General features: G+C 34.2%; 1 long non-coding RNA gene and 1 pseudogene across 1 annotated transcript; both read right to left on the reverse strand.

Annotated features, from left to right (window-relative positions):
* Positions 1–7,407: 7,407 nt before the first annotated feature.
* Positions 7,408–9,644, reverse strand: LOC120187739 (annotated as a pseudogene).
* A 5,329-nt stretch (positions 9,645–14,973) lies between these two features.
* On the reverse strand, positions 14,974–37,371 carry LOC120187541. Its single transcript, XR_005522301.1, has 3 exons — positions 37,249–37,371; positions 23,092–23,095; positions 14,974–14,993 (listed from the first exon to the last, which is right to left on the reverse strand). It is a non-coding gene; the product is annotated as an uncharacterized LOC120187541 (long non-coding RNA).
* Between the last annotated feature and the right edge of the window lie 34,718 nt (positions 37,372–72,089).

A 72,089-nucleotide genomic window follows, 5' to 3' on the forward strand; every position in this document is an offset into this window, starting at 1 on the left:
CAAAGAATAGTTAGAAGGCTCTCAATACCAAATGGTCATAGTATGTGAGGGGGAAAACTCACAATCCTTACCTCGATTACAGATCAATCAAACCAAAGAAGTTAGAATATCTGAAACACAAAAATTAATCACATTAGTATAACTAAGAATTAATTATCAAAATTTAAATATCATTCATATTTTCTATTTTTAACTTAAAAAGATGGCGTATAATCGATTACAACTTGACTCTTTAGAAAAAAGTCCTCATTAGAGTTGCCAAGCTGTCGAAACGGTCCCTGCCGACCTTTTCAAGGCTTTTTCGGGAATTGATCCAACTTAATTTTGGGAACATGTCAGGTTTTAAAAATAGATAAATTTGGAGTCCCCATCAACTTTTGGGGTTAGGTAAGTCGAATACATAAAAATACCTTTTAAAATAATTTTAATAATAATAATTTTAAAATATAAAAAATTGATATGCATTTGACCAGAGTATCGTTTTGAAAAGGGTTCGGGAGTTGGTTACGTGTGGGAAAGGATTAGAACCCCCACAATGCCCAAAATTGGTACTTACACGATTATTTGTCATCTTAATAATTAAAATTGGAAAATTCAAATAATATTTAAATTATAATACTTAAAATTTAAAAATTGGATATTTTTTTATACGAATAATTCTTAGAAACACGCTCCTTGTCATTTAAGGTGTGATTCTATAAATTTACTCGTATAAATATATTTATTCTAATAATATATATATATATATATATATAAATGATTAAAATAACAAATATAATAACAATAGTGATTAAATTATGAAAAATACAAAAGTTCAAGGTAACAATTGCAAATAATTAATATTTTAAGCACTAAAATTATAAATAAACCAATAGTAATATTATAAATTAAAAATATTAAAGTGTAAGGATTAAATTGAAAAACATCGAAATTAATGACTCCAAACAAAAATATCATGAAATCGACATACTGGCAGTGGAATTTAAACTTTATTATTATTCGGGGTTAAAATATAAATTATTAAAATTAAGGGACTAGATATGATATTTTACCTAAAAAAAATATACACACTGGTTATGACTAAAATAGAAATGAAATAAAATTCATAAACAAAATTAGAATGCACAAAAATTAATTTCAGTGACTATAATGGAAGTTTATAAAACTTGAGGGACTGTGGACGGGGTTTACCCATGCTTGAAAAATACACAAGTAGTCCCTCTCCAAAATGACATCGTTTGGGGAGGGATATAGATACCCCTTAATCCGACCTTTAAGGCCATTTTCTCTCATTTCTCTCTTCTACTTCCCTTTCTAAGAGAGAGAATCTCTCATTTCTCTCTTGATTTCCCTCACCGGAGGGAAATCAACCACCGGCCGTAGTCACCGTCAGCCATTGTTCACGGTGACCAAAATTCAGAAAAATACACCAAAATGACCCTTTTTTAACCTTAAAGCCAAATATGGCCTCATTTCCCTCTAAAAACCCACTATACGTAGTATATATAGGTTTATACCTTTGATGTTTTGGCTCTCCGATGATGTTTGAAGGATCTGACGGGGGTAAGTTCTTTTCTCCTTTCTTTTTGCTTTCGAATATTGTGTTGGTTGATGTGCTTCGTTGTTTGATGTGTTCTCTATGTCTATGTCTTTTTTTGTCACTGTTTGTGCTCCCTTCTCTTCTTTACAGGTTCGGGTTTGTATAGCCCTCGGAGTGCCATTCGTAAAAATGAACCTTTGGTGAGTCACCGGAGCTATGGTGGTGACTTTCCTTAGGGCCAGTGATGTGTGCGATGAACTTACTGGGTGCATTAAATGCACTCAGATCTTCTGGATCCGGCTGGTGAAGTGGTGGCTGTTAACTGGAGCACTTGGAGGCGACGATGGTGAGCTCATCATCAAGCTAAGTCGACGGCCAGAATAGCCCTAGGGTTATAATGAAACCCTAGCTTAGGGTTTCTAGAAGCTTCATATGGACCGTTGATCTCTATTTTGACCAAACGGATGAGAAGATAAGACGGCTAGAGATGTGTGGGAAACCTTAGTATAAACCTTAAACGAGTCATAGGCCTACTAGGTTATCTGAGCCTTCAGGTTCTAGACCTGTATCGGGTTAGACTTGTAAAATGGGTTTCGAGTTTGCTTATTTTGACCTCTGGGTTATGGTCTTCAATTTGTATTTATTTGTAATAATAATAATAATATAATATTATTTTAAATACGTAAAGTCAGACGAAAATGACTGTCGACACATTTCTATATTGCTTTTGGGAAATTTTTCAAAATCAAATGGTAATATTTAACATAAAAATAGCAACTGAATGCAATCAAGAGTAAAAAAAATGAAGCATCAAACCCAATCAACATGCAATTAGGATAATCAACCTAATCAAGCCAAAGGCTGAGACAATTTGAATCCCAATTAAAATGAAAAGGAAACTCGAAAAAAAATTGCAGTTAATCAAAACAAAAAAAGGAAAAGATATCTCTTCGAACCCAATTATTTTTTGGGATGAAGAAAGGGAAATAAACCCCCCTTTGAGCCTCCTATAAAGCTCATGCAAAATAAGAACAAGGGATAAGGGTGAAGCTTTTCAAAAACCACTAAAAATAATCAAAACCGAGAGTAGAGAGGGCAAAAGGGAGAAAGCTTAGCTTTTTTTCACCAAAGGAAGCTTGGTAGAAGCTATTGGTCATTGTGAATCAAAGTGGTCATCGGAGAATGTGAGAAAGATAAAAGGTTTTGATAGATCTACAGCGTTTAATTTGTTGCATAGGTGTTTAGTGGTTGGATTTGGGCTTGGGGGTAACGAGAGGAGTGATTTTGGGTAATTTTTAGGAATCTGGCCACAGAAAGTGGTGGTCGGAGCCGCGATCGATGCAGTAGTTGGGAGTTTTTCTTGGTCGATTTTCTGGACGAGGAGAGGGAGAGTAGGCAGCTCTTTTGAGATTGTTTTTGGTTTTTTAGGTAATGTTACAATTGAAGAAAAATGGAAAAAGTTAGCCTATTTATAGATCGAGAATGTAAATAGGATATTTTTAAATCATTTCCGTCATCCCTATACTTTTGAAGCATAATTCATTTTTGAGTCCTTTTTTGTTTTATTTTGAATTCCTTGTAATTTGAACCCGTAATTTAATTTTTAATTTGGCCCTTAATAAATTTTATTAATTTTTACTTGCACAATTTAATTATTATTTTTTATTTTTTATTAAAATTTACATATTGACGTTTTTTATTCAATCACGTTTTAATTATTTTATCTTTTTTTCTCTAATGTTAATTTTATTCTTTTAAGAAACCTTGTTAAATTTAAAAGTTCATCAAGGGTAAATAATTTGGATCAAAAACTTAAATTCTTATTTAAATTCCAATTTTTACAATTAAGACAATCGGGTAATCGAGTGGTACCGAAAGGAAAATTTGATGGTACTCATATTTCTTGATTGTAAACATCTCATGAATCCAACAAATCACTGATAAAATGTAGATCCGGTAATTGGTAAGTTTGAGGTGTTTGAACCACCTAATTTGAAAATTATCAATGGTGACTCCATCACACAATTCAAGTCGAGACGTGAACTCGAGACCACCTGAAGGACTGTTGTGACACAAGCAGTAACAAGATGTACCAAAAACTCCAATAGTTGTATTGGTGGCCAGACATGAAGAGAGAACTGTCCAAGTTTTTCTTCTAGGTACTTGGCATGTCATAAAGTTAAGGCAGAACATCATGTTCCTTTTGTGTTACTTCAGTCGATTCAGATTCCACATTGGAAATGAGATAGAGTTACTATGGAGATAGAGTGACTATGGACTTTGTGATCGGGTAACCTATGACTAGACAAAGCCATGATGCAATGTAGATTTTGGTAGATTGTTTGAAAAATATTGCTCATTTTCTTTGAGTTCAGATAGACTATACCTTGGAAATGTTGGCTTAGTTGTATATCCTCAAGATTATGAGGTTACATGGGATATCAAATTTGAACATCTTCGATAGAGACCCATGTTTCACTTCCCAATTTTAGAAAGCGCTTCATGAAGCCTTAGGCACCAAATTACACTTTAGCAACACTTTCAATCCTTAGACAGACGATCAATCTGAGCGTGTGATTTAGATCTTAGAGGATATAATTAGGTGTGTCGTCATAGACCATTAGAGTAGTTAGGAGGACCACTTACCACTGGTAGAGTTTGCTTACAACAATAGTTATCAGTCTAGCATTCAGATGGTCCTTTATGAAGCCTTGTACGAACATAAGCGTCAGACTCTATTTTTTGGATAGCACTTAATAAAGGAAAGTTAGTGGGTCTTGATTTAATTAGGGAAATCGAGGGGAATATTCAGTTGATTCAGGGTTGTTTAAGAAAAACCTTCAATAAAAAAAGGTTTTATGCGGACTTAAAATATAAATATATCGAGTTTACAATGAGTGATAAAGTGTTCTCAAAGTATCTCCATGGAAAAAGGTGCTTCGATTTGGATGCAAAGGAAAGTTAGCCCCACGTTTTATAGGACGCTACAAGGTATTTGAGATGGTTGGACCCATGGCTTACTGATCACCTTTATTGCCAGAGTTGTAGGGTATTCATAATGAATTTGATATGTCTATGCTTAGGAGGTACCGTTCTGACCCTTCACACGTCATACCCTTCGAGCATATTGAGGTGAGTTAAGACATGACTTATTAGGAGAAACTAGTAAGGATCTTGGGGGAAAGATGTTAAGGAATTATGAAATAAGAGAATTCTGCTAGTGAAACTTATGTGGAGGAACCATGGTGCTGATGAAGCAACATGGAAGACTAAGGAAGATATGCAACTCTAATATCTGTATTTGTTCTATCAAGGTAAATTTCAAGGACAAAATGTCTTATTAGGAGATGATATTTTTAATGCCCAAAATTTTGAGTTAGTAATTTCATGCTAACCCTAGAGGGTTTTAGGTAAACCCATTGGCCATGTAGGAAGCCTTGGACCAAATTTAACTTGGTTTGGGCTTAAGTTGATCTCAAATATAGATAAAAATGGTATTTTGTGTTGGGATAAAGTATGAGGAACCAAAGAGGTGATTATCCCATTGTTTGAATCAAAGATTGATTTCTCTTAATTGTTGGTGAGGTCACACAGTTGAGAAGAAAGAAAAGTTACCTTTCTTTTCTCATTTTCTTCACCTTCTTGATCTTCTTTTCCTCTTCATCTTTCCTATCATTTCCTTCCTAAGTTAAAATTTGAAGGAAAGAAACTTGTTAGGTATTTCCCTAGTCCGGATTAAAGTAGGTTAGATATGAAATCTTCACTCTTAGTGCTTCCCATAAAGTTTCATTTCTCATTTGTTGGTCATGATGTCTATGAGTGGGGGTTTGAAATGATTTTATAGCCCAATTTTAGTATATTTTTTGTTATAACAAGCTTCCCTAACTTTCTTTAAATTCTTTCAATGAGTTAGTAACTCATTTCCTTGATTTTTATTTAGTGAAAGAAGTTGGAGAAAGTTCCAAGAGTAACAACAAGGATAAACTAAAACTTGTTTAAACCTTGAGTTGTTTCTAGTAACTAATGATCAAGGAAAGATATTTCTAACTCATCTACACCACTTATAGGTCATTAGATGTGCTTGGTTAGCTTGTATGAGTTTATAAAGCATGTAAGTGCATTCATGGTAAATTATGGCTTATGATGTTATACAACATGAGCAATAAACTATTATGACCCCTTTAATCTTACATAAAACTTAAATAATGTTTAAGGGCATTAGAGAGGCTTAAGACTGAAGTTGGGGTGTTATTCTCGGGTAAAACATTGTATTTTAAGGTTTAAATATCTGTATTGGATGAACAATATTGATATTGTTCTTCAAATAACTAAAACAAGGGTTTTTGGCTAGGTAGTATCAGTACACGTTCATAGTGTATTGATAATGTTCTACAAGTATGGATACCCACCAATGGTAGGGTATCGATACCATTTTTATGTTACAATTTCAACTGGCCAAATTTGGTATTGGTACTCAATGAGTATCGATACTATACAGAGAAGAAGTATCATGCCCTAAGTAAGGGTATCGATACTGATTTATTCTCATGAAAATCAAACCCAAAATTGGTATCAGTACCTTATATGGTATCAATATCCTAATAGAGAAATATCAATACTCCACCTAAGGGTATATATACTATAGGGTATTCTTAGAACATCGAATGTAAATCTAGTATTGGTACTAGGGTGTCGATACTGTCAGGTCGATATCGATACTAAGAGACTTAGTATCGACACCATTGTACAAATTTAGGCAAGAAGCCTAACTTGGGGCTAAGGGCTCCAGAAGGGGTTTAGGACCTCCGCTACGTTTCTAATATGCATACAAGTGAGAACAGTAAATAACTACAGTAAAATCATAAGAATATTATGAGGTAAAAGGCCATAAAACTTATGTTCTTATAAGAAGCTTGTGAAATATGACAATCATCTTGTTTGATTAAAATGTTTGGATATATCTCAACTAGTGCGAAATTACTTTAGTTGCTAGCTCATTGCAGATGTCTCGAGTACTCACGAGAAGTAAGTTAGTTGTATGTATGTTTCTGATGTAAAAATTCTGGATCTCACCCTAAGTACCCAAGGGTACTATAGGTAGGATAGAGGGGTGTGAGTCCCGGGATGCATCAAATTCTCCGACCACACCATGATGTCAACCTCGCTATGAGTGTTTAGTGTACTTGCATGCTTATGTCTTTAAATGCTAGCATGGCCATAAGATGGACGCATGTAGTATAGTATAGTTATTTGTGTAGCACATAGCTTGTGATCTCAACATTCAAAATTTGTTTCTGTGCGCAGTCTTAGGAGGATCATTGAGGAGCTTTTTGCACAGCCTGTATTCCATACCATTCGTGGCAAGGTACGTCTTGAGCTTATTTTAGAGTATATGTACTATTCATACACCTTATGTATTCAAGTCGTAACTCTTTGTTTTGAAATACTTACTTCATAGGTTGGGATATATTTGGGAGCTCCCTCACTTTTGTAAACTTCCATACTTATATCTTTCATCTATGATTTTTTTAATGATGATTATGATGTCGATTTAAAAGAATTTTTTTTGATTAGTTACTTGGCAGTCCCGTATAATGCTTTAGTCCTTCGATCTTCATGTCGAATCAGATAAGGATGTTATATTAATAATATTTATCGAAGTAGAGTTTAAAAGAAGATTAATTTCTCAATTTTAAAGACGTTTCAGCGCATAATAAACCAACAAAATTAATTACCGGACAAAGGCTTTTTCCCATAACACCGAACTTTGCATCTAACAAATCATATGTGGTTTTATAGCTGAAACACTACGCTACGCATACTTAAATACTAATTTGCTAGGTTACGCATACTTAAATACTAATTTGCTAGGTTTCCATGTCTTGTATTGGCTCAATCTCCAAAAGCAATCCTCTCTTGAACTACACGTAAGGGTAGGCAAGAGGAAATCATCTGCCAATGTTTTCCACCTTCTACAAACATCAAAGAAAAAATTTCCAGAATCAATTCGGATTCATATATAAAGTAATGAATATAGTAATGAAGTAGGATGTGGGTTAAAAGTCTATCCTATCTAGCCAGCAAATTTGAAAAACAAAATAAGATCAAGTAAAGATGTATTGATAGGGATTCCAACATTTCCCATAATTGTGCTGGTTCCTAAGTGGGAAGCAATGACCTTTGAGGATGAATTTAAATAAGTTGAGGATGAAATTATACCTATAATTGAGGACAAGATTATGGAGGAAGAAAGCAATTTCTACTTTTGCAAGGTAAGCCCTGGACATAACCCAGGACCACCACCAAATGGCATTACCTTTTTGGTCGTTGCTTTATCCTGTGTTATCCAAAGTGGCCGACGATCGGATTATACAAACAAAAAAATAAGACCAAACGAAAAATTATATTTTTTATTTCGGAAAAATTCCTCAAACAATGTTTTGGGATTTATTTAGGATGATAAGAAAATTATTTACTGAGATTGGGTGTTTGTTACCATGTCTTTGGGAGACGCCAGGACAAGTCGATGTCTTTGGAAAAACTACATGCAGTCAGAACTAAAGTCTAACATAGTAGCAATACAAAAGATGCCGAATAATTCAAACTTCTTCCCAAACACACCGAGTGATCCAAATTTCTTCCTAAAAACACTGTGGCAAACACCTATCCCAACAAATAATTTTCTCAATCACCCCAGATGAATCAATCTTGTTTATTTAAGACTAATATGTGGGTAGCCTTTTCTTTGTCGAGCTAGCATCATATGTACAGATGATAATATCTCCATCTATAAATGATTTTGTTTGTGTCAACTATTGCTTAATGATAATATACTTACAGTCCATCTCCAAGGATTGAACTCCATAGGATCTTCATGAAGAGAGGGATTAAAGTGAGCTGCAGTCAACATTGGAAGTATCTTCCATCCCGCGGGAATGAAGTATCCTACAATAATTATATATATATATATATATATATTTGTATGAAATATAACTTGAACATTAAGAAGAAAAAGGAACAAATGGTTGTAATTATTAACCTTTAAATTTGACATCTTGAAGGGCAACCCGGTGGACAAATTTGACTACATTTCCACACCTCATAGATTCGTAAATAACCTATATATATATAAACAGAAAACTACCATTTTAAGTTTTTTTTTTCATTGATATATACTTAAAATATGCAGATATCTTGTAATTGAAATATTTTCTTACATTGTAAGTGAATTCCATTTTCTGGTAATCTTCCCAGTTCAAGGGTTCACTATTCTTTTTGTTTATCCTTATTGCATTATGTTCTTGCTGGCAAAAACAATGTTAGAAAAATTACAATATATGCAGGAAAAAAAAGGGGTTTATTTATATGCATGCATGTAGGAATACCTTTAAATGTTGTAAAACATTTGGATGAAGGGCAAGAAAGTAGACAATCAAGGACGTGAGTGTTGCCGTTGTTTCGTAACCTGCAAGCAACAGGTCAACACTACGCTTACTGTTTCTTCATCACTTAGACTCTCTTTACTTAAAACTGCATCCAAGAAATCTCCTTTGTCATGCCTCAAGCTCTCCTTTTTCCTCTCTTTTAAGAGTCCTCCAACAGTTGTAGAAACATTTGCTGACGGTTTCTCCATGAATTCGTCATTGAGATTGTCATATTTTCCAAGCAATTAAGAAACATGGGTGATAAAGCTGGCACCAATGTTTCGTAGCTTCTTATGAATATCCCCAGAAACGATAATCATAGAGAATTTGCCAAGAATTCCATGCATGGCCTTGGGGTTGCTGACATGAAATAGCTTCTCTTCAGTTTGAAGAATAAGCGTGTTAAGCTCAAGATCGCACGACACTAAAGTTGGGGAGCCAAATAGATGAGATTTGAACACTCTCCCATATCTGTATAGCAGCAAATGAATGCAAATTTGTTACAAATAAACAATGGTAGAGTCTATCAAGTATTTAAGAAATGAGAAGGTATTGCTTAGAATAGATTGTTACCTGGAGCAATGTTGTTGCAGAAAACTCCCCATGGAGTTTGATCTGCGGGGCTTAAGGAAGCCAAGAGTCTCCCCAAGCAAAGGAAAACCCATACTTCCGTGGGGCAAATTTGCAGGCTCGTGTTTTGCAAATGCTTTTGCAAGAAAACGGAGTCCTAGTCCTAGCAAGACAGCTGACAAAATGAAAGGAAGAAAACCAAACATTTTTTGCTGGTACTGGTTTCGATTTCTTATCGTAAGGGTTAGATTTGTATGTATTTAAACCAAATCCAGTGGCATCTGAATTTTGGTTTTAACCATCAGGATACTTTAAAACTTTGGATCACTTTCTCTATTGCCTTAAATTTTCACATATAAGCTGGCCTCTTATTTGGTAAATTTAATATAAAAGGAAAATGTGTGGGTACACGTATCAATACCACCTGTCATATAATTTGTCTAATTTGAAAATTAATTTGGTTTTAATTGGATAATATTTTTAGCACAGCAAATATCTTATTAATATTAAAAATACCATAGGATGGTGGGTTACAAGGCCATACTTGAGGGGAAATCAAAACCATTTGTAAGTCCTTGTATTCCTTCTACATTTGTAATCTAATCCCTCTATATATGGTTTTAACAAAATAATTTTAATTAACAATTAAACTTGATTTTAAAAACATATGAAAAGTCGAGAACTTTCCTAAGATATGAAAAGTAAATTCTAAATATAAAAAAGTATTCTAGCAGATTTTAATCTAGAAAATATTACTCTTTTAGTTTCTCCAAAATGTACTTGATCGCGTTCTTCCTTTTTCCTATAAACACAGAAATTATAGGGGCTGAATGAGTTGATCTTTCGCCTCAGTATTAATAATTGATGGCTAGAGAAGAGAAGCCACAATCATGTTCCCACTAAATTAATGATTAAAATGAAACAGCAGCTAAGGCTTACTTAACCTTTTCATATACCTCTAAAATAAATATTCCCTTTATCTCAAAAAAATATCACAGTAGATATTTTTAATTATTTTAATTACTTAAACTTATAATTAATATATTTAAAATTTATTTCATTCATAGATTTAAAAAAAAAGTTTTATATTTTTCATCAATAGTTTACTTAAAACAATAAGATGTTAATTTAAAAAGTTTAACTACTAAAAATCAAAATGTGAGAAATTTATTAGGATGGAGAAACAATTTTTTCAATTAAAGTAAATATTTTTTTACTGATTTATTATTAAATTGAATTTAAACTAAAACATAATATTTCAGAGTTAACCTGCTTAAATGGAACGTAAAGCCAATTGGGAGCGATGCTATTGCTAGAGACACTCCAATATCTGAAATAATTTTCTTTGTTGTCCCTATTGATGAGCAAAACGGATTAGGGGACACTGGTAGAGAACGGAGTTAGGGTTTCCGGAAGGAACAACAAAGAGGGTTCATTTTGGTTGGTGAATACGTACCCTTTTTGCTAACTAAAGACAATAAAAAACTTTCAAAAGCACCACCACTTCCCTTTTTTATTTTTTTTATTACCTTATAAAGTAAACAATTAGTGTTTTGTGCAAGCAAAATAGGTTTTTAGCAGCGTTTTTTCATTCATATAGCGGTGTTTTTAAACACCGCTAAAATCCTTTGGCGCAAAAACAAACGCCGCAAATGGTAGCGGCGTTTGTCGTTCACAAATGCCGCAAAAGGTAATGATATTAGCGGCGTTTTGTTACAAACACCACTAAAGGTAATGATATTTAGTGGCGTTTGTAATGTAAAACGACGTTATTGACTATATATATAGTGGCGTTTTTGTATAAACGACGCAAAAGATCTAGAACTTTAGTGGCATTTTTAAAAACCACCGGTATTGACTATGTATTTAGTGGCGTTTTTCTATACAAACACCATGAATTAAAACTAATTTTTTTTAAATGTTGTTTTCTACAAATTTTTTACCCAAATTTAACCTGTAGCATTATCCAATGAACTTGACATCCATAACAAGAAACTTGAAATTCATAACAAGAAACTTGAAATCCATAAAAATAAATCAAAGTTTACATTAACCTAAAATATTGAGGGTGTACACCTGTCCAAAGAATTTGAAGATATTTGTATCAAACAAGAAATTTGAAGGGGCAACCATATTTGCAACTTGCTACAGATGATCCATTAATTACAGGAAAACGTGAAAATGTGGTTCCACCAGCTGATTCATGCAGCAACGCTGGACTTAAAAAGTTATGAAAGCACAGATACATAAGATTAGCTCAACAATGCATATTGGTTAAAGGTTCAACGACCAATACAAATGAAACCGTAGACCCCGTCTCATCTCCCAGTGGAATTTGGGAAAAGAAGGTTGTAGCTATTAAAAACCGATAACAATATTTCAAAGTAAACGGCAATCAGCAATGGGAATAGAAAGCCCGCAACCTTGAATATGACAAATCACTTTCACAAGTTGATATCTCGGGTGATGACTCTGAAAGGCCACTACTTCCTTGTGATCGGTCACGCAAAGATGAATTGATAAGTTTCTCCTGCTTATCTTTTGTGGCTGGCATAGATGACCCAGTTTGACGAAGAATGTTTCCATCAGAAAATGATCTTCTGAAAAATGACCTGAAAATTAAGGATTAGAAAGAGAAGTGATACACAGCAATAATCAGATGACTAAATAGAAAGGTAAACCAAAACAAAGAAGAAAATGAAATGCAAAAAATCTCATTTCCATACACCACCTACTTACTAAATTCATTACATTTGATCAAGCATATGTAAAACTATTAACAAGAGTCATATAGTTTATGAAGAAATATGGATGTGATGTGGGTAAGAAGAAAAACAACAGTAATAAAAACATATTAGGGTGAATAAACGAGTAGGAAAGAAGATATTGGTTAAGGGAAACCTCTAGTGGCTTTCCGCCACAACTCAAAGAAGCCCCATAACCAGAATTTCCTAATTAACAAGAAAGTTGAGAATTCAAAACAAGAAATTGCAGGAAGCGTATTCCCAGATATGTGGTTCCAAAAATAAAGAATGGAGGATATTGTAGTCACTACGTTATGGCTCAGGGATGAAGCTCAAGGTTTTAATTGGAAAACTACCTTTCATCTTCATCCACAATTGTTTCCTCGTTTCTTCCCCTATAATGTTGGTCTGAACCCAACTCCCAAAGAGCAGGTTTACCAGCCTGGGGCTGGAAATGCCCAAGGAATCTGCACAAAGAATTATTAAAAGAATTGCTGAAGATATTAACAATAACATATTTAAGAAATGAATTGAAGATAGTTACAAGAAATGTCAAATTTACTGAACTCCAAATAAAAGATAAGAGCCGTTTAGTCCATTGAAGTAGGATCAGGGATGTATTAAACCCAAAAAAGGCCAACTACCTATATGCATTAAATTTGTAGAGCAACATGCTTTAAGACCATTTGGTGTCAAAGTGAAAGAGACATCAATTTTCACCCCGGAAGTAATATACACATAATACTGAAACTTACGGTTAAATTGCATCTTGTTTCTCAGCATCATATATGCATTGCTACAGTATCGTTGAAGTGTTCTAAAGAACTCCTGTGACTGGGTCGCGGCTCTCCACTGACCCCTTCTCTCAGAGAATATCAGCATGGTATAAAAGAACAGAAAATTAACTAACCGAGACGTTTGTATTTATAAATTATAACTAAATTTTAACATGCAGCTGAAGCATCTTACAAGAATTAATCTTAAGTAACAAATATTACCCTCGTCATTTATTTCTCATAGAACAAATATTATAATCACAAATTGGAATACCTTATTGTGAGCTGCAGAACCACCGTATTGGTGTGCAAGTGCGTCACCCATTCTCTCATAGAAACCCATTAAATTATTTGCCAATGGATCATTAAGATCTATCTTTGGGGTATCTCTAATCCCTATAGCATGAAGCTGGTGTCCTAGAGCAGCCGATCCATATGCATACTGTGCAACATTTGTGCGATCCAGACAGTCGATACAATCGGTCCTAAGCACACCTCTTTGGAATGTTGGAGGCTTGAGAGAATGATTTACGTTAGTGACATGACTATACCCAGAACATTTCCTCTCCAACTTGTAAGCATCATCAGTAACATTGTTGTGATATCTCTGGGGTGACATTTCAATCTCACTGATCTTCCTGTATCATCGTTAGAAAACAAAAAATGCCATTTTCAACTTTTAGCAGATACAAACCAGAGATCTTAAATATTTATGACATGGCATCATTGAAGTCCCGTCATATTACATTAATATATAGATAGATAGATATCCATAATTCATAAAGCCAAGTATCGACCTAATGCAAAAGTCTAATATGTTGCAAATTCAAAATGCCTACTGATGAGTGAGATTGCTTCGGGTATCTAGACAACATTCAATACTATGGCTTGTGAAAATGTCATATTTACAAAATTTTCATATACAAAACTGAAAGTTACTAAATGTGAAAAACGTACTCAAAGGAAGACCAAGCCATGCACTCCTCAGGTCTCAAGGTTGAAGTCACCCGACAATAAAAGAAACCTGTAGACACTAAATTTTTGTCCCATTTTTATTTTTATTATTTTATTATTATAATTATTATAATTATTGCAAAATTATTATTATATTATTATTATTAAATAATTTTATTATATTTCAGGCCCAAAATACAATAAACCCAAGACCCATTTTACAACCAAACTCGGAGGCCCAACAGAAGCCCAACCCGGTCCAGAAAACCTAAACGGCCCAAGTGAAGACCCGACCTAATAGTAACCCTAAAACCCAACTAGGGTTTCATCATCTCAGCCCTAGCCGCCAACACCATCAGCCATTGGGTCTGGCAAGATCCAACGGTCCAGAGCGCCAGATGATCACCCACGTCGAAGCTCTATGGTGAGTCACCACCATAGTTCGGTGAATCACCGAAATCCACCCTTAGGATTGGTCCATGGCGAGAATCGTGGTGGCCTATAAAAGCCACCACCGAAGTTGCAAGAGAAGAAAAGAGACAGCAACCAACAACAAAAAAACCACAAAAACGAGAGCAAGAAGGGAGAACCAACAACAAGCAACACAACCACCAGAAAATTGAGAAAAAACAAATAAAAGAAGAGAGAGAAGACTTACCACCGAGGAAGCTACACAGTCATCGGAGCCTCCATGCAGTGCTGAAATACTTGAAACATCGAAGGTAAATAACCTTAGATCTACGCCGATCTAAGGAGATTTAGGAAAAAAAGAGGCTGAATTCGGCCTTTAGGTGTCGAGATCTTTAATTTGGTGTGATTTGGGAAATTACGGCCACCGTGATCGGTAGCCGGTGGTGGTTGCCGATGCCAGAGCAAGGCGGCCGGCCGGTGATCGGTTTCCCTCCGACGAGGGAATTTAAGAGAGAAGAGAGAGAGTTCTCTCTTTAGAGAGAGAACCCAAAAGGAAAAATAAGGGAAAATAGCCCTCTTGGGCCGATTATAGGGTATTTATACCCTCACCAAAACGACGTCGTTTTGGTGAGGGGTGTCTGTGTAATTTCCCTCATAGGAAAACCACGACCGTAACCACTCATAGTTTTATAAAGTTCCATTTTGACCACTGAAATCAATTTATATATGTTTTAATTCGGTCTTTCAATTTTATTTTATTTAGAATTTAGTTATTAACGTTATATATGTATGTATTTAGGGTAAATATCTATTTAGTCCCTTATAATTTTAATAATTTTTATTTTAGTCCCGTATTAATATTTATGGCTAAATTACACTATTAATATTTATATTTAATGATATTTCGAATTATGTCCAATAATATTTATATTTTGCAATTTAATCATGTAGCTTTTAATTCCTTTTATTTTGGTCATTTTTTATTACAATTTTATTTTATTATTGTCCTTTAGTTTTCAATATATTTATTTTAGTTCTTTAATTATTATTTTATTATTATTTTAGTAATATAAATATATATATATGAATTTGTAAATATTATTTGATTAATTAATTAAATAATAATATTTATTTATTTTTAAATATTAAGAAAGGGATGTCTTAAAATAACTAGATGTCCTATTATGATATTTTAAAAATAAATAAATATCATGCTTATATATATATCATTTGTATTTAAATCAATTTTTAGAAAAATCATATTCTTATTTATTTATTTTTAATTATTAAGAAAAGGTTGTCTTAAATTAACTAGAGGTCCTATTCCGATATTTTTAAATAAATAAAACACCTTACTTATAAAAACAAATATATATATATATATATATATAGTTGTTTTAAGTTTTATTCAAATTATTTTTTATATATTCTTATTAATATTTATTTATTTTTTAATATTGAAGAAAAGGAGTTATCTTAAAGTAACTATATGTTCTTTTCTGATATTTTTAAATAAATAAATACCATATTTATAAAACCCTAAAATATATATTTACTTTAGTTTTATAAAAAAATATTTTAATTATCCGATTAAATCTGAAATAATAGGATTGTAAATTAAATTTATATTAGAATTCTTAAATTCCTACTGATAGAGACAATTTATAGTACCAATTTTGGGCGTTGTGGGGGTGCTAATCCTTCCCCAAACGTAACCGACCATGAATATCTTTTTATTACTAAAAAGAATGAATTTTTTGGTTATACGCAGACCAATTTATCTTTTAAATGGTTTTTTTCTTAAAAACTCTTTTAAAAGATGATTTTTAGGTATTTGACCTACTTAATCCAAAAGGTCGATGGCAACTCCAAAAACTTTCTTTAAAAAAACCATTAATATTTATTCACTCTTTTCCCGCCAAGAAAAAATTGTACCCGGGCAAAAACCGGTTACGACAGCTTGGCGACTCCACTGGGGACCTTGGTCAACCTAAGTCGATTATATATTGTCTCTATAGTTAGAAATTGAGAATCCAATTTTATTTAATTTATGATTCTTTTTATTTCTTTCAATTTATTTTATACCTTTGTATATATTTGTATTTAATTTCTTCTTAAATATTCATTTTTGTGTGAAACTTTCTCCTCACACACAACACTTGCATTGCATAAACATAAGCTCTATACCCGAGTTATTTTCCCTTTTAAGTGGGAGTGAAAGTGACGTCTTCGTGAGAATTTATTCTTCGTGTTAGACCTAACAAGTAGCTTTCGAGGTTCATATTCTCTATGTCTTTGTGAGAATTTATTCTCCGTGTCAGACATAGGGAAATATGTCCCCTCTAATTGAACTCGATCCGCTTAAGTCTGTAATGAACTAGGATTGAGGGTTTGACAGCCCAAGGGGGCACCAACAAGGACAGTTCGAGAACATTTACTCTTAGAATCGAAACCCTGCATATAAAAAAACATATAAATTCATCCCATCTAAGACAATGCTGAAACTTTGTCCGTAGGTGTACACAAAGGAGAAATAAGCTCTAGCTTTTGTCTTTTAATTTTTTCTCCTTTATTTTAAATAAATGCATGCGAACTAGTAATCATGCAGTTAGGTTAATCTTTCCAAACAAAGCATGGAACTAGAAAACATGAGGTTATGATACTAGAATCTTTTCTTGTTTTTAATTGGTACTAACCATTTTACTTTTTATTTTTCTATGCATATTATTTTGCTTTAACTTGTTTATATTGATTTCTTTTGTTTGCATTGCATAATCATGACATGATTAGAAGGTGTTGATTCGAGAGTGGACATCAAATTGGAAAGTTTTCATAAATGGAAAAAAAGTTTTATGATCAAGCAAACTTTGACGCAGCCAAGGAATGGCATCCTGAGGGAACTTCGAGGATAGAGGAGAGTTATGCACACAAAGATCCTGTTAGATTGATACCAAAAGTATTCAACAGTAAGAGTATCAATAGGGGCTTTCAGAATAAAGGAGATTTTTATGAAGCTCAAGCATGTTATTTGAAGGATGAAAACAAGAAATTGAGCACAAAAATGAAAACCATGTGTGAGGATTTCCAAAAGATCAATCAAGCCTTTTATAATGCTGGCATAGGAAACACCCTAGAGGAGTGTGTTGAAAACATTTTGATATTTCGATATAACAAATTAAGTTAAATGAATTTTAAGATTTTCCAAATGATTTTCTAAGTATATTCGATAGAATTATTCGAATATCAAAACATTACTCCAAATCTTTCAAAGATCATTTTAATTCTTACTCAAAGTGTAAAATTAAGTTTTAATCTTAAAAACAATTTCAAAATAATTTTACAAAGTATTTCGAACCATTTCAAAGTCAAAAATTCCAGATTGCTCAGAGGGAACCGATTCCCCCCAAGGGGGTACCGATTCCCCCCTGAATGGTTTGGCTCCGAGATTTCCAGAATGCTCGGAGGGAATCGATTCCCCCATAGGGGGTACCAATTCCCCCTGTTCAACGGTCGAAATATTTGAATTTTACACTTAGGGAACCGATTCCCTATGAGGGGGAACCGATTCCCCCCACGCTCCAAGCTATTTTATTAATTGTTTTCACACTAAAACGGCTATATGATCTTCACTAATCATCCCCAACATTCAGAAGTGATTCAAGGTGTATTTAAACAAGTTCTGAAGCCCTTGATCAACAAGAAATTATAGAGAAAAAGAGAGAAAGCATCAAACACCAAGTTTGTGCAAATCAAGCCAATTTTCCTTTCAATATTCATTTTGCTTTCAAGAATACCATTTGTTCTCATTTGTAATTATCTTTGAGTGTTCTTTTCTTGTTCTAGAATTGTGCAAACATCTTACCTTGTGAGGTTTTCCTTGTAAGTTTGCAAATTTGTAATCTTCTCTTTGGGAAAGAGTGTTCTCAAGAATTGAGGTATATTCTTGAGGGTGTTGTAAGGTTATCTCTTTGGCCTCAAAAGAAAGAAAAAATTAGTGAATTTGTTGGAAAATCCTTAGTGTGGATAGCTAAGGTAGTGGACGTAGACTTTGATTGAGAAAGTCGAACCACTCTAAATCGCTGTGCAATTACTTTCAATTTTCTGCAAAAGCTTCCACCAAATTTTTAATTGCCAATTCACCCCCTCTTGGCCAATTCCGTCAATCGATTAACTCAATAATTGGTATCAGAGCCTAAATCATTTGAAGGTTTAATCGCCTCTTGAGTTGATTCGGGAAGAGTTATATCGATAATCAAAGTCATCAATGTCCTCCGCTTCAAACTTCGACTCCGGTCTCGACTCGATGCTCGTCAATAAGCCTCCTTTCTTCAACGGAGCTAACTATGCCTATTGGAAGAATAGAATGATATACTTCATTCAAGCAAGTGACATGGGAGCATGGAATGTTGTAGAAGAAGGATACATCAAACCTCTCACTCATCCAAGGTTGTGGAGTGAAGGAGAGACAAGAATGTTCTAGCTCAACTCCAAAGCCATCCATATCATTTTTTGTGCTCTTGGACCAGATGAATACGGAAGATTTTCATCGTGTACAACCGCCAAAGAAATATGGGACAAACTTCAAGTCACTCATGAAGGTACCGATGAGGTAAAGAAATCTAAAATTAGTATTCTAACGCATAGCTATGAAAATTTCATAAGGACTTAACGTCCTTAACTCTTGAAGAGCTAATTGGGTCATTCCTCACTCATGAAATGATGCTCGAAGATGAGGTGGACCTCGACAAAATTGATGAGACACCAAAGGAGAAGGAGAAGAAGAAAAACATTGGAGTTGCTCTCAAATCCACAAAAGATGAGAGTGATTCGAATAACGATGACGATGACGAGGAAATGGCATTGTTTGCCAAACGGTTCAGAAAAATGATGAGACCTTATCGAGCATGAAAATTCAAACGAAATGAAGGCCTAAAAAATGAACCGAAAGAGAAGAACCCAATCATTTGCTACGAATGCAAAAAGCCAGGGCATGTTAAATATGATTGCCCACAATTGAAGAAAAAGGGTCAATCAAAGAATAAGCACAAGGCTCATGTGGCTACATGGAGCGATGAAGAAAGTTCCGATGAAGAGGAACAAGAAGTAGCTAACTTGTGCTTGATGGCATTTGGGGAAGATTCTAAGGTAACCTCTAACTCATCCGATTTTGATGATTTATCCTATGATGAGTTATTAGAGGAATATAATGGGTTGGCTTCGGATTATGAGAAATTATTTTTAAAATATAAAAACGATGTTTCAAAATTGAAAAATGAAAACAAACTCATATCCAAAACCAACAACGATCTTGAAAGTAAAATCAAAGATTTGCAAATCAAGCTAGAAGAGTTTGAAAAGAAAAATTTAGATTTGCAAAATTTACTTTCAAAGATCAATGATGATCATCAAAAGAAAATTGATGATCTTAAAACTTCTTTTCATAAATTTAGAACAAAACATTTTGAAAAAGGTGGAAATTCAAAATCCAACTTTGTTAGAAAAAGTTTTAGAAACTACAATCATAGAGGTCCCCAAAGAACCTCTAATGGAAAAATCGTTAGAAGTATGTGGGTTCCTAAAGAACTCATTACTACTAAAGATAAAAATATCCTACACAAATGGATACCTAAGGGGACTAGGATTTTGGAAACTAATGAATATGGACCCAAAAGAATTTGGGTACCAAAAATCAAAAATTAATCTATGTTTGTAGGGAAAGGAGCATTACTACAAGGCACGGGAAACAAATTCAAATTCATGGTACCTTGATAGTGGATGCTCAAGACACATGACCGGAGACAAAAGCCGGTTCATTGAGCTTAACGCCAAAAATGGAGGAGAAGTGACTTTTGGAGATAATTCAAAAGGTCACATTGAAGGTATTGGTACAATAGGTAATACCTCTTCCATACAAATTAAGAATGTTTTATATGTGAATGGATTAAAGCATAATCTATTGAGTATTAGTTAATTATGCGATAAAGGATTCAATGTCTTATTTGAAATTAATGGTTGTAAAGTTATTGACATTGCATCTAATCGGATTATGCTTATTGGTCATAGAATAGGGAACATTTACATGGTGCATTTAGATTCTTTTGATATGACTAATTTATGCCTAGTTGCTAAAGATGAACATGATAGTTGGTTATGGCATAGGAGACTAGGACATGCTAGTATGAGTGTTTTGCAACGGCTAATTCAAGGTGATTTAGTTCGAGGGTTGCCTAAGCTTAAATTTGATAATGATAAAATCTGTGATGCTTGTGCTAAAGGAAAACAAAAGCATGTTTCTTTTAAATCCATTAATGACGTATCAACTAGTAGAGTATTACAATTGATCCATATAGATCTTTTTGGGCCAACTAGGACTACTAGCTTGGGTGGAAAACAATATGCATTTGTCTTGGTAGATGACTATTCTAGATATACTTGGGTTCTATTTTTAAGTACTAAAGATTAAGCATTAGAACAGTTCATCACATTTTCAAAAATAATCCAAAATGAAAAGGGTTACTCTATAACTAGTGTTAGGAGTGATCATGGCACTGAATTTAAAAATCTTGGATTTATTGAATTTTGTAATTCTAATGGTATTAGTCATAATTTTTCAGCACCTAGAACCCCTCAACAAAATGGAGTTGTTGAGAGGAAAAATCGAACTTTAGAACAAATGGCTAGAACCATGCTTTGTGAAAATAATTTGCCAAAATATTTTTGGGCGGAAGCCACAAATACTTCTTGTTATGTTGTTAATCGACTAATGATTAGGTCAATTTTAAAGAAAACTCCATATGAAATTTTCAAAAATAAAAAGCCTAACATTAGCTATTTCCATCCTTTTGGATGTAAATGTTTTGTTTTAAACAACGGTAAAGAAAACCTTGGCAAATTTGATGCTAAAAGTGATGAAGGAATTTTTCTGGGTTACTCCTTAAATTCTAAAGCTTTTCGAGTATTTAATAAAAGAACTTTAGTTGTAGAAGAGTCTATACATGTTGTTTTCGATGATAATCCCCTTCCAAGGAAGGATTCTTGTGTGAATGATGATGTAGGTGTTATAAATACAAATGATGTTAGACATGAAGTTGGAGAACCATCATCAAAGGAAGAAACGAAAAATGAGGAAACTCATGATCCTCTTGAGAATCCAACCATTGAAGAAAGGGAAGTATCTTATCCAAGAGAGTACAACTATGTCAAGGATGGTGAAATTATAGGTGATCCATCAAAAGGGGTAACAACTCGATCTTCTCTTAGAAATATTTGTAATTATGTTGCATTTATCTCATGCATAGAGCCTAAGAATATTAAAAAAGCATTAAATGATGAACATTGGATTATGGCTATGCAAGAAGAGTTAAATCAATTTGAGAGAAGTAAAGTATGGACATTAGTTGAAAGGCCTAGTAATAAATCTACTGTAGGTACTAGATGGGTATTTAGGAATAAGCTTGATGAGAGTGGTAATATAGTGAGAAACAAGGCTAGACTTGTTGCTCAAGGGTATACTCAAGAAGAGGGCATAGACTATGATGAAACATACGCTCCCGTAGCTAGGATGGAAGCAATTAGAATGTTATTAGCATTTGCATGTTTTCATGAATTTAAATTATATCAAATGGATGTTAAAAGTGCATTTTTAAATGGTTTTATAAAAGAAGAAGTGTATGTGGAACAACCTCCAGGTTTTGAAGATTCAAAATTTCCAGATCATGTTCTTAAATTGACAAAAGCTCTTTATGGTTTAAAACAAGCTCCTAGAGCTTGGTATGAAAGATTGTCAAATTTTTTAATTGAAAAAGGTTTTTCAAAAGGAAAGGTTGACACTACATTGTTTTTAAAGCATAAAGGTAAAGATTTATTAGTAGTTCAAATTTATGTTGATGATATAATATTTGGTTCTACTAATGATGTTCTTTGCCAAGAATTTTCTAAGCTAATGCAAAGTGAGTTTGAGATGAGCATGATGGGGGAGCTCTCATTTTTCTTGGGACTCCAAATCAAGCAAAGAAAAGATGGCATCTTCATTAATCAAGCTAAGTACGTCAAAGATATGCTCAAGAAGTTTAGACTGGAAAATGGGAAACCTCATGACACTCCAATGAGCTCTTCAACAAAGCTTGACTTAGATGAAGGAGGTAAATGTGTAGATGTTAAATTATATAGGTCAATGATTGGATCTCTACTTTATCTAACTGCAAGTAGACCATACATTATGTTTAGTGTTTGCTTATGTGCTAGAATTCAATCATGCCCTAAGGAATCACATTTACTAGCTGTTAAGAGAATCTTTAGATACCTTAAGGACACTCCTAGTTTAGGACTTTGGTATCCTAGAGACTCTAGTTTTAGCTTGCATGCTTTTTCTGATGTGGATTATGGAGGATGTAAATTAGATAGGAAAAGAACCTCCGGTACTTGCCAATTCCTTGGAAATATGTTGATTTCTTGGTTTTCAAAGAAACAAAATTGTGTTGCATTATCTACCACTGAAGCGGAATATATTTCAGCCGGTAGTTGTTGTGCACAAGTTTTATGGATGAAACAACAACTTTTTGATTATGGAATTGAAGTAGGTACTATTGCTATCAAGTGTGACAATACTAGTTCTATTTGTCTCACTAAAAATCCCATACAACACTCTAGAACTAAATACATTGAAATTAGACATCACTTCATTAGAGACCATGTCACTAAGGAAGATGTAGTTCTAGAATTTGTTGATACTTTGCATCAATTAGCGGATATTTTTACAAAACCCTTAGATAAGGAAAGGTTTTGGACACTTAGGAGAAAATTAGGTTTAACTGACCTATCTTCACTTAGTGTTTAAAATAATTCAGCACTTTTAATAAATACTGGAAAATGCTCGTAATAGTAATTTTTGATTGCATTCATTGCTATTAATTAGGGGGAGTTTATGATTATTGATGAAAAATTAATTTTATGTTCAAATATCGATTAAAGATTAATTTAATTGTTTGAACATAATTATTTTTCAATATATGAGTTGCCTATACCACTAGAGAAGATTAATTTAGCATTTTGTGTGCTTAAAAATCAGATTTTAGCATTTTGGTGTAGAGGGAATCGATCCCCCCCATGAGGGAACCGATTCCCCCTTTGAAGGGGAACCAATTCCTCCCACAGGGGAATCGATACCCCCTGGGGTTCTGTTAAAATCGGGCAGAATACCCAAAACCCCAAAATCCTCTTATTTTTCTTGCCACCGTTCCCTCTCAACTATTTTCCCTATCTCCATTCTTGCTTCAAATCAACGATATTAATCGGAATTCGAATCAAATATCATCTTCTAAACCTGTTGGAATTATTAAAATCGTGCAAACAACATCTAAATCCCCTCAATCTTCATCTTTCAAGGTAAATTTTTCTAAACTCTCTATTCCATTGATTTTGAACATAGGATTAGTTTTTAATTAGTTCTAGGTTGAAATAGTGATCGGCATTGATTGTTTAGTGAATAGAAACTAGATGTTACAACTAATTTCATCAAAAACACAAGAATTTTCCAAAAAAAAATTTAAATTTTCGAAATTAAAAAAATGTTAATTTTCAAATTATTGTGTTTTGATTTAATTATGTTGTTGTTATGAAAACTATACATATATTGTTTCTCAAAACCATATTTTTCAAAAGTTTTTCAAAAACTTTGCCCATTAGGATTGATTTAGAGAACCTTGAAATATTGAGGACTCAATTGAGTTTTGGGATTAATTGAATTGCATACATTTGTTTTTAAAATTGCAGGTTATCCAATCTATTTCGATTTCCTTCACCATGTCTAATCCTAAACGTGATAGGTCTTCATCTAGTCGTTCTAATCGTCAACCAAATCCACCTCTAAATCCTCCTCCTATTCCTCAAAATCCTATTCCAAATCTTGATCTTAACTTGACTATCCAAAATTCTTGTTTCAATCAATCGGGTCCTAAAGATTATCGTTATTGGTTTTACCAATATTTTGACTCATATAAGATTAGGGAAGAACGTATCCCATCTCTTCAAGCTATGGTTGCTATTAACTTTAAATATCTCCCTATCTTGCACGAATGGAAATTTGATAAACTTTTCGAACTTGAACCCGTTGTCTATCATCAACTTGTTCGTATCTTCTATTGTAATGCCGTTTGTATAAAAAATCGTGACAAAACCAAAACCATAGGAGTACGTTCCTACCTCCTAGGTCAATATTTCCATCTTGATCCGGCTTACATAGCCAATGCCTTAGGCTTGGATAATGAAGGTTTATCAAATGAAAAACAAGTTTTAGGCTCACGATATAAACGAAATGATAGTGCAAGTGTTCTAGATCTTCATGAGCGTTTTCTTCATCTTATGATCACTTGGTGGTTTCGACCATCCGGGGGTCGTTATTCTACTCTCAGAGCTTTAGATCTTTGGTGGTTGCATTGTTTTGAACACAATATAAAAATAAACCTTTCCGAGATCATCTTTGTTGAGATTGTTGAAACCGTTAACCTAGTGCCAAATAAGAAACTTTGTTCTTCACTAGTTTATGGTTGTATCCTTAGTAATCTCTTTTCTAAAGCCGAGCTTCGAGTTGGTCTAGATGCCTCTTTTCCTCTTAAGAAACAAATCAATCTTCTTTCTTTAACAAGAGCGGGATGAGTCAAAAATAAAGAAACCGGTGAATGGGTTCGATCTTCTGCAACTATTCCTGGAGCTAGTTCTTCACAAGCTCCACTCGAAGCTGACGAAGATCCAGAGTTTGAACAATTAATGAGGGATATCGATCAAACCAAAGATGAGCCTGAGCAACCCGAGGAGCACGCACAACAATCGACTCAAATGCCTCCATATTTTCAATCTTTTATGGAGACATTTGATTTCTGATATGCGACCATGGATTCGCGGTTTACTTCTATAGAGTCTCATTTATCCACAATGGGAGCTCAACAATTAGAAATTCTTCGGGAAATGCATGCAAATAATGAAACAACCAACGCACGTATTAATGACCTCACTAACGAAATGGTCGCTATGCGAGCTCGTTTTCCTCCTCCTGATCCGGATATGTGATTAAATGTTTTACTTTGAAATCCAAACTTATTGTTTTAACATTTTGAATATTTTGGAATGTTTGAATTTTTGAATTGATTGATTGTGAATTTGTTTGGATTTATGGATGGTATGAACTTATATGTTTTGTGTGATTTATTCATTATTGCATCATTTACTTCATGTTAGATATATGACCAATTTTGCCATATCACATTAAATATGAATATTAATTATGAAACTAATGGCTAACGGTTCTCTTGCTTATGATTTTAGCAGCTTATATTATATATAATAAATTGACTAACTGATTTCAAAACCTTGTTTAAATTCTTTAAAATGTCTTTTTGATTTAACAAAAAGGGGGAGAAGTGTTAAAGTGTTTTTAAATGATAAATGGGAGAAGTGTTAAAGTAAGGGGGAGTAATTTCACAACTTGAAATACTTGATTTCAAAATCTTAAAATTACTAAAATGTTTTTGTTATATCAAAAAGGGGGAGATTGTTGAAAATATTTTGATATTTCGATATAACAAATTAAGTTAAATGAATTTTAAGATTTTCCAAATGATTTTCTAAGTATATTCGATAGAATTATTCGAATATCAAAACATTACTCCAAATCTTTCAAAGATCATTTTAATTCTTACTCAAAGTGTAAAATTAAGTTTTAATCTTAAAAAACAATTTCAAAATAATTTTACAAAGTATTTCGAACCATTTCAAAGTCAAAAATTCCAGATTGCTCAGAGGGAACCGATTTCCCCCAAGGGGGTACCGATTCACCCTGAATGGTTTGGCTCTGAGATTTCCAGAATGCTCGGAGGGAACCGATTCCCCCATAGGGGGTACCGATTCCCCCCTGTTCAACGGTCAAAATATTTGAATTTTACACTTAGGGAACCGATTCCCTATGAGGGGGAACCAATTCCCCCACGCTCCAAGTTGTTTTATTAATTGTTTTCACACTAAAACGGCTATATGATCTTCACTAATCATCCCCAACGTTTAGAAGTGATTCAAGGTGTATTTAAACAAGTTCTGAAGCCCTTGATCAACAAGAAATTATAGAGAAACAAGAGAGAAAGCATCAAACATTAAGTTTGTACAAATCAAGCCAATTTTCCTTTCAATATTCATTTTTCTTTCAAGAACACCATTTGTGCTCATTTGTAATTTTCTTTGAGTGTTCTTTTCTTGTTCTAGAATTGTGCAAACATCTTACCTTGTGAGGTTTTCCTTGTAAGTTTGCAAATTTGTAATCTTCTCTTTGGGAAAGAGTGTTCTCAAGAATTGAGGTATATTCTTGAGGGTGTTGTAAGGTTATCTCTTTGGCCTCAAAAGAAAGAAAAAATTAGTGAATTTGTTGGAAAATCCTTAGTGTGGATAGCTAAGGTAGTGGACGTAGACTTTGATTGAGAAAGTCGAACCACTCTAAATCGCTGTGCAATTACTTTCAATTTTCTGCAAAAGCTTCCACCAAATTTTTAATTGCCAATTCACCCCCCTCTTGGCCAATTCTGTCAATCGATTAACTCAACAGAGTGGATAACAGGGGTCACCAAACTAAAAAAGAACTGCAAAGCCAAGAAGTTTTCTCATGGTTTACGAATTGTAGAAGAAATGCACAATACAACCATCATCAATTTGGAAAAATATCAAGATGAAAATCAAATGTTAAGAAGAGTCATAGCCAATAAGGAAGCCTCATATCAGATCCATCATCATGAGATTGATACTGAATTAAAAGACACTAAAGCTAAGAACAATACATTGATGAAGATGATAAAGGATTATGAAGATCTTGTCCAAGAAATCCATAACCATAGAGATTCCCTCACAAGGAAGAATGAGCAACATTGTCTAGAACTTCAAGAATTGACATAGAATATGAAAGAAAAAGAGAATGTCATGAAGGAGACTGTTGCCCAAGCAAGTGATGTGGCTTATAAATTGGTTGATTTAGCTGGCTTTACAAGGGAATTAAAGTAGACTCAACTCTTGAGCATGAATGGAAACTAACTTGGCTTTAGAGAAGTTAGGAGTGAAAGTAATCCCCTATATGTAATGTTTTGTTTGATGTATCAAAACTTTTGTGTTCAATGAAATCTGTTTTAAGATGATCACTCTTGAGTAACACCTTTTTCATACATGCATTTGCATTTGCATCTTTGCATTTTCATTTTAAATCTACACCTTTAGATTTGCATTTACATTCGCATTTTTGTATAGTTACATTTATAGTTTCAATTTTACATCATGCACATTTAATTTTGTTAGTTTCAAACTATATTACATGCATTTAATCATGAGAATATGGGAATAATTCACGAAAAATTCCATGACAGAATTTTCGAAATCAAATTGAAGTTAACTTGGTCTTTCTAGAGAAGGATAAGTGCTATGAATGAGATTTTAGCAAGGGTTGGTAGAATCAAAAAAACTCCAAGATCAACTTATTAAGACTCAACAAGAGATGATCGATCAAGCAAAAAAGTTCCAGGCTGATTCAAAAGATTAGATAGCCAAATTAATGGACAAGATGAATGATATGATCCATGAAGAGAAACCCCTAGAAGATCATGTTGTAACATATTTGGATGGGGTGATGAATACCAGTGATGTAGCTGATGAGATGAAAACAAATGACCAAAAACTTATTGGGGAATGTGGAAATCCAATAAATCTCCAAAAATCGGGTATGATCTCAGAAAATACGACAGAGATCAAGTTGAAGCGAAGCATAGAAGAGGTTCAAAAGCCATTGAAGAAAGCTAAGAAAAGCAAAAAGAAAATGATATCTCTCATTCCAATTCCAATCTCATATTTAGACTTGTTACCTTTTCTTTTTGAAAGTGGTCTTGTAACACCCATTCCTCCTAGAGGTTATTATTGGCATCCAGATTGGCAAGATGTCAAATATTTATGCAATTATCATTATGGAGATTTCAGTCACTCTAAGAAAAATTGTATAATTCTGAAATTAAAAGTCCAAGATCTTATAACAGAAGGGTTGCTATGTTTTGAAGATGGGAAACCTAAGCTCCTAAAAAACTCAAAACTGGTCGAGAAAGAGAAAATTTCAAATTAATGTATTTCTCATGATATTGGTCAAGAATCAAACATTCAAAGAAAACATTTTGGTCATCAGTCACAAGGTCTTCAAGAAAGCAAAGTAAATAATTGTAAGGAGATAGTGATGTCAAGGGAAATTCTACCCAAGTTCCCTTCAATTTCGTACAACAAGATATATACTGAGTTACTCAAAGCCCAACTTATTGCCCCATGTCAGGCTAAGCCTTAATTGCATCCTTACTTGAGATGGTATAATGAGAAAGTATTTTGTGAATATCATGTTGGAATCTGAGGACACTCTATCGAGAATTATTGTAACTTCAAACAACGAGTTCAAGACCTTTTGGTTCATAGAATCATATAAGTAGATGTTAACAACCAGTCCATCTTGGTCAGACAATTGGAACTCAACCCCCAAAATGAAGTTAATAGGGTCAAGGCAAATGAAGATCATACAGAAGAAGATATTGAAAAGAAAAAAGGTAAAACTAAGGAATGTGAAGTATGTATGGCAGATTTAATTCTAGATACTTCTCTGGTGCTCAAGAATGAGAAAGTGATGAGAAGTGAAGAAATGAAAGGAAAGGTAATTCGAGATTGGCCCATAGGTCTAAGAAAGAATGGGGCAAATGTAACCCAGAAGACATCTATATCAGATTTTCTAAAAACAAGTGAGGCGGAGGGCAATTTAAGGAGTCTGGTGAATACTACCCCAATCGTAGCTGCAATAAGTATTCAGAAACACGAAAAAACTGTCATTACCAAGGAAAGTTATTCTGGATCCAAAATTGAGCTTAATTTCCAATTGGGGAAGAAAAAGATGATGATGGAGACTGCTCAGGAGAAATGAGAGATTTGTGCATTTGAACGTTTTTCCAAAGAAGTTGACATAAAAGATGATCAAGAAATGGGGGAAAATAAGGATGAAAATCCTGGGCCAAGTACACACCAACATTCGAGGAATGATAGAGAAAGCTAAATAAACAAGTGGAAGTTATTATCTACCACTGTAGTACTTTCTATTTTCAACATCTTGTTTGAACATGTTTTTTGTTCCTTTCTCTGCCTTTTTGAGATAAATAAATTTGTGTTGCTTTTATGGTTATGAGCAAGGAATCAGTTTTAATCTTAAAAATTTTTATTATCAAGTATATTAAATATTATTTTATTTTTTCAAGAGTTATAGATCTTTGGAAAGTGGTAAAATTATATCTTTCATATCCCGTCCAACTCCAAATTACATGATATATTTTTTACCTTTACCAAAACCAAATCCTAACATTACAATTATCTAAGACTCTAAAGTAATGTCTCTACCTATTTTTGAGACACCAAATCCAGATGTTTACCTTCTTGGGCAGAGTTTATTGGTTTACTACCTTCCACCATATACACGACTTCAAAAGTCACACATTTGTCCTTCTAGATACAAAACCAGCATACCGATGAAATTAAAAGACCTCAGAAGAACCAAATTTTCAATTATCCGTGAATCTTCCTGTAAGAAGAGATGAGATTAGGCATTATGGACCAACTTGTCGAAGATAATTTCGAGTAATTGTGGCATACTCGAAACAAGAAGAAGAAAAAAAGAGGGATTGATTTAGATACATATATCATGCATTAATTACATTGTTTTCATGTAAATAAAGTTAATCTTGAATATTCATCCCCTGGGGATACCTCTTTTTATAAAAACTTTTGTTTATGAGATGATGAATGGCTTTGATTTAATCCAAACCAAAGATCACCCTACATATTGGGAGCAAGGTGAAGGATATCTGCTCACAGGAGTAAAGATTGTCAACCAAGTTTTATTACGAAGGCAAATCTCCCTGAAGTAAAGGGAGTTTTAAACTACAAGGTAGGTCAAATATGATGTGCTTGAAGATCAATCTAATCAAGAATAACGAAAACATTTCTGAAATGCAAGAGGAAGAGTAGGCGCTCGAAGCAATTGAAGTCCTATACTCATCCATCATGAAAATAAAAAAGAAAAAGAGAGATGAAAAAAAAAGAAAAAAAAGAGATATGAAAAAGAAAAAAAGAAAAAAAGAAAAAGAAAATAGAAAAAAAGAAGAAAGATCAAAGATGGATGACTCATCGAGCCTCAAGATACAAGGTTGATCAAGTGCAATCAGTTTAAAGATTCATATTCAACAAGAAGCGCAAGAAATGCTGGAGATATAAGAAAATGGAAATAAACCCAAAAATTGGCAATCTAGAGGGATCCAGAAAAAGAAATGATGAAAGGCAAGTAGCAAAGCAGACCCAAGTCAAACAAGACAAAATTGAAGGCATCAGAATGAATTGATCCATAAGCCCTGGCCTACATTACGTACCTGAAAAGTCCATTCTAATCATACATGGATTTCTAATTAAAAGAGACTATCTTCAGATTTCATTCCTCTTCTCAGGATCGATTTTTATTTGCAAAAATTGGTTTTTTAAATATTTAATGCATGATATGAATAATGATAAAAGAGGGGTTCAAGACGTAAAATTTTTAAATAACGTCTTGAAACCGAAGGAGGATTTGAGTTGAAAACCTTAAAAGGAAGCTCGAATATTGAATGGTGCAACAACGACATAAGAGACGGTCTTAAACGCTTGATAAAGTACCACACATCCCAAAGACGTTCCTGAGATTCTGGAATCAAGAAGTATCTCTATGAGATGAATAAAACAACCATTTCTTCAAGTTAGAGAAAGCTCAAAGATACATATATACTGGACCAACTTGAGAGACCTTACTTTACCAGAATCAACCTACACCTTAAATCAATCAATAATTTTGACATTTACCATAGGACTATGATTTTTTATTTAAAAGTATAGTTGATTTATTTGATATTCATTAAACTCATGTTTTATGATTTGATTATATTATGAACCTATAAGGAGCAATACTTTACAAAATTCTTTCATTCTTTGATAAAGAAAGGAGGAAAAAACATTTTCAAACAGGACAGTCTCAACTAAGGAAAGTCCTTGAAGCAAGTTGTTGCCTATTCTACCTCTATAATAGAAAAAGAATAAATGATGCCAGAATGATGAAACATTTCACATTCTTGAAAGCAAGTGGTCTAAGAAGCCAGAAAGTCTAGAGAATTGAACTTATAATACTCTCTTATGACATTATCAGCAAACTGATAAGAAGGAGATGATCACCTCATTCAGAAAAGGCATATATCTTAGACATTTCTATCAGAAGGATTGATTACTTCTAAACGTGTGTGGCAACAACAGGAAAAGTCTTTAAGCTACTGAACAACACCGCTGTTTAGTGACACTAGAAAAAGAGCGTTCAAGATTAATTGATTTGTGTATGAACAGAACCACGAGTACCCTCAATGGGGCATTAGCAAAATTAGACCTTGTGGGGATCATGAGATTCAAATTAAACAAACATTGAGAGTAAGCCTTACAATTTAGAATATTGGGGCATTTTGAAGGCCCAATTCAAACATATCCATGTGGGACATCTCGAAGGCCCATTTCAATCAGAAATACAATATTGGGGCATTTTGAAGGCCTAATTCAAACAGAAATGATCTATGTGGGGAATTTTGAAAGGTCACAGCAATATAAATATTTGGGCATTTTTGAAGGCTCATCTCAGCAAGAAGTAATGTAGAACGCATTTTTTACATCTGTATCAGCAAATGTTGGGGCATTTTAAAGGCCACTTTAGACAGATCCATGTGGGACATTTTGAAGGCTCACATTAGTATAAAAACATTAGGGCATTTTGAAAGCTCGCATCAACAAGAAGCAAATGCTGGGGCATGCTGAAAGCCCATTTCATTCAAAAATAATAATGTTAACGCATTTTGAACGTTTGTATCTGCAAATGTTGGGGCATACTAAAGGCCCATATCATCATGTGTCAAGATCATTTATTTGAGCAAATATTTCCAATGAGATAGAAAGGTATGAAGAATGAAAATTGTGAAGCACTGACAGTCGAACTGACTATACATAATTTCTTTGTTTATCATACAATTGCATTATTTTTATGATGCTGGCAAGCCAAAGCGTCCCACTTATATTCCCACTAAGCTTTGTTCTTAAGTGTCCTTATGACGTCTTACAAAAGCTCTGAACACTAGGCAAAGAGTTCATTAATTGATAAATCTGGGCAGAAGCCACAGGAAAGGATGAATGTGTTCTCAAATGTTTTATGAACATTTGTGCGGAAACCATATGAAAGAATGAATGTGTTGTCAAATGTTTTATGAACCAGTTATTATGATGTTGAACCAATGTTGCAATCATGTGGTATTTCCATTTATGGACCCAAGATGAAGTTTGACTTCTTCAACCCCAAGGTTAGAAGTGAGATATGATTTCTTTCCACAGAAGGGGATCTGAAATTTCAACAACAAGAAACTAGTGTAGCCAACTAAGATTGAACAATAGGATGTTGTTAAACATCTCAAACATGATATGGTCTAAATAGCCTTGTTCGAGATCTAATTAGATGTGGAGATATGAAAGGAATTAGGATAAATCCTTGTAATGTGTTTCAAGAGTGAAAATTAGAACAGATGCTGCTCTCCTAATTAATCTCTGTTGAGTTTAACATATCTACATCTACATTCTTCAAAGATGATAGATTCTCCTTTCAAAGGTTGACCCAAGATGAAATTGGTCTTCATCAACCCCAAGGTTTGAAACAAGAAATGATGAAGATTTCTTTCCCCTTAAGAAAAACTGAAATTTCAACAACAAGAAACTAGTGGAGCCAACTAAGGTTGAACGATAAGTTATTGTTAAGCATCTAAACATGATATGGTCTAAATGGCCTTGTTCGAGATATGATTAGATTTAGAGACATAAAAGGAAATAGAATAAATCCTTGTGATGTGTTTCAAGAGTCAAATCAGAACAGACGTTGCTCTCCTAATTAATCTCTACTGAGTTTGGCATATCTACATCTACATTATCCAAAGATGATAGATTCAATTTTCAAAGATGAAAGCTTTAATGGATTTCTACACAAGTCCAAGCAAAGAAAGTTGGTGTTATCCACGATAAAATGGGGCAATAAGGTCATAATTCTGACTACAGCAAGAACTCCATGAATGAAACATTTCTTCTAAGACTTTAATGCAAATGAAGCAAAGAGGATATAAAATTTTCTCTTCCAAAAAAGAGAATGTCAGCTTGAAATAACATTTTGACTAAGTGAAGGAAGACTGAGTTTGCAATGTTGAAGTCAAATAAAGATAGATTCAACATTCATGCATCATATTTAGGCATTTACAAAAATAGTGGCATTTCCATCAATTTATCAATGTTAAATATTTTACATGAATTCCAAAGATTAGCAAAGATTTCAGAAAAAATTCGAATCCATCACTCGATGGATCAACATTGCCAGGTAGAGTTCATAATGAGAATAACTCATATGAAGAGGAAGAAGAAGTTCATAATGAGAAGAACTTGTTCAACCTTTTTCTCGACTCTATCACAGAAAGAGATAGATCAGCATTGCCAGGAAGAGTTCATAATGAGAAGAATTCATCTGAAGAGGAAGAAGAAGTTCATAATGAGAAGAACTTGTTCAACCTTTGGCTTGACTCTATCACAGAAGGATATAGATCATCATCAACATTTTCAGATAGAGTTCATAATGAGAAGAAATCATCTGAAGAGGAAGAAGAAGTTCATAATGAGAAGAACTTGTTCGATCTTAGCTTGATTCATCGCCTATGTAGTTGAATTAAAGAAGAACCTCACTTGAGGATCAACATTTCCAGAGGAAGTTCATAATGAGAAGAACTCATCTGAAAAGGAAGAAGAAGTTAATAATGAGAAAAACTTGTTCAACCTTGCCTTAATTCATCACATATGAAGTTGAATCAAAGACACCTCTCTTGAGGATCAACATTCCCAGTGGAAGAGTTCATAATGAGAAGAACTAGTCCAAAGAGAAAGAAAAAGTTTATAATGAGAAGAATTTGTTCAACTCCAGCTTAATCAAGAGAAGTCAATTGAACAAAAATTTATTGTCTTTTGGTTTTTGCCCTATTATTGTTAACACAAGAATGAGCAAAGAGGGGCAGCTGTAGACACTAAATTTTTGTCCCGTTTTTATTTTTATTATTATTATAATTATTGTAAATATGATTATTATTATTATTATATAATTTTATTACAGGCCCAAAATACAACAAACCCGATGCCCGTTTTACAACCAAACCCAGAGGCCCAACAGAAGCCTAACCCGGTCGAGAAAACCTGAACCGGCCTAAGTGAAGACCCGACCTAATAGTAACCCTAAAACCTAACTAGGGTTTCATCATCTCAGCCCTAACTGGCAGATCCAACGGTCTAGAGCTTTAGCAAGAAAACCCTAGGGTTATGATACCCTAGAAGCCACGCTACCGCCGCCTCTGCTGCCACCATCAGCTATCGACGCCGCTCTCGCTAAAGTCTCCAGAAGGCCAGATGGCTACCCACGTCGAAGCTTAATGGTGAGTCACCACCATAGTTTGGTGACTCACCAAAATCCACCCTTAGGACCGGTCCATGGCGAGAATCGTGGTGGCCTATAAAAGCCACCACCGAACCTGCAAGAGAATAAAATATACAACAACCAACAGCAAAAAAACCACAAAAATGAGAGTAAGAAGTGAAAACCAACAGCCAGTAACACAACCACCAAAAAACTGAGAAAAAACAAATAAAAGAAGTGAGTGAAGACTTACCACTGAGGAAGCTACACAATCATCAGAGCCTTCATGCAGAGCTGAAAAACCTGAAACATCGAAGGTAAATAACCTTAGATCTACGTCGATCTAAGGAGATTTAGGAAAGAAAGAGGTCGGATTCGGCCTTTAGTTGTTGAGATCTTTAATTTGGTGCGATTTGGGAAATTCTGGCCACCGTGAGCGGTAGCCAGTGGTGGCTGCCAGCGCCGGAGCAAGGCGGCTGACAGGTGATCGGTTTCCCTCCGGTGAGGGAATTTAAGAGAGAAGGGAGAGAGTTCTCTCTTTAGAGAAATAACCCAAAAGGAAAAATAAGGGAAAATGGCCCTCTTGGGCCGATTATAGGGTATTTATACCCTCACCAAAACGAGGCCATTTTGGTAAGGGGCGTTTGTGTAATTTCCCTCATAGGAAAACCACAACCGCAGCCACTCATAGTTTTATAAACTTCCATTTTGACCACTGAAATAAATTTATATATGTTTTAATTCGGTCTTTCAATTTTATTTTATTTATAATTTAGTCATTAACATTATATATGTATGTATTTAGGGTAAATATCTATTTAGTCCCTTATAATTTTAATAGTTTTTACTTTAATCCCGTATTAATATTTATGGCTAAATTACACTATTAATATTTATATTTTATGATATTTCGAATTATGTCCATTAATTTTTATATTTTTCAATTTAATCCTATAGCTTTTAATTTCTTTTATTTTGGACATTTTTTATTATAATTTTATTTTATTATTGTCCTTTTAGTTTTCAATATTTTTATTTTAGTTCTTTAATTATTATTTTAGTAATATATATATATATATATATATGAAATTGTAAATATTATTTGATTAATTAATTAAATAATTATATTTATTTTTTTAAAATATTATGAAAGAGCTATCTTAAAATAACTAGATGTCCTATTCTGATATTTTAAAAATAAATAAATATCATGCTTATATATATATGTATTTAAATTAGTTTTTAGAAAAATCATATTCTTATTTATTTATTTTTAATTATTAAGAAAGGGTTGTCTTAAATTAACTAGAGCTCCTATTCCGATACTTTTAAATAAAGAAAATACACTACTTATAAAAACAATATATATATATTTGTTTTAAGTTTATTCAAATTATTTTTTGTATATTATTATTAATATTTATTTATTTTTTAATATTGAAGAAAGGGATTGTCTTAAAGTAACTAGATGTCCTTTTATGATATTTTTAAATAAATAAATAAATAAATACCCTCTTTATAAAACCCTAAAAAATATATTTACTTTAGTTTTATAAAAATTATTTTAATTATTCGATTGAATCTGAAATAACATGATCGTAAATTAAATTTATATTAGAATTCTTAAATTCCTACTGATAGATACACTTTATAATCAACGGATACCAATTTTGGGCGTTGTGGGGGTGCTAATCCTTCCCCAAATGTAACCGACCACGAATCTCTTTTTATTACTAAAAAGAATGAATTTTTTGTTATACGCAGACCAATTTATCTTTTAAATAGTTTTTTCTTAAAAACTCTTTTAAAAGATGTTTTTTAGGTATTCGACCTACCTAATCCAAAAGGTCGATGGCGACTCCAAAACATTTTCTTTAAAAAAAAACCATTAATATTTATTCACGCTTTTCCCACCAAGAAAAATTTGTACCTGGGAGAAAACCGATTACGACAAAACCTTTTAGCACTAATGCATACGCAACCACTTTGCCCAAAATTTGCAAAACATTGTTGCTTTGCTGGAAGAGAAAAAAATGGAAGTTTTTAACTGCTATTGAGGAATCAAACTACCAAAATAAAAATGAATCAACACCAAAGAGCAAAGAGGAATAGATAGATGGGTAAAGAAGGGATAACGCGCATTAGTTTGGGGACAAAATAACAAGCTTATGGCGTACCACCGAGAATGTTTGTGTATATCCCAGTGAAGGAACCTTAGTCGATTCTCTTCTGACAAATCTTTATTTACAAGCAAAGCAATAGTTTATCAAGTCCAAACTAAAATAATACCGTAACAAACCTTGCAATATCTAGTGCAAGACGCAAAGCTATTATTGGTTGCAATGCTCCTTTTCCTTTCAAAAAGCTGGTAACTCTCCCTGCAAAATAAGCAATGATTTAAAGTTTAAAAACCTAACTCTTAAAGAAGTAGATAAGGTTGGAGCTATATTATAAAATCCAGTTATCTAGAATCACTAAAAAATAAGAAGAAACTAAGATCTGGTAAGTAATTTCGTATCAATGAATTATCAAGTGCTCATAAGCAACAAAAGAACATAAGTGAAATCAACTTAGCAAGCCATAAAAGCAAATATAAGTAAATGCATGTATAGACCATATATACTATGACGGAGACCTGGCCTTGAGCAGTTTTGGCGAAGAGAAAGTGAGATCGGTAAAGAAGCAACAAATGGGTTTAGGTAAACGACAAGAATGAAAAAATAGGTGTAGGGGAAAAAATAAAAAGGGTTAAAGGGGCGCGGACATGAAAAATGTAAATTTGCGGTGTTTGTAAACACAAACGCCACTAAAGTACGAATCTATAGCTGCATTTGTATAAAAACGCCACTAAAGTATGAGTCTTTAACGACGGTTGTATAGAAACGCCACTAAAGTACGAGTCTATAGCGGCATTTGTATAAAAATGCCACTAAAGTACACGTCTATAGCGGTGTTTGTATAAAAATGTCACTAAAGTACAATATTTAGCGGCGTTTATATAAAAATGCCAATAAAGTATGAGTATTTAGTGGCATTTTTGCTTAAAACGCCGCGAAATTTGTTATTTTGTGGCGTTTGTTCTAAAAATGCCGCAATAACAATAAAGTTACAGGTATTTGTTCAAAAAATGCCGCTAAAAATACTGCTATAAACCTATTTTGCTGTAGTGGTGGTATATTGCCTAGATTCTAACAAAACCTTACGGTCAAATTCAAGAGATTACACGCATGAAAATTTATAAAATCGTATTTTTTTTAATTATCAACAATTATCTCATCAAATTACAAAAAATTAATCTATAACATAAATAAACAACAACCGAAAAACTCATAAAATTTATTTATAAAAATCTATATATTTACAGAGTAAAATATGTCAAATCATATAATCTTAAATCCCATAAAACTAATGTCCCAAAAGTCAAAATATATATCATATTAAAATTCATTTAAAGAGTAAAATGTAATAAAAATTCAATAATAGTCATACCGCATAGAATGCAATATATTGCTAGTTGATCCTTCAAGTACTAAAACCATTCTAACAATAAAAAAATCTAAAAAAGAAGAAAATAAAAAAAATTAAACTATAAAGTTTAGTATGTCCTCCAACGTAGACCAAAAAAAAACTAAACATAAAGTTAAAGCAATACACGACAATCATTAATATAAACATGACATTTACAAACAACATCGCATATGCTGTGAATGCAATGCAACCTAACTATCACAAACTACATCGTCTAACAATTATCAGACGTTAGCATTCTATAAGTGTCGCAACCGTATTTCGGTTGGGCCCCGGTATTAGGCTTCGACTTGAAAAATGTGGATTGAGAGTCGCCACCGATCATTTATTTAAAAATAAATGGGTTGATCGGATACCTTATTTCTTACCTGATCTGCGTCTTACCAGAAATATGTCGGGCTCGGGAGTCGGTTACGGTCAAGGAAAGATTAGCACCCTTGAACCGCCCTTTCGGTACTACGTAATTTCCCGTTGTCTTAATTAAGAAAATTGTAATTTTAAATTAAAAGGTAAAATTTGATAATGAATTACTTACCTCTGATTAATTGACGAAAATACCCTTAAAAAGTCATAAGATGTGTCAGAGGGAAAATGAATAAATGAAAAAATGAAGAATAAAAATAAGTAAAAAAAATAAAAGGAAAAATAAATAAATAAGTAAATGAAATATATATATATATATATATATATATATAAATGAGTAAACTAGAAAAATAATAATCATAACAATAATAATAGTAATATGAAAATATAATATAATATAAAAAAAACCAAAACCAAAAATAAATAAATATATAAATCAAATATAAAAGTATACATATAATGATAATTGGCTTATAAATAAACTATTTAAAACATACATATATATGTATAATGATAAAGTAAAAAAAACTAAATAAAGATAATTACAATATATATATATATATATATAGTAATAATACGTTTATAAGTAAAATATTTTTTTAAAAAAGTATATATATATAAAAATAATAAATATAGTATTAAAAAATAACCAAATGAATATAAAAAAATAAAAAAATATATGTATAGATAATAATAATATATAGTGTAAGAAAAATCAATTGAAAATCATTTAAAAGAACATACGTATATATATTTATATAATGACAATAATGTAAATAATAAATAAATAAATATATATATACAATAAATAAAAGGACTAATATAAAGAAAAATAAAGATTGGGGCCAAATTTGAAAAAACAATTAACGTTGATATTACGCATTAGGGGGATAAAAAATGAACACGCCTCGGGATAGATCTAGGTTCGAAACTTCGAAACCCCACCAATTTTTGGTCATCGGCGCAACCCACGTTTTGGGTTATTCGAACCAAATCTAAAAAAAATAACGTGCACATGCGAGAAATGAACGAATCAAAAAAAATGCTACCTTTTATTTCCTTTTCGAATCGTTTACAATAGCTTTGCCTTTGTATTTTCCGTGTTTTCCTCTGTATTTTGTCTATAAATCGTCTCTTACAATAGTGAGTTACAATGACTATTTATAATGCTTGTGGATCCTATCTTTAGGAGTTTAAATAATAGTAGAACTCTATCCTATTTTTAGGAGTTTGAATCCTAGCAAAATTCTATCCTATTTTTAGGAGTTTGAATCCTAGTAGGACGAAAAGGTGTGTTGACAGTTGCCCCTCTTTGCCCATAGTCGTGTAACGGGGATAGGGCAAAGATTAAAAGACACACTTTTCGTTCAGTGGAGTTGAAAATTGACTCTGATGTTTCAATAACTCCCTGTCGAATTGAGTTACGGATGACTCCTCCATCGTGAAGTCGAGTTCATCTTGAAATGACATGAAATTGAAGCCGTAGTTTGGAATTTGAATCAGCACGTGGCTTCCCGTTGCCCTTCAGTTTTCTTCTCGGTTTAAAGACCTTGGATCAGAATCGAACTCATAAATCTTCATTGACAGATAACTTTTTCTTGACTTAAGCTATGCTGGTTGCTTGTCACTAAGGCACGGCTAACCCAGGTCCTCTTCTCGACTTGAAAACCTCGACTGCAACCGAAAAGTATTGCGATTGATGTGTCATCGAGCTGAATGGAATCGAACTCGTCAATTTTGATGGCAGATAACCCTTCTAGCCTTGAGTTATGCTGTAAATGATGTGCCTTGGAGCTGAGCGTAGTCGAACTCGAAGGTCTTTGTTAACAGATACTCCTTTTTTGAGTTGAATATCCTTCGTCGTGAAGTTGAAATCCAATCTAAAGATGGATGATGCTTGTGTGCATGATTCCCTTCGTCGTGAAGTTGAAACCGCGGGTGGCCCCTTCGTCGTGAAGTTGAGCCTGGAATTGGATATCCTTCGTATTGAAGTTGAAATCCAAGTAAGTAGCATTTTTTCGAGTCTAATATCCTACGTCGTGAAGTTGAAATTGGCTCTGGAACCGGGAAATTATTTGTTGACAACCAGCCGTCCCTTCGTTGTGAAGTTGAACTTGTGTTGTCTCGAGTCCAATATCCTTCGTTGTGAAGTTAAAATTGGCTCCAAAATTGGGAAATTATTTGTTGACAATCAGCCGTCCCTTCGTTGTGAAGTTGAACTTGTGTTGTCTCGAGTCCAATATCCTTCGCTGTGAAGTTGAAATTGGCTCTGAAATTGGGAAGTTGTTTGTTAACAACCAGCCGTCCCTTCGTTTGTGAAGTTGAACTTGTGCTGTCTCGAGTCTAATATCCTTCACTGTGAAGTTAAAATTGACTCTGAATGAAATTTTGTTGACAATCAGCCGCCCCTTCGTCGTGAAGTTGAGTTTGTGTTGTCTTGGGTCCAAGATCATTCGTTGTGAAGTTGAACTTGGCTCTGAAATTGAGAAGTTGTTTGTTGACAACCAGCGGTCCCTTCATTGTGAAGTTGAACTTGTGTTGTCTTGAGTGGCACGATATCCTCCGTCGTGGATTTGAAATCGTGGTTGTTTGGCTTCGAGCTAGATATCCTTCGTTGTGAAGTTGAAATCTACTCTCGAGCAAATTGTGAGTTCGAGAGAAACTTTCAATCTGTCGAGTTGGTCGAAGTGTAGCTTCTTGCTGCTGAGTTAAGCAACCAACATGAATCTTTAAAGGTGATTTTGAATCGAGTATCCTTCGTCTTGAAGTCGAAACTTGACTCTAAAAGCTGAAAAAAATTATGTATGTGGAAAATGATAAATATGATGCTCTAAAATGTATGCATAAGATGCATGTAACATGAATTGGTTATATTTTATCTCCTGAAAAAGGTCTGATAATTTGCATTAGGATGTTGAATCCAAAAATACCCCAATATTTGATGTTGAATCTTCAAAGATGCCCCAAATATTCCTCATTTCTTGCTTCATTATTGATTCTGAGCATGAGTTTTGTGTCTAAAAGTCACATGTCATTTACCAAGATCCACTCTAGATAGACTGTCTTGTTTGAAAAAAATGTTTTTCTTTCTCTTTTATTTTCAAAGTTATGAAAATATCAATTAAAAGAGTTTTGAAAAATGTTTGATCCAAAGTTTTGAAAATATTGTCACTTTCACGGTTTTACAATTGAGACGAATCATAAACTAGAGTTCATCGGATATCAAAGAATTAATTATATTGTTAATCCTTCAATGAATTATAGCTATTTGACAAGTGCCAAGATCAAAGCTATTTTTGGGAAGTGGTTAAGTAAGGAAAGGATAAAAACAAATCTCAGGATATTATGTTTGGTCAAAGGTTTGGTATTTGATGCTCAAAGGTTTGGCATTTGATGCTCAAAGGTTTGGCATTTGATGCTCATAGGTTTGGCAGTTGATGCTCAACGGTTTGATGGGGTAGTTTACATGCTCCTCTACTGGAATTGTTCTTTGACTCCCAACCTTCGTGGTGACACTCGGGTTGTGTGATGTCATATCAAGGAATTTGTGTGATTGCCTCGGTTGCACAATTTTTATATTCGAGCTGCCTTTTTAGGTTTTTAACTCGAACCCTCCTTTGGTTTCAAGACGTTATTCAGGATTTACGTCTTGAACCCCCCTTTGTTATTTTTCTCTACCATGCATTAATTACATTGTTTTTTGCAAACAAAGATTAATCCTGATGGGCAGGATGAAATCTGAAGATAATATCTTATATTTAGAAATCCATGTATGATTAGAAGGGACTTTTAAGGCACGTAATGTAGGCCAGGGTTCATGGTTATGAAAAAAAAAGATAAATAGGCCCAATCAAGTATTTCAGGGTGTTGAACCAAGGATCAATTCATTCTAATGCCTTCAATCATGTCCTGCTTAAAATGTCTCTCTCTTGATGCTCTATGATCTTCGAGTAAAGTGATTCAGTGATTCGGGAATGATTGTGCTTGATCAATCTCATAGTTTGAAGCTTGATGTGCCATTTCAAACAAGTGTTTCAGGGTGTTGAACCAAAGATCAATTCATTATGATGTCTTCAATCCTGCTCAAAATGTTTCTCTCTCTTGATGCTCTATGATCTTCGAGTGAAGTGATTCAGTGATTCGGGAATGATTGTGCTTGATCAATCTCATAGTTTGAAGCTTGATGTGCCATTTTTTTAGGGAATCTTTGCATGTGTTTTTTGTCCCTTTTTCTTTTTGATTTTTGTTCTTGTTTCTCTTTTTTCTTTGTTTTTTGCTTTTTTTCTTCTTTTCTTTTTTGTTCTTAATTGGATCTTCGCACTTGCCATTTGGTCCACCTTTTGGTATCTCATCTGAATCAATGTCTTCGCTCATGTGAGCATATTTCTTCCACCTTGCCCCCCAGTGTGGAGGGTGATCCTTGGTTAGGGTTGAATCAGAAGAAAAATACTACAGGCTCAAAAGGGGACACAAGGGATATATTTTTTCTCCTGTTGTGAAGGGATAAAGAAAGAAAGTCGTTCATCATTTCATACATGTAAATCTTCACAGAAGAGGTATCCCCAGGGGGATAGATTTTCAAGATTAATTCTATTCACATGAAAACAGTGTAATTAATGCATGATAGAATTATTTCGAATGAATTTTTTTTCTTTTTTTTCCAGATGTCTCAATGTTCAGGCTCCCCGCGAGATACCCCAAGTTGGTTCTTTAGAAGAATGCTCTTGTTAAAATGAACAACTCAATGCCTTGGGTTTTAATGGTAAGAAATGTTATTTTTTAGTCTAAAAAAGACAGTAGTGTGATCTTATTGACTCAAAGAAAGGTGTGGGTGTATAAAAAAGATAAAGGTAATGTATTGAATTTCAAAGGGAGGTAATGTCAAAATTTGGTCTTTTTGGTAATGACCATGAGTTATTTTGGGTAAAGAATCAAGGTATTTTGTTTTGGGGTTTGAGACAGGATAAGAAAAGTCTAACCTTGTCATATGTCAAAAATCTATAATTCTTGAAGAATTAAAAGAATCCTTAATTCATTTAATATTCGAAGAACTAAAGATTAGAATTTGTTCAATTGCTCCACCTTAGAAAGTAGCATAAATTCAATCCTTTAAAAGATTAAGCAAACGATGAAAGATTAGAGACGTGTTTAAACAAAACAATCCTCTAAGTGAAAATGGTATATGCCATGCCCCCTTCTTCGGCCGTTTATGCCCCTGAATCCATCAGGTTTTGGATCTTGCGCTTCAGCGCCTTATAGTTCTCAGAGGAATATTTGGGGCTTCTTATGTGGTAACACCTAACAGCTTCAACATCGTAGTCCTTAGGATATGGGGATTCTTTTCTTAGATCATCCTGGCCGGCTTTGTCCTACCATCAGCTAATCAAGCTCTTTAATGTTACAATCTTGCTTCTATGTGGTTAAATCTACTTCATCGAGTCCTTCATGACTTAATTTCATGTTTGTGAAAATGCTTGAAAATGTAGATGAAGATGAAAAAAGGTAAAAATGCAAAATGCAAGAATGCATGAAATGTTCGAGGCATTAATCCAGAAAAGTGTCCATTATTATAAATAATCTTTACTTAGACAAAAATGTTTTATCTTGTAAGAGACATAAAAACGATCAAAGGTACATTCGGACTAAATCCTCTAGATTCCGAACAGCTTCTAGTAGATTGACAAGTCTTCTTTCTTCATCTGTCACTGGTTGTATGCCTTGTCGGACCATTCCAGCTTCCCTTGCCAGGCCGTGTAGAAGACGAGCTGCCTTCTGAACTTGATCCAGGAAGTCTCGGATGACTGCATCTCTAGGCTTCACCCTTTGTTGTGCTTGCTCCCAACGGAAATGCCACTGTAAACCTCCGTTGAAGAGTACTATCTGAAGCTCGCTCACTTTCTTCTTGAACCCATCTACAATAGCTTCTAACTCAGCTATTGTTTTGTCATCTCTCTCATGTTGTTTCTCCAGATTAGCCATCTGGATTCTCAAGCATTGGTTTTGATGCTGACTGTCTACTAAGCGCCTCTGGGCAGTCTTCATCTGTTCCTTCCAAGCTCTCTCATCAGGCCCTTCGAACTTTCTTTTCAGGCTATGAGCTTCGTCTTTCCAGTATTCAGAAGCCACTTTCAACTTGGAGTTATCCTTGACTTTATCTTGATACCCATTTCTCAAGTCTTCGAGCTCAAAACAGACTTTTTTTCTGTTCTTTTTCAAGTTTATCTGCTCGATCTTTCTGAGAGTCGACATCTAGTTTCCACTGATAGCGCTTAGCTTCAAGTTCCTTTACCCTCTGCTTCAGCTCGTTATTCACAGCTTCAAACTATATCTTGGCTATCTCAAGTTCAAAAAAGACGGGCCTGAGATATTCTTCCAGGGTTCAGATGTCCTCACAGTCTGGCAACGGGATATTGTCATTTTTTCTCAATCTTCGCCACTCCACATAGTCCGAAGTAAGCATGTTTCTGGCAACTACAACATCCATCCGAAATACTTTCTTCCATGAATCGACTGCTTCCTTGATCATCTTCTTATAGTTGTCACCGTGATACTCAAACTCTGATTTAGCTAGTCCGCATGTTGCTGGGACAAATTGACGTGCCCCATAATGTCTAAGTGCTAACAATGGAGCATACCCAACTGCATCCCAAAGTTCAGGTAAGGTCATAGTGTCAGAGTCCCCACATTGGAAAAGAACGTCACTGAGGAACAACCAGGGGGCTCTCCAAGTAATATCTCGGTCTTGATAGATGAGTGAAGACTTTCATCCACTTCTCTTTTGAAGTTCCTTCATATCATTTCATGGTGATGAACTCTCTCAAAGGTGAATACGTAGTGCTAAATCGGTGGTAGGCAACCCAATTAGTCTTCCAAAAGTGGTTGTGAATCCAGACTTGAAGGAGCTGAACACATCTAATGAATCTACCTTCTCCACTCTTCGGCAATGGTTGAGAGACCGAAAGGTCTCGGCTAAGATGGTTGGTGCTGGGTTAACTCGTTTCGGAAGTTGCTCAAACAGTTCCACCACGGCTGCGTCAATGCATCCCAAAATCTTCGGAAAGATGATCAAGCCATACAGACTTAGTGCAAAAAAGGTCTATAGTCTTCCATTCATCAGGGTGGTCATTCATTAGTTTCCTTATGTGGATCCACTGAATTCCTTGCACGTTACCTTTATTTCAGAGTCGGTCAGTCACCCACTTTTCATCAACTCCTACAATCTTAGCCAGTATGTTCTTGAAAGGCTGACTCTTGATGTGTTTGATGTAGGCTCGCTCCAGTTTAATGCTTTCACAGTGCAATAGTGTAGTATACTCCTTGATGGTAGGTACCATGTCCTCTTGGTTAAAAGTGAAGCAACTGTATCCCGGGTTCCAGAATTGAACCAAGGCTCTGATTAAGGGCTCACCGATCTTAACATGAAGCAAAAGTGCAATGTCACCATACTGCTGACTGAACTTCTATTTTCGATCATTCTTCCAACTGTCCCAAATGTCTCGAAGTTCTTGCACATTGTTCTGTTTTAGGCTGATAGAGGCATAGCTAACAAGCTCTGACACATAACTTCCTTGAAGACTGTCTCCCTTTTCTTTCTGAGTCTTCTCGGACCATAGTCGTACCTCGGGGTTTTTAATCTCCTGTATTACAACACCTTTGTCCATTAATACAGATTATTTATGGTTAACGAACACGTTTTTTGGTGGATCAACACCTCTTTTGAATGATGCAGATGATGGAAATAAAATAAAAGAGAGGAAAAAAATGAAAAGAGTTAGTAGGGTAAAGATAATAATCAAAGAAATCATGAAAATAAAAGTCCTACCCCACATGATATCTACCCCACATGCTTATTATTCCTACCCGGACATGATCTCTATCCCGCAAGTTGATTTTGAACAAGTCCTAACCGCATAAATTTCTAGTTCACATGTTTTGAACAAAAAGTAAAGCAGAAAATAATTTCGGCATCCTAGGGTTTAAAATGAGGTTTTGGGGTAGGCCCTAACTCCTTATAGTCTCCGGGTTTAGGTTCTAAAAAAAAGGTACTCGAGTTCTCCTTGTCGGTGCCCCCTTGGGCTTACCAGAACCTTAGTCCTAAACCCATCACAAGCTTGTGTGGACTAAGTTAAACTTGAGAGGAAACATTCCCTTATGCCCATACGGAGAATAAATTCACACGAAGGCATAAGGTATATGAATCCTGAAGGTTATTTGCTAGGCTCATACGATGAATAAATTTACACGAAGGCGTCGCTTTCACCCCCACTTAAAACGGGTTCGGAGCTCGGGTATAGAGCCTTTGGATGAAAAATCTTTAAGGACTGAAATCATTAAAAAACGGTCAGTATAACTATTTACTCGAAAATATAATCAAAAGTAAGTAATAAGGATCGAAATGTTACCTTAAAATTTAAACTTACCCTTTTCATTAAAAAGACAACTGGAAATTACCTTAGCTTGACTCACTTACTTGTGTCCCCAGCGGAGTCGCCAAGCTGTCGCAACCATATTTCGGTTGGGCCCCGGTATTGGGCTTCGACTTGAAAAATGTGGATTGGGAGTCACCACCGATCATTTATTTAAAAATAAATGGGTTGATCGGATACCTTATTTCTTACCTGATATGCGTCTAACCAGAAATATGTCGGGCTCGGGAGTCGGTTACAGTCAAGGAAGGATTATCACCCTTGAACCGCCCTTTCGGTACTACATAATTTCCCGTTGTCTTAATTAAGAAAATTGTAATTTTAAATTAAAAGGTAAAATTTGATAATGAATTACTTACCTCTGATTAATTGACGAAAATGCCCTTAAAAAGTCATAAGATGTGTTAGAGGGAAAAAATGAATAAATGAAAAAATGAAGAATAAAAATAAGCAAAAAAAAAAAATAAAAGGAAAAATAAATAAATAAATAAATGAAATATATATATATATATATATATATATATATATATAAATGAGTAAACTAGAAAAATAATAATCATAACAATAATAGTAGTAATATGAAAATATAATATAATATAAAAAAACCAAAAACAAAAATAAATAAATATATAAACCAAATATAAAAGTATTCATATAATGATAATTGGCTTATAAATAAACTATTTAAAACATACATATATATGTATAATGATAAAGTAAAAAAACTAAATAAAGATAATTACAATATATATACATATATATAGTAATAATACGTTTATAAGTAAAATATTTTTTAAAAAAATATATATATATATAAAAATAATAAATATAGTATTAAAAAATAACCAAATGAATATAAATAAATAAAATATATATGTATAGATAATAATAATATATAGTGTAAGAAAAATCAATTGAAAATCATTTAAAAGAACATATGTATATATATTTATATAATGACAATAATGTAAATAATAAATAAATAAATATATATACAATAAATAAAAGGATTAATATAAAGAAAAATAAAGATTGGAGCCAAATTTGAAAAAACAATTAACGTTGATATTACGCATTAGGGGGATAAAAAATGAACACGCCTCGGGGTAGATCTAGGTTCGAAACTTCGAAACCCCACCCATTTTTGGTCATCGGCGCAACCCACGTTTTGGGTTATTCGAACCAAATCTCAAAAAAATAACGTGCACATGTGAGAAATGAACGAATCAAAAAAAATGCTACATTTTATTTCCTTTTCGAATCGTTTACAATAGCTTTGCCTTTGTATTTTCCGTGTTTTCCTCTGTATTTTGTCTGTAAATCGTCTCTTACAATAGTGAGTTACAATGACTATTTATAATGCTTGTGGATCCTATCTTTAGGAGTTTAAATAATAGTAGAACTCTATCCTATTTTTAGGAGTTTGAATCCTAACAAAATTCTATCCTATTTTTAGGAGTTTAAATCTTAGTAGGACGAAAATGTGTGTTGACAATAAGGATGAACCAAACGATAGTACGATGATTGGATAATATCATATGATATGGATGGATCAACCCATTAACTACTTCACAATTCCAACTCAATACAACATACATGACGTGCAAACATAACATATCAACATATTTCAATAAAATTATACATAATCATATCACTATCACGATAAGTAGTAAATCATATATCAATGTTCATTGTTGGTGTTTATCGTACAATACATGTCAGTAGCAATCATACACTCAGGTGATCCAGTAAAAACTAAACATAATAATTTAAATTTCATATCATCGATATTCAAACATCGTACCCAAAACACAATCGATCAGGAAAACATCTAAATATTTTCTACCAACAATAAAGAAGTCTCTGTTTGTCAATCGAAATTTTCTGAGGGCGTCGAGTGACTTACTCTATTGGCCCAACGCACAAAGATACCTCATGTGAATAACATACCGAAATATTATCATCGGTCAAAAGAGACAGAAGGCATGCAAGAGACAAAAATATTTGCCCATGACTTTTATGAAACACAAAGAAGGCTCTTGTAAAAGCATCGAGTATCCTCCATTGAGGAATATACATGTATAACTAAGGATTAAATGCTATGCATTAGAAACACATACCGAGCAAATTTTGTGTAAAATAAATGAGACAGGAGTTAAACTTCACCCCAATAAAATAAAATACCCATTACCATCGAGAAATCTTCGTGGGAAGGCTAAGTGGATTTAAAAACTAGCTCTATTTTATTAAAAACAAACAATACTCCAAAAGTATTGAGTATCCTCCACAGACTACATACAGGAGTGTCAAAAGTAATTCACAAAAATATATGTGCAAATTTGGAGAAGCCTTAGAGATAACTCTGCAAACTATAAAATACACATTCAAACATTGAATTTGAGTAGATTCACATATATACATTGAGGTATACTCCACATAACAATAATATCAGCATCTTTCCCATACAAGTAAATAGGAATTCTCGCGAGAAACGTACGAGGTTCTTAGTTAAAACTACCCAAATAACTTAATTACATTCGAGCATCGAGATTCCTCCGCGAAAAAAATTATTTTCAAAAAAATGTCCTAAAGGGTGTAAAAATGCTCCTCTGAGAATACACACAGACCAAGTAGGAGTTCCCCTGAATCTATCAAATACCTTAATAGTAGATGAAAATATCACACGTTGAATAAACAGGTCTGAAAATCACTTTACTAAATTTAGCCATTTTAGAACATATATAAGCATAGAAATAACTCTCCCTAGTTCGTAAATCATTTGCCTAGATTCAATAATAAGACTATAAAACAAGTACAAAGACGAAGGAAATATATCCCGTAATGATTCCAGGAGAAAACCTCTAGACGCATAGTCACCAAAGCATTCTACGTATTAGGAAGTCACAATCTTGCAACATGATCTTTAAACAAAACACTTACAGTTTTTTTTAAATCAATCAATAACTGACAATATCAATCAAATTAACTTTGAAAACCCAACATATTGACACTAAGGATCGACCTCCCACAAGCTATGTTTCTCTGTCAAAATTAAAAGGGGTGAACCATCCACAGTCTCCATAACTTACTTGGTCCCATCAATATTTGAGATATCAAGTCTTGGGTCGAGTCTTTTATAAAACTCTCTCAACAATGATGAACAATTTGTTATACCTACAAAATAACACTCTCCACCAATATGTCAACAACCACCACTGGAATAAATTTTAGGATATCATAATGTCGGATTAAAATCTATAATTATGTACACATTTATAATATATATTATTATCATAAAATATGACTAAATTAAGTGATCAATGATATTATAAAGTCATAAGATATTAAAATTGTCATGGAAATAGAAGTGTAGATACTATTAAAGTTGTGTTTATAACTTGAAGAGGGACAAAGTTATAAATACAGATAATAACTGATTCTTAAATTAACTATATAAAGGGGTTATGGTCCCCAAGAAATAAAAAAAATTCATATTTTCTCTTATCCCTATCAGAGAGTTTATACTCAAAAGAATTTTATCTTATTAGAAGATCACAACCAAAGAAAGATTCAAGAATTTCAACCTATCAATTAATTCAAGTACACTTCCGTAAATATAATATTTTATTCTTAATGATTTGACATAATTAGATCATTGTTTGATTTTCATATTTATTATGATATTAGTTCTAACAAGTGATATCATGCCTCATTATGTTGAATCAATTGGTATTAAGGTACATTATTTTAAGGATTATCAAATTTAGGATTTATAAAATTAGTTGTAATCAAATCTGATATTATATTCGGAGTATAAACCCTTACATTTTGTGTTTCGGTAATCCTTTGTTGTGAAAACTTTCGTAATTCAGAAAACACCTTTAATGCATATTAACCTTTTCCTGTGATACTTTTGACATTAATCTTTGCAAATATCTTTTGATTTATCTATTCTACATGATTAATTTAGACGTGCAATGTTTAAAATTAGTGTACATGTTGATTAGATAATGATTAAAGTTTGATCTATTGCATGCGTTTAATGCCACATGAATTCAATTTTTTTTTAAAGATTTTGTAGTTTGTTAGTTCTGTTATTCAATGGTGAATGTCAAATTTCAGATTCTCTAATAATATTAAGGGTGGATTAGGTTAAATGGGCAAAACAGTCCAAATAATGCACCCTAATTTTTTAATTCCCCAATAATGCACTCGGGAAATTATTTTCCAAGATAAGATGTCTGGTACAGTGGAGGATAAAGACGCGTAGCAATCCGTGAACCTTATTGATGACCCTAGGATCTCCATGTGTCTTCAAGTGAAGATGCCTAGCAATCCATGCATCTTGAAGGTGAAGACCCGAGGATTTGCACGTGTCTTCAACGCATTTCCCACTCCCTGCAAAGCTGGATCACTACCTCGCCCAGTCGCCCGAGATTCCGACACCCATGCCCCTATGCATCACTATTTCGCCCGTGCAGTAGCACAACTATCTTAATGCAGCTGCCCGAGATTCCCATTGCCATGCCCCTATGCTGTGAAATCAAATCAGTTTTGTATAAAAAATAATTTTAGGTGTATATATGGAGGAGTTGGGATGTTAGATTGAAAAAAAAAAATAGTGAAGAGTGAAAGAGTGAAATCATACTAGTATGGATATCTACTTGAAGAAAAAATAGTGAGACTGAAAGAGGAAGCAAGCAATTGGAAGGAACATTCGGTGGTGCATTTAAGAAAAATTTTAACGAAATTTTCTATCGTTTTCTTAAGTAAGTATTTGAACAATTTATATTAATGTTTAATAATTTACCTCGCATTGTTCTGTTAAATGATATTGTTGAGTTCATTTGCAGATATTTTTTTGTAAATCAAGTTCGGGAAGAAGTTCTCAAGTAAGTATAAATATATTTTATTTGAAGCATTGCTATTTATTATTATGTGTATATAAGTTTTGTATATTTATAGTTTTCATTTGACTTGTGAATTATCACTATAAATTTTTAATAGTATTGATTTAGTATTTGGATTAAAATTATAAAACAGTTAGATCATTTTGCCTTATTAATTATTGAAAATACGCGAGAAAAATTTAATGATTATTTAAATAAAAGAAAAATATTGTTAGAATATTTTTATTTAGTTTGTTCTATATATATATATATATCATATGTAGAGAAAAATGAGCAACAAATTCTTCATGATTGTCTATTATAATGGACAGATTGTGGAAAATGAACTTGCTGTTGTTCTTCAGTCTAAAATACCTATAAATATAATGTTTAAAAGTAACATCATATTTATATAAATGAAGGAGATGATAGAAAGAAAAATACAAACTACAATTAATAGGATGAGGTATAGGTTTATGATATGTCTCAATCGAGTCACGTATGTTATAGTACCACTTGAAGATAATGATGATATTATATCTATGATTGAAGTACACGACTCAAAAAATATTTCAGTTATTGAGTTATTTGTTGAGTTGCATAAGATATTTGATGTTCATGGGTTATAAAAAAATGTGGTTGCAAATTCATCTCAAATGACTTTTGGAAATGAGTTTGAGGACCTGACATATATGTCGATAAACAATTTTATGGCGATGTTGGAAAGTGCAAATGAAGTTGGTGGGACATTGACCATAACAGAGTATAGGGTAATAAACATACATCATCCGAAAATGACTATTGATGTTGACGCTGAAATCACTGGGAAGAAACACATGATGATTCTAGCGAAGATGAAGAAACCGAGGTAATGATTTGGTTAACGATGACATTATTTTTTATGGTGGTGAAGCTGATTTGGAGAATGATGAATATCTAGCATCATATCAACCTACCCCTAACATTTACGAGATAGATTATTATGCGATGAGGGCACTTGAATTCCAGAGATTCCACATTTGACTTATGTAGTTGAATCATCCGAAAACTCGAGTGAATTATCTATTGGAAATCAATTTAGAGAGAAAAAAGCTACATTGGCGATTAAAGAGTATTTCATAAAAGGTCATGTAGATTACAAGGTTGCAGAGTCCAACCAGAAAACTCTATATGTGAAATGTGTTAAATATGGAACTGTGTGTAAGTGGCTGAATAGAGCGTCCAAAATGCCAAGGCAAGATACTTCTGTCACCATAAGGTACAATGGTCCTCACACATGTTTACGAAACTCTGTTGAACAAGGCCACCAATTATTAGATTCCGATGTAATATGCCAATATGTGAAGGTGTTGGTTGAATAAAACCCAAGGATCCCTTGTTCAGTGTTAGTTGCATCTATTCGAGACCATTTCGAATACAATGAAAAATACAAACTAGTTTGGTATGCGAATGAGAAGGCAATGAGGTTAATATATGGTGATCGGAATACATCATACAATGAACTACCAGATTTGTTACAAGCTATGAAAACATTCATCCTGTTAACCATAGTAAAATGTCAAACCATGTATGCATATAACCTAGAAGGTCAACTTCTTCAAGGGAAGAGAATATTCCATAGACTCTTTTGGGCATTCAAGCCATGAATAGAAGGATTTCCATTTTGCGAACGTATGGTCCAAGTAGTTTTAGAGTATGCCCCAAGACCAATCATATGATGATTGTAATAATATATTTATTTACCAATTTTATTGAATAAAGGCATTGCCACTATTATTTTCAGTTATGTGTCTGTGTTTAACATAAACTGAAAGATAATAAAGTCCATATAATAACATTATTAAAGATCCATAGTCAACTATTATTATGGGCATGGACAATAATAATATGCTTAAGAATAACATGGTATTGATTGATGACAAGGAGTTGTCATTGACATAGAGATGTCAGAATTGATACATGATTATATTGTTAGAGAACAATGTATTAGATTGACCCATCATGAGTATATGTCATGGATTATTATGTAACGGTCATAACATTGCTCATGGTGATGACTATATGTATGATCCTCAGACTTGAGATCAATGTCATCCCAACATATATTGTTGTATGTTTTGATACAGTTAAACATGCTCCGTAACTGGTTGCACTATAAAGATTGTTATTGACTATATTTCGATATATGTAGTGGGGTGTATATGGTTAATATAGGATTTGTCCTTCCTACATAATAGGAAATGTATCACAGGGCACTTGATTGAGTGAGACTAGAAATGCATGGCCATGCTCGAATAAGTTGATATGTGATATCATATTCGTTAATTATAGTCTACTCTAGATATCAAGAAACAATAGATGGGCTATATAAGTTTGATTATTCTAAGACTTGTGCCTATTCTAGATATAAAGGACAAAATGTTGTAATACATAAAAGAGTTAATCACGAAGATGATATGTCGAATCATAATTTCTTGTAACTTAGGTGACAATGATATATTGCTAGATGTCACTCATTGTATGTAATAGTATAATTGTTCTAATAATTAGTACTAACGTTACAAGAACCTACAGGGTCACACCCTAGGATTGAAATGAGCAAAAATGTACAATTTGTTGTATGTTACTAAAATATATCCAGAGTTATGATATGTATATTTGATATACGTAAGATTTTAATTATCCCGAATATAGTAAGTAAGCATTAAAATAATGTAATTTAGATTACAACTCTTTTAATTGGTATATATAATTCGAAATAATTAAATAAGTTTTTAAATAAACATTAAAGATTATAATTCATATTATAAGTCTTTAATGTATATTTAATTAAATTAATTAAATAATATTTTATTATTAATTCGAAATAACTTTGAAAACCCTAAGATGTTAGGGTAATGGATATAAAAGGGTGTGTTAGGTCTAAGAGTCGTTTTTAACACACACACATAAACCTTCAGCCGTTTTTCTCTCAAAACAGTTTTGGGAAAAGTAATATTGCTCTCAATCGGGTGAACTGAGTAAAGGCCGAGACGTGATTTCATAAAGGCTTACGATTCAAACCGATCTACACTACCAGTATTCACTGTTGTTCTTGCTGTTTTTCAAGGAACCCGCTGTAAGTATTCGCATCCCTTCCTCCCTATTTCAGTTTTACGTACTTGGATCGCTGGTGAGACCGTCGAGTTGTCGTGGGGTGCGTCGATGGTCCCAACAAGTAGATGGTACATGGTTCTATGGGTAATATAAGCATAAACTATTGATAGCAATTGCATAAGATGGTCAATGAAATATCTTTCTAATAGCAATCTCTATTATTGAAGGAGAGATAACATAGGCTTCAGATATTGTTTTCACCAATATACGTAAGTATGTTGTTCGAAAAGATGGAGTGTGCTTGATATCCGATCGAGGAGCAGGGCTTTTGGCAACAATTGAACTACCAGGAAGTCGATGGACACCTCCATACGTATATTCTTCATATTGTATTCACTATATTGGTAACAATTGTATCGAGAAGTTTCATAACAGTCGCATTCGTAGCAGGATAGTCAGTATGGGTAACTTTTATTTTCAACATTTGTACCCATTTATGTGTGTTTTTTTAAAATTGAAGTTAACACAATATATATTGTGAGACAGGATATGAACTACACTAACCAAATTTTGATAAGAGGTAGGAGAATTTGAAATGGGCTTATTATGAGCGTGTTTGGAATTGGGCTTTAAACATCCTATGAGAAAAATGGTCGCAAGCATATGATAGTGGTCGACAATACGGTCACATGAAAACAAACCTTGTTGAGTCCATTAATTCAGTACTAAAAGGTACACGACATCTCTCAATAATGAGTGTTATGAAAGATACATACTTTAAGTTTGCTAAAGTTTGGTCTGATAAAGGGAAGAAGATTGAGTATTTGATCAATAGAGGTCAAATTTAGTCTTTTGCAGTGGTAGAAACAATGCAATTGAATGAGCAATCGGCATCATCAATGTATGTTCATGACTTTAATCGAATTGGACATACCTTTACTATCATTGCAAGCATATGTCGTAATGAAGGAGGAGAGCGAGAAACATTTAGAGTCGAATTATGACAAAGATGGTGTGATTGTGGTCGCTTTCAAGCATGGAGATATCTGTGCGCTCATGCAGTACATGCATGTATGCATATTGTAACAAACGCATACACCTATGTTGATGAGTGCTTCCATCTGCAAAGTATATTAAATGTCTACAACTATGAGTTCAGACAGATCCCAAATGAATCATATTGGCAGAAACATGATCATGATGAATGGTTGCCAAATCCAATGCTTCGTAGAAGTCCAAAGGGTCGACCTGAGTCCACTCGTATCTATACTAGTATGGATATCTATATTATAGATAAAGGTTAACCGAAGAGATGTTGATTATGTCGGGGTGAATGCCATTCAAAAAAAATTGTTCGAACCAACCAATATACAGGGCATATTAATAATTTGAATGAATGTTTGTGATTGTATTTAAATTAATGTTTATAATTTTATTTGAATGAATGTTTGTGATTAATTTTTATTACTATTTGAATGAACGTTTTAAATATAATTTAAACATATAAATCGTCATTTGTAGAAAATTTTATTTAATAATAATTTTTCATATAGCGATCAAGGAAGTGATCAATGAAACATTTATATTTTTTGTTGATGACAGGGTGTTGTTGAATAATAATGTCAAGGGGCACGTCGATTTCGTTGTGGTCGTTGTGGTTGTTCAGGAGTCTAATCATCATAGACAACCTACTCATTCACTAAGGGCATATTCTCCAGTGTTGTAAATATATGCCCACCACTATGCTCTCTCATCTCTAGTGGATGACAAATAGTCGTATTTGACATCATATATGTCATGTCATCAAAATCAGGTGTGTAGGGTGTAACATTTGAATCATCAAACACTTGATGAATTAATGACTCGTCACCTACCATCGTGCAAACCCTTTCCTAAATTATTAGACTCGACCTTTGATTCATATGCTCGTCCCATAACTTACATATTGATTGTGTTTGATGGAGTGGAACTGTTTCCATCACGTGGCATTTTTTCCACTTCATGTTGAGTTCCACTCCCACTCGATTTAGATTTTAAGATTTTGCCAATTTTTTTCTTGTATTCTTTAACTTCATTTATGCGGTTGTTATCAAGTATGACTTCCCATTATCCCAATAATATATATGGTAAGCCGAATTTTGCAAATCAAAGTCATCATCTTGAATGGGAGTGAGAGTCGGCATCAACGTTGCTATGTTGTTCCAAAGATTGATGTAGTAGGCATGCTTCATAACCCAATCAATTATGGGCCTACCCCATTAATCTAATGCATGAAGATCATCATATTTTTTTGGAATTGACGGAATAGGTTGGTGGAAGCCGAATTGCATTAATACTCTATTGGCCCACTGGTTCTCAACAAAAACAAAATGGGTCATGGTGTAATAGTACACCAATATTCACATCCCTCTCAAATATGTTGCGCATGTGGCTGCACAAACGATATTATTTCTCCATTGTTGTACGACCTCTAAATAAACTATAAAACAAAATTATATAATTATAATTAAATAAATATTAGACAACTGTCGTTTTGATGTCAAAATAAATTCATTCTTCCCAATAAACTATAAGAAATACATAGAAAAGAGAAGTAATGGTCGATCCTCAATGACTTAGAAAATTCCCAAATTCTTGTTTGAATTGCTTAAACCATGCGATATGAAGTAGATAAAAAAGGGGTTTTGATAAAAAGGATTAAATAAGATAAAGTAATTTAACGTAAAAATAGAGAATGTAAAGTTGAAAATAAATATGGTAAAAACAACCTTAAGTCTCTCTTTAACTCAATTTCCTTCAGATCATCGAATTAGATTTTCCCTTCGAGATTCACGTTGGTTACTTTGTCTACAAGGGAAATCCTCGTGACTCTACTTTGTATATCGAATACCTAAGGTAATCTTTGATTCCAGCTTCGGAAATTGATCTGATCAACATCAATTATTGTAAATCAATAACTGTTTAAGTTTGTTAAGACCGACTCAGATTGTTGTTTCAATAACTACTAATTACAATATTAATTCCCTCTTAGCAAAGCAATCTAGCCAAGTGTGTTCCCAGATGTAGACACACTTTTCTGTCCATACGCATATTATATATATATATATATTATGATTATTATTTTTTATTAAACTAATACGTGTTATTTTATTTACAGGCCCAAATATAAACCCATCACCCATTACAAATTGTTACAAGCCTAGAAGACCAACAAGCGGTCCATCTGGAACCCGACCCGAGACCCGGTTCAATACCTGAATCGGACTAAAGCTCTTACTTGAAATAAGTTAGGGTTTCAAACCCTAACTCCCCACCGTCATACCTTCAACTATTGGAGATTTAACCAACGGGCGGAGGGAGGATTCTTGGTGAGTCCTCACGCCAGCATCAACCCTCACGTCCCTGAAATCCTCGGTACTAAGTCAAAACAAAAAAAAACTGATTAATGGGACTCTAAACCTAAAACATTTGAGTCCAAGTGGGACTCTAAATCAATCTAAAAATAGTCAATCTCAAGGCTATAATTCGATGTAAAATCACACAATAACACACACAAGAAACATACGATAAAAGTACACAAGAAATAAAAGCATTTTGTACAATTTCGAAGAGAAATAAAAGGTAAAAGTCTCACCTTTCTCGGGTTTTTACTTGCATGGGAGTTGTTTTTTTTCCTCTTTTTATTTTTGACCCCAAAAAACAAAAAAAAAAAGTTAAGCCGATAAACATGGGGGAGGGTTTCGAGATTTTCAATCTCAGATCTAGCCCTCCCCGAGGCTAGTTTGTAAAAAAGGTTTGGATTCTTGAGATGGGGGAAGAAGAGCTTTCGAAAAAACGCAAAATAAATTTGGCCACCGCCGATGAACGGTGGCTAGTGAGGCGGTGGTCGGTTGGTTTCCTGGTTTTATGGCGGTGTTCTTCATCTGATGAAGAACACCTAAGAACATTTCAGAGAATTCAGGGGGGTGTTTGATATATTTTGGAGGAGAAGGAAAAAATAAGTTGTGTTTTTGAACTTTGGGCTATATACTCGACCCATCAACCCATCTTTCGACATGCGTGTTGACTCGATCCAGCCCCAAGATCCGCGTTTTTTTGTGAAACAAGGGGGAATTACAGTTTCGGTCCCCCATTTTTTAAAACTTTCATTTTACCCCTAAATTCCCATTTTAACATCGATTTCCTTTTAAATTTTACCATTTATTTTCTTTCTCTTTTAATTTAATCCTTTATGATTATATATATATATATATATATATATATAATTTAATTAAACATTAATATTTATCTATATCTTTTATTTACATTTTCTTCCGTTTATTAATTTTTTTTATTATTGCTTTTTCTAACATTATATATATATATATTGAAGTTTTATTTTCTTATTTTATCTTCTATTTTATTTTTTGTGAGTTTTTTGTTTCTTTTTTTTATTTAATTCTATGATTTCTTCCCTTTTTTATTTTTTTTTATTTTGTTTTATTTTATTTTATTTTCATTTTTTTAATTTTATTATTTTTCCTTTTTGAGATTAGTCTTTTATTATTTTTTTGTTTGTTTTTTTTCACTTTAGTATTTTTTATCTAGTTAATTTTTAGGGTTTTTTTTACTTCTTTTCTTCATTTTAGTAAGTGTTTATATTTAATCTTACAATTAGCATAGTTATTTTTATTTTCGTTAATAAACTTATTTCTCTTACATTATTTTTTTATTATTTTTGTCATGAGTTTTAATATATGCACTTTGTCTTTATTTCAGTTAATTCCTCAGCATATACATTTTTTAATATAATAATTGAACCTTTTTCTATTTTTTGTTCAACATTTTATAAATCTAACGTTTTATCTTTTAAGGGTATTCTCAAACTTTAATTTTTAATTTAAACTTGCAATTTTTTTAATTAATACAACTAGAAATTAATTAGGACTGAAAGGGCAGTTCAAGGGTGTTAATCATTCCTTGACTATAACCGACTCCCGAATCCGACATATCTTTGGTGAGATATAGATCAGGTAAAAAATCAAGGTATCCGATTAACCCATTTTGTTCTTAAAATAAATGATAGGTGGCGACTCTAACCCATTTCATTATAGTCGAAGTCCAATTTCGGGCCCACCCGAAAGACGGTTACAACAGCTTGGCGACTCTGCTGGGGACAGGTAAGTGAATGAGGCTCAAGGTTAATTTCCAGTTGTCTCCTTAAGTGAAAAGGGCAAGTTTAAATTTTAAGGTAACTTTTTCGATCCGTATTACTTACTTTTGATTATTATTTTTAAATAAATAGTTGTACTGACGATTTCTTTCAATGGTTTCAGCTTATCAAACTTGTTGTTTCATTTAAGGCTGTATACCTGAGCTCCGAACCTTGTTTAAGTGTGGGTGAAAGCGATGCCTTCGTGATAATTTATTCTCCGTACGGGCCTAACAAGTAGTCTTCGGGATTCATATACCTTATGCCTTTATGAGAATTTATTCTTCGTGCGGGCATAAGGGAATGTATCCTCTCGAGTTTAACTTAGTCCACATGAGCTTGTAATGGGCTTAGGACTAAGGGTCTGGCAAGCCCAAGGGGGCACCGGTAAGGAGAACTCGGGTACTTTCTTTAGAACCTAAACCGAGAGACGATAGAGAATTAAAGCCTACCCTAAAACCTTATTTCCAAACCTAGGATATTTTTTTATGCAGTCTGTCATTTTTTCATCATTTATATTTTTATCTTACTAACGTTTTTCTTTCATGTTTGTATTTTTAGCATTTTAATCATAAAAAGATGTTATTAATCCATAAAAAGGTATTAGTTACATACAAATAATTTACATTAATGAATACAGGGGTTGTAATGCAATAGGTAAAAAATGCTAAGGTACTACTATGGTCTGAAAAGACTCAGAAAGAGAAAGAAGATGGACTTTAATAAAGGTATGTATCAGAACTAGTTAGCTACGCCTCTGTCAGCCTAAAGCATAATGATGTTCAAGAGCTACGAAAAATTTGGGACATTTGGAAGAGTGAACGGAAACGGAAGTTTAGCCAGTGGTATGGTGACATCGCACTCTTACTTTATGTCAAGACCGATGAGCCTTTGATCAGAGCCTTGGTTCATTTCTGGAATCTGGGGTACAGTTGTTTCACCTTTAACGAGGAGGACATGGTGCCCACAATCAAAGAGTTTACTACACTGCTGCATTGTGAGGGCATCAAATTGGAGTGGGTCTACATCAAGCACGTCAAAAGTCAGCCTTTCAAGAACGGACTGGAAAAGGTTGCAGGGGTAGATGAAAAATGAGTAACTGGCCGACTCCGACACAAAAGTAGAGGGGAAGAAATTTAGTGGATCCATATCAAGCAACTGATGATGAACCACCCCGATGAATGAAAGGTAATAGATATCTTCGCACTAGGCCTTTATGGTTTTGTTATCTTCCCGAAGACTTCATGGTGCATTGATGCAGCTGTGGTGGAACTGTTTGATCAACTCCCAAGGCGAGTAAATCCATCATTGACAATCTTAGCTAAGACCTTTCGTTCTCTTAACCACTGCAGGAATACTGGCGAAGAAAGATTAATAGGGTGTGCCCAGCTTCTCCAAGTTTGGATTCATAGTCACTTCTGAAAGACTAATGGGATTATTTACCGTCGGTTCAACACTACTTATTCACCTGTGGGGGAATTCCTTACTATGAAGTGGTAAGAATACGTATCCAAAGAAAAGTGGATGAAAGTATTCACACATCTTCAGGATAGGGATATTGCCTAGAGAGATCACTGGTTAACCCACAGTGACATTTTCTTCCTATGTGGGGATTCAGATACTATGAATTTACTTGGATTATGGGGAGGAGTTGGATATTATCCACTTTTGGCACTTTGACAGTTTGGAGCACGCAAGTTTGTCCCAGCAACATCCAGAATATCTGGATCATAATTTGCATACTATAGAGACAACTACAGGAAATTGGTCAAGGAAGTAGTTGAGACATGGATGAAAGTGATCTGAATGGACGTCGTGACTGCCAAGGACATGCATACTCTAGAGTATTTGGAGTGGCGAAGGTTAAGGAAAAATGATAACATCTCAGTGCTAGATCATGAGGACACCCAGACAATGAAAGAACATCTATAGCAAGGTAACAATTTGAAGCCATAAAAAATGATCTGAAATAGAAGTTAAGGGACCTTGAGGCCGAAAGATACCAGTGAAAACTAGATGTCGATACTCAGAAGGATCAAGCGTGAGCCTCGGTCACCATCGGTAATCCCAGGCGGGTGGCCTCGGTCACCATCGGCAAACCCAGACGGGTGTCTCGGTCACCATCAACAACCTCGGGCCATTCGTGCGGGAGTACCGCAACGAACTGAGCATTGGTGCGGGAGCCTCGAAAGTTAGAGAAGAAACAAAAGAAAACCCGTTTTGAGCTTGAGAACTTGAGAAAAGGGTACCAAGACTAAGTTAAAAGTAACTCCAAACTGAAAAGGACTTATGAGTACTAGAAAGGCGAAACTAGTAGCCTGAAAATAAAGTTTGAAGGGAATTATGAAAGATAGACTCTGAAAGAACAGCTAAAGACTGCTCAAAGGTGTTTGATAGACAGTCAGCACCAGAACAAGCATTTAAGAATCCAAGTAGTTGATTTAGAGAAGTCTCTTTAGAAATAGAAAGAACGGGATGGAAAAACCATATCTGAGTTAGAAGCCATTGTGGATGGATTCAAGAAACAAGCAAGTGAGCTTTAGATAGTGCCATTTGATGGAGGGTTACAGTGGCGTTTTCGTTGGGAACAAGCTCAGCAAAGGGTGAAATCTAGAGATGCAGTCATTCATGATTTTCTGAAGCATGTACAGATGGTAGCTTGTCATTTGCATGGTTTAACAAGAGAAGTTGGAGTGGTTCGATAAGGCATTCAACTAGTGACAGATGAAGGAAGAAGACTTGTCAACCTATTAGAAGTTGTTCGGGGTATAGAGGATTTAGTCTGGATATACCTTTGATATATTTTTGTCTTTTAAAAGATAAAACACTTTTGTTTAAATAAGGATTATTTATAATAACAGACACATTTCTGGATCAATGCCTCTAAATACCATACATCATGAATTTCATACTTTGCATTTTTATTTTTCCATGGTTTTTTTTTCTATTTTCTATGTTTTTACATTCATATTAACTAATAGAAAATGTCTCATTAGAAAAGGGAAAAAACACCGAGTTTACCTCCCCAAGCTCTAGACACGCATCATCCTCACATCAACCGTACAAAGAAAAGACAAAGAGAGGCCAAAATTGCTCAACTCTAAGAGAACATGTTGAAGTTACAGAGAGAGCTAGAAGAAAATATAAACCAGAACAGTCAGATTAATTTGTATACAATCATGAAGACCCAAGAGTCCTTGGTTGATCAGATTGTGGCCAAGTTATCCTGATTACATCAAGCAAGCACACCAGGGGCAGTTCGTCTAATGGGGGTAACTATACCACTGACCCCACAGGTGATTATCTCACCCAGAATCTTACCCAGACTGTAAGGGGACTCATCTGCTACAGAAGGGAAAGCCTTATCTGTTATAAAGATACAAACTTCTGTATTCAACCTTGACAATAATATGGATGATTATCACATACCAGATTTTGACGAGGAATATAAGATGAAAAAATAGAAGAAAAAATCAAGATGTTGGAAGACCAAATGAATATGGTCAAAGGGGACCATGATTACTTTGTAATGGATACATTGGAGCTAAGCCTGGTCCTAGATTTGGTGCTTCCACCAAAATTCAAAATCCATGAGTTCAAGAAATTCGATGGAAATAGTTTCCCCTCGACCCATATCACTATGTTCTGTCGGAAGATGACAGGTCATGTGGGAAATGGTAAACTTTTGATTCATTGCTTCCAAGAGAGCATGTCTGGTTCACCTATCCGGTGGTACAATAATCTGAACCGATCTCATATCAAGACATGGAAAGATATAGCCAAGTCTTTCTTGTAATAGTACAATGACATTAACGATATGAGACCCGACCAAGTTATGCTACAAAGCATGGAAAAAAACATAATGAAAGTTTCTGACAATATGCATAGAAATGGAGGGATTTAGCTGTGCAAGTTCATCCGCACTTGGATGAAAAAGAAACCAGGAAGCTCTTTGTGCAGACTCTTAAAGCCTCTTACTTCGGGCACCGGGTTACAATCAGATCAGGAAGTTTCTCAGATTTAGTTATAGCCATAGAACTGATTGAATTTTCCATAAAACAAGGTAAAATTGAGAGAGTGAAATCAAGCAAGAAACTTCTCATGAAGAATAAAGATAGAGAGATCAACAACCTCAACACCTATAGTGCCAACAAAGGTGTTACGATCTCTAACACAAAAACAACTGCAGCTGTACCGTTAGATACTTCTAGATAAAGTCTGAGGGAACCTAGGAAAGAAACAGAGAATGAGCAATTCGATCTTATTCCCATGTCCTACAAGTAATTATACCAACAGCTATTTGAAACTCATGTAGTGTCACCGTACCCGGTAGAACCAATGAAGGCCCCATACCCCAGATGGTATGATGAAAATGCTCACTGTGAATACCATGGTAGTGTGCCAGGGAACAAGATTGAAAATTATCTCACATTCAAGAGGATTGTACAAAGAACAAGCAATAAGAATTAGATCCACTTTAACTCTGGAGCACCAAATGTTGCACAAAACCCTTTGCCTAATCATCAAGAGGCTTGGATTAACGCAATCACTACCGAGAAGTCCAGGAAAGTCAAAAATAGTGTTTCAGAAATAAAGTCTCTTTTGGTTTGGGTATGGAGCCAAATGGTGAAAGAAGGGCTTATCACACCATATTCGGATACATCAAGGAATGGAGATGGTAACCACTGTTATTACCACAATGAAGAAGGGTATGAGGTGCAAGATTGCCCAAAATTCAAAGCTTTGGTCCAGCTCATGATGGATAGGAAGAAGCTGAAGCTGTACGAAGAAATTTGAGATTCTCAAGAAGCAGATGTTTACACTATTGAAGAGTCATCTGAAAGGAAATACGACAGGGGTAGCCCTTTGATAATTACCCCTAAAGCAAAAACAGAAAATAATACACAAGTGAATGTGTTGATCATAACACCCCAACCTTTTCACTACAAGGACAGCTGGTAAGTGCCATGGAAGTACGAATGTCGAGTGAGCACCTCAATAGAAGATGATACCAAAGTGGGATAGGCTGCTGTGAAACGCTACTCCCAAGAGGCTAAGTCCCCTCAAATACCACTTGAACCCTTCAAGGAGGATATGCTAGCAATCAATGATCCCATAAAGAAGGAAGAAGCTAAAGAGTTCCTTAAATTTTTGAAGCACAATGAATACAACAGTGTAGAAAAGCTACATAGCCTGCCAACACGTACTTCAATGCTGACACTGGTACTAAACTTAGAGGCACACAAAGAGGCACTTTTGAAGGTCCTCAATAAGACGTTTATGCCACAAGACATACAAGTCATCAAGATGGATCGACTGGTAAACAACATTGAAGCCGATAATCTCATTTCATTTTCATATGATGAGATTCCGTCTAGGGGAAGAGGTCGAGCTAAGGCATTGCACATCACTACTCATTGTAAGGGGCACATCTTACCAAGTGTGTTAATCGATAATGGTTTAGTCCTGAATATGATTCCTTTAGTTGTAATAAAAAGGCTTCCAATGGATACCTCTTAAATGAGAACCTATCAGAGCGTGGTCTGAGCATTTGATGGGACCAAGAGGGAGGTAATTGGCAGGATTGAGGTGCCATTAACCATCAGAACAACCACCTTCAACGTTGAGTTTTTAGTGATGGACATCATGCCTTCCTACAACTGCCTGTTGGAAAGGCCTTGGATTCATCAAGCTGGAGCAGTACCATCAACGTTGCACTGAAAAGTCAAATTTGTCATTGATGGAGCTCTGGTAATTATTAATGTCAAGGAATACATTGTGGCGAGTGTGACCAATAATGCTCCATACATCGAAGTAGACGAGGAGGTGGTAGAATGTTCATTCTGCTCCTTAGAATTTGTTAATGTCACATTCGTGGCTGAAGGAAGAATTTTTTTTCAAACCCTGACTTTCTGAGTGCACCAAGATGGAAATAAATCAGACCTTGGGAAGAGATGCCAAGATAGGAAGAGGGTTTGAGAAGCTTTTGCAAGAAAGAATTAATCTCGTCCTTCCTATATCAAAGTTAGATCAATTTGGGCATGGCTTTCAGCCTAGTCAGCAACAAAAGAGGAGGGAAATGTAGAAGAATCGGGAAAAAAATGGCCAGGTTAACTGGAAATGAATTCCAAAGGGAACCCATGGTATTCCCACCTCTTTACGACACATTCAAGTTAGGTGGTTATGTGTTCGAGATCACCTCATCATATTTGGAAGTGGCTCTAAAGTATTTGAGTATCAACGCTGTAATCACAGAGAATGCTGATGATACAGACATATCCGAAATCCACCCACTGTCACCTAGGTCTATGTAGCAACTAGTTGTCGGAAGAACTGCCTGTGATTTTTAAATGTCTTTCAGAGTAATATTCAAACTATCCCTATTTACCTATACCCGGGGCAATAGGTGATATTTTGTAAGGGTAAATAAACATTTTTTAAATTCAATAAAAGATGCAAGTTCTTTCATGAGAGACACTTTAAATGCGAAAAATGAAAAGGACTGCAACTTACCTACCGAATTGTTGAGAATGGTAGAAAGAGAAGACAAACAAATACTGTCATATGAAGAGAAAAATGAAGTTTTGAATCTGGGCACCGAAGAGGAGAGAAAGGAGGTCAAAATTGGCACAACTCTTTCGGCTAAAGCAAGACAAAACTTGATAGTCCTACTTCAAGAATACAGTGATATGTTTGCATGGTTGTATCAAGACATGCCGAGGTTAGACAGATATATGTTAGTCCACAAACTACCTATTAAACTAGAATGCAAACCCGTACAACAAAAGCTAAGGAGAATGCGACCTAAAATGCTCCTTAAAATCAAAGAAGAGGTCAAAAAGAAATTCGATGTTGGTTTCCTTCAAGTGGCCAAGTATCCAAAATGGGTGGCCAACATAGTGTCGGTTCCAAAGAAAGATGGGAAAGTACGCATGTGTGTTGATTACCGGGATCTTAATAAGGCAAGTTCCATAGACAATTTTCCTTTGTCGTATATAGACACTTTGGTGGATAATACATACAGGAACAGTTTCGTCTCATTCATGGATGGAATTTTAGGATATAATCAGATTAAAATGCATACCAAAGATATTGAAAAGACCACATTCGTCATAATATGGGGAATTTTCTTCTACAAAGTGATTCCCTTCAGATTAAAGAATGTTGGGGAAACATATCAAAGAGATATGGTGACCCTATTCTATGACATGATGCACAAAGAAATTGAATTTTATGTCGACGACATGATTGTCAAGGCACAAACCAAGAATGAACATGTCGAGAATATGAGAAAGCTCTTCTAGAGATTAAGAAAGTTTCATCTGAGACTGAACCCTAGTAGGTGCACCTTCAGAGTAATATCTGGGAAGCTGTTAGGCTTCGTGGTTAGCAGAAAAGACATTGAAGTCAATCCCGATAAAGTTAAGGCTATCCAGAATCTACCTCTCCCACAAACACAAAAATAAGTTTGAGGTTTTCTAGGCAGATTGAACTACATAGCACGGTTCATATCTCAGTTAACCGACAAGTATGACCCAATCTTTCACATTCTCCGAAAGAATAACCCTGGAGCATGAGACGAGAACTGTCAAACTGCATTTGAGAAAATAAAGGATTATTTGTCTCACACTCCTATCCAGATGTCCCCCATCCCAGGCAAACCTCTATTCTTGTATTTATCCATATTCAAGAATTCAATAGGGTGTGTCTTATGTCAACATGATGAATCCAGGAGGAAAGAAATTTACTACTTGCCAATAAGTTCACCGATTGCGAGGTCAGATATCCTTCCATCGAAAAAGTTTGTTTTGCTTTAGTCTGGGCTATATGAAGACTCAGACAATACATGCTATATCACACTACTTGGTTGATCTCCAAGTTGGGTCCACTAAAGTACATGATGGGTGTGCCTGCTATCTCTGGAAGGTTAACCCGATGGTAGATGTTGTTATCTGAATTTGACATCGAGTATGTGAACCAGAAAGCCATAAAGGGAAGTGCCATATCGAATTTCTTGGCAAGCAGAACTAATGAAAATTACGAGCCGCTGGATTTTCACTTCCCAGACGAAGACTTGATGGTCATATCCTTAAAAGAAGCAAGTACTTCCACAGACAATTTCTGGAAAATGCATTTTGATGGTGCTTCAAATGCATTAGGACATGTCATTGGGGCCATACTAGTCTCTCTAGAAGGAAATCATTACCCATTCACTAGCTGACTGAATTTTGATTGCACCAACAATATGATAAAATATGAGGCTTGTGTTTTGGGGATTCAAGTTGCAATGAGGCAAAATATAATGACCTTGCGGGTATATGGAGATTTAACCTTAGTAATCTATCAGCTTCGTGGAGAATGGGAAACCAATGATGTAAAGTTGGTAGAGTATCGGAAGCTAATACAAGATCTGCTCGAAGAATTCGATGAAGGCACCTTTCATTATGTGCCTAGAGAAAAAATTCAAATGGCTGATGCTTTATCTACCTTGGCAACCACATTCAAGGCTAGCGAGAAGCCTGAAATGATGTCAATTGACATACAGTCGTATGAGTACCCGACTCATTGTTACCAAATCGAGAAAGTGAAAGACATTAAGCCCTGGTACCACAATATTCTGCAATACATCAAGAATCAAAATTATCCAGATGAAGCCACCGAAACTAATAAAATAACCATTAGAAGGATGTCAACTGGATATGTCCTTGATGGGGAGTTCTTATACAAGAAAAGCCATGATCAAGTCCTGTTGAGGTGTGTACATGTAGAAGAGGCAAAGATGATAGTGGAAGAAATGCATGACGGAGTTTGTGGAACACATGCGAATGGACATATGATGTCAAGAAAAATAACGAGATTCATATATTTTTGGTCCACACTGGAAAGTGACTGCATCAACTACGCTAGAAGATGTCATAAGTGTCAAATTTATGGGGATAAAATAAATGTTCGACCTCAGCCTCTTCATATGTTGACATCACCATGGCCTTTCTCCATATGGGGCATGAATATTATCAGGAAAATCCATATAAAGGCTTCAAATGGTTACCGATTCATTCTTTTGGCAATTGACTATTTCACCAAATGGGTAGAGGTTTCATCATACGCCAGTGTCACTCAGTCTACTATTTGTAAGTTCTTGAAGAAAAAGATCATATGTCGGTATGGTTTACCTGAAAGGATCATTACCAATAATGCTACAAACTTGAATAATAAGATGTTGGATGCTTCTTGTAAGCAATTCAACATTAAGTATCACAACTCTACTGCTTACAGACCTAAGATGAACGGAGTAGTAGAAGCAACAAATAAAAATATTAAGAAGATAGTGGAGAAAATGACTGAGACATACAAGGATTGGCACGAAAAATTACCTTTTGCTTTGTTTGCTTACCGAACCTCGGTACAAAGTTCGACTGGGGAAACCTCATTCTCATTAGCATATGGGATGGAAGTAGTGCTGTCCATTGAGGTATAAATTTCATCACTTTGGGTCTTGTTAGAAGTCAAACTAGATGATGCAGAATGGATGCAATCCCGATATGATCAGTTGAACCTGATAGAGGAAAAGAGATTGAAAGCCATTCATCATGGTCAAATCTACCAGAAACATATGATTCAAGAACATAACAAGAAGGTGCATCTGATAGTTAAATACAATTATAACATACATTCATTCATCAATCTCAATGCCACATAACTCAATACCTTATCGGGATTCACTTAAATTACTCAATGTTTTTGGGGAATAGAAATGCTCAATGTCAGAACCGACAAGATATTACCATAGGTTTGCAAGTAAATCAAATATCCACTACTAATAAGAACAAGATACATAAATCAAAGGGTCTTTTATTGGTTGTAAGGGGGTTTAGGTAAAGGTGGGGAAAAGGCTCATAATATGGAAAAAATTCAAGACAAGAAACTACAAATGTACATCACGATAAAAAGACACAGACCATCAAACAACACATTTCCTTTCGAATTGAATTTGATTGTTCTGTACTTGTGTTGTTGTTTTGTTTTTCCACTTTTCCTCGTGTCTCTTTTTGTTTTGTTTTGTTTTGTTTTTTTCTTTTTTTCATGTTTTTTCTCTTTTCAAAATGTTGTTTTTCCTCTATTTTTGTTCGAAAATGAAAAAACATCATTTTTTTTCTCTTGCACATCACACCATACAAAAATATCTTCTGTTCATGGAGCATACACAGGATAAATTGTTCATTTGTCCTAAAAAGTGTAGAAAATAGGGATAAAATAAAAAGGCTCGGGTTTATAAATGTGGTGAAATCAAAGAATGGAAATAGGCTCAAGAGTGGTTAACTAGGGGGAAAATGCATGGGTAGGCCATTTAGTAGGGAAAACGGAATGGTTAATCCTAAGGTGACCAAATCATTTTTAAGCATCATGTTTGTGTGTAATCTTGACATTATTTAAAATGCAGGTTCTAGAATACCAATGTCAAATTCGACACACTCAATCCAACAAAATGAGAGCAAAATGATATGCTTGTGAAGGCTGAAATCTCACCAAATTATTTTCATGCATTGAGTTAAGCATATTTCAACCAAAAAAATCATGCAATATCGCAATAAATCCAACTTGATCTCAATTCATGCTACCCTTTATCAATAATATTCTAACCTAAACAGTTATGTATTCCCAAACAAGCATGCATACCAAAAACATTCAACAGGAAAAAGAAATTCAATGGAATTTTCCGTAAATCCAACCAACACACACTAGCATCAAAACTTAGATATAAGCAAAGAAAAATTCAACCTACACTATACTCCCCCTCACTTAAAGCATTTTTCCCCAAAATGTAAAATTAAAGTGCAAGAGAAGGAATAGAGTACGCCCCACATTTATTATCGACCACGACTATAGCCACGATGGGAGGTGTTGGGACAGAGATATGAAAGAGTTTCAGCAATGTTTGTCTCAATGGTGTTTTCATGTCCGAGTGAGGTGTCGCAGGTGGTGGTTGTGGCACATGATGAACAAAAACTTGATCATTGCAAGGAGTAAAAACACCAGTTAGAACAAAGTATGGTGCGCTCAGGGTTCCAGCAAGTAAGCCCATCGAATCTAAGCATCACTCATCCAAGGCATCTAAGTTCACCTGCTGGACAACTATCATACACCATAAGAAGAAAGGTTCAACTTGGATCAAGGAAGAATAATTTTCATTTTAGCCATAGTAATTATAGAAGAGGAAGCAATGTATGTAGCTTAAGGTCGGGTCATGTATATGATGAGCTCGTGTCGAACGAGCATTGAATGTATGTCCATCCAAATTGGTTAGTGCGTCGTAAGCCATATCGATATCAAAATCCTGCAGTATCTCAAGTAGAGCATCATATATGCATGATTTGTGACATTCATCACGAAACCCATAGCAAGATTAAACTCAGAAATAGACATTGAAAAATGATTTTCGTATAATCAAACGTAACGAAATCAGGAGAGTTAACATTAGTAAGATGATTATGGGAAAAATTAAAAGTGCCTTAAAATTTAAAGACAAATTCAAAAAACGTGCCACAATTAATCATCGGATATAACGTCTAACCGATTGCAGCAAAGTAAGCATGGA

This window comes from Hibiscus syriacus, unplaced genomic scaffold (genome assembly GCF_006381635.1).
Source record: "Hibiscus syriacus cultivar Baekdansim isolate YM2019G1 unplaced genomic scaffold, ASM638163v2 tig00113725_pilon, whole genome shotgun sequence".
Lineage (NCBI taxonomy): Eukaryota > Viridiplantae > Streptophyta > Magnoliopsida > Malvales > Malvaceae > Hibiscus > Hibiscus syriacus.